Source organism: Pinus tabuliformis, chromosome 3_2, assembly GCF_031772625.1.
Source record: "Pinus tabuliformis cultivar Carrire ecotype Pingquan chromosome 3_2, CPIR1, whole genome shotgun sequence".
Classification (NCBI taxonomy): domain Eukaryota; kingdom Viridiplantae; phylum Streptophyta; class Pinopsida; order Pinales; family Pinaceae; genus Pinus; species Pinus tabuliformis.
In genome coordinates, this window is record NC_142302.1 from 1,016,215,857 (window position 1) to 1,016,287,945 (window position 72,089).

Genomic DNA, 72,089 nt, shown 5'->3' on the forward strand with positions numbered 1-72,089 from the left:
ATGCTTAATTTCCTTCCAATATAATTTGGTTGGCCTAACCATAGATTGGCTCAACTAGTTGACTGCATAGCACATATCTGGTTGTGTGTTCACAAGATACATCAGTGAACCCACTAGCTTATGATAAATGGTAGCACCTACTTCTTCAATTGAAGTGGCATCCTCCTTCCTCGAGTTGGTCGCTAGAGATATCTCCATGGGTTTGCAACTCTCCATGTCGAATATTTGTAGTATCTCATTTTCATACTTTCCTTGAGACAAAAACAGTTCCCCATCGCCTTCCCATACTTCCAACCCAAGGAAGTAGCGCATGAGACCCATGTCCTTTATTTCAAATTCCCTTGCAAGGTCCTCCTTGCAAGATCTAATTAGTTTTTCATCACCAGTTAAAATCAAATCATCAACATATAAGACAATGATAAGGAATTTACCTTCTATCAAGGTGTGATATAGGTTCACATTTGCTTCACTTTTGGCGAAGTCTAAACCAGTGAGATAACTGTCGATCTTGGTGTACCAAACACGAGGTTTTTTTTTTGAGACCTTAGAATGCTCGCTTGAGTCTGCACACATGAGACTCCCAATCAAATGTCTCAAAGCCTTCTGTTTTCTTAATGTACACCTCCTCCCTAATAACCCCATTGAGGAATGTTTTTTTTACATCCATCTAGTGGATCTTCCACCCAACCTACGTAGCAAGTACAATAATTGATCTAATGGATGAATACCTTGCTCCAGGAGAAAAGGTTTCCTCGTAGTTGATTTCCTCAACTTGAGAGAATACTTTGGCCACAAATTTGGCCTTATACTTCTATATTCTTCCATCTACTACATGATTTACTTTGAAGATCCATCTCGAACCCACAACTGATTTATCTGCCATTCTTGGGACCACTTCCCAAACATTGTTCTTTACAATGGATTCGTATTCCTTGACCATTACATTAACCCATACAGGTTGCTTTATTACTTCCTTGAAATAGGATGGCTCAATTTCTACAAGCTCGGTCAATAGAGCCATGTAGCCAGTGTACATCTCAGGTGATCTCCTTTACACCAACAAATTTGAAGGAACTCTCACATTCTCCATTGCATCCTGCACAAGTCTATCAACTTCCTTGGTTATTTTTCTACCTTCTATTGATGGTTCTGCTTCAGTGGGTGTCTCCACTTTGCTCCTCACTTTGTGGTTACTCCAAAACTTCCTAAGGCTCCTCCTTTTGGAGCTAAAAGCTCCTCTTCTGGTGGCATCTGAAGCACCCTTCAAGAAAGCACCACATTTCTTTCTCCTCATCAAACTTTACATCCCTTCACACAAATTTAATTTTGAGGGATGACAAATACACATGGTAGTTGTGAGGATTTTATGTGTAACCCACAAATACTTTGAACTCTGTTGTTGGCTCAAGATTCTTCCTCGAATATTTGGAGACATGGGAGTAAACAAAGGCTCCAAAAATCCTGAAGTGTGACACATTTGGCTTTATCCCCGAGAAATCTTCCTCTGGTGTGATCATACCAAGAATCCAATGAGGAATCTAGTTTTGTAAGTAGATTGTTGTGTTACATGCCTATGGGCACTAATGCAGTTGTAGGCCTTTGTCATGTAGCATAGCTCTCACATCTCCAACAATGTTGTGGTATTTTCTCTCAACTACCCCATTTTGATGCGGGTTGTGGGGTGTTGTCAACTTTCTTTGAATGCCCTCTTTCGCACAAACATCCTTGATGTCATTCGATACATACTCACCTCCATTTTTTCTCTTGAGAACCTTCACCTTCCTGTCAGTTTCTTTCTAAACCAATGCCTTGAATTCTATGAACATTGAGACTGTATATTCTTTCTTTCACATGAAGAATATCCAGCACTTCCTTGAGAAATCATCAACAAATATAACATGGTACTTATGTCTAGCATTGGAGATGGTTGAGAAACGTCCATATACAACAAAGTGGACTCTTTCCAAGACTGCATGTACTTTTCTTTCTCGATCATAGAATGTGGATTTCACATACTTCCCAAAGGTACATCCCTTGCATACATCATGTTTCTTAAGGGCTCCTTTAGGAAGGCTCATGGTTATTTGTTTCATAATCTTCAAGGTGTCATGATGCAAATGTCCAAGTCTTCTATGACAAAGTTCACCGACATTATAACTCTGCATTTTCTTTGCCTTACTACTTAATGCATCACAATATTCTACATCCAACTTGTATAGGTTCTTCACATGAACCTTGATCTGCTTCACCTGTGTAGTGGCTATGTGTCTGAGGAATGCTTTCCCTTTGCTGAATATCATATCATAAACATGGTCGTCCAAAACGGTTACAAATATGAGATTCTTCTTTAGGCCTAGAATAAACATGACATCCTTGAGTCTGAGAGGGGATCCTGACTCCCTCTAAAATGTGATTGTACCAATTCCGATCACACTATACCTTTCTTCGTCCCCCTCTCAATATGATGGATATATTTCTCCTCTAGGTCACTTAAAAACCCTCTACACCCTGTCACGTGGAACGAGGCACTAGAATCCAAGTACCATATGTTCCCCATCACTGTGTTGCCCATGCATGTGATAAGGGTGAAGTCAAGATCGAACTTTGAAGCCAAGGCTTCACCTATTTCTCTTCCTAAGGTCTTATTGCTTGAATTTTTGTATGGACACTTAGTGGCATAGTGCCCAAATTCATGACAATTGAAGAATTTTATTTTGGACAAGTGTTTCTTCTTGCCCCCATGGCTATTTCTAGTTTGGTTTGAGATTTATTCCCTTTTCGCTTCTTTTCGTTTCCATCCAATGCAAAATTTTCTTCATCCTCGCCCTTGGATGAGGTTCCATCTCTTGTATTCCACCTTATCTCCTCTTGTACCAAATAATACCATAAGTGTTCCCAATTCTATAATTTCTCCTTCCCATTCACCAAGCCCTGATAGCTATGACAACTTTTGGGAAGGCCTAGAAGAAATAGGCTTACCAAGTCATCCTCTAAAACATTAACGCCAACCCCACCAATTTCATCACGAACTTGTGTAAATCTACTAAGATACTGCGAGATAGTGTCATTCTTCTGCATCTTGATATTTCAAAGTTTATCCTTGAATGTCGACTTCCTATGGTCACTAATATTCTCGAACAATTATGTCACTGATTTCCACATTGCGAATGGAGTTTATTTCCCATGGATATTTAAGAAAATGTGGTCTCATACTCCCTCCAAGATCATTATGCTCATCTTGGCTACATCTTTCTCCCATTGCGCTAGGTTTTGTGCATTAGATTCTACTAGTTTTAGAACATCTTTCTTGATGTATTCTAGAAAGCCATTGTCATCAAGAGCTGCCTCCATGCAATGAAATTAGAGTTTCCTTCCAAGGCATGCTCTAGTCTCACCCCATTGAAGGTCATCTTCCCAACTCTGGAGACATCCTGCTACACTGAACTAAAAATTTGAACCTCCTGAGAAACAAATTCAAAATTTCTATTCTAATGTGAATCCTACTTTAATACCATTTAGAAATTATGGTGTATAATTGTAACTACTCATGAAATTTGAATCTAAATCACAAGAAACAATCCTACTCTATTGCTCTGCAGAACACAATTTAGAACATCAATCACACACATGCAAAGATAAATACCACACACACACACAATATTTTCCGAGGGGAAGGAAATTTGCTAAAAACCCCTTTGCCCGCTTGCAGTAATAGGATGAATAGAGATGTATTACAACTGCTTTCTCGGACTGAGCACAACTAGTAAGTTAATAACCTATCTCTCTACTCAGTGAGAATATTTGACCCAAACTTAGTCAATTTTTTCCTCTATGTTATCGGGAAAACTAGTGTCCTTTCAGAGCTGCTAGTCCCACTAAGACGAGTAGCTATCTTAGAAACAAACAAACTAAAGTTACTTGTGTTTTCCTTTATGAGAAATAGATGAGAGAGAAGCAGAGAGTACCAACCTCAGTCTTTCGCTTGGCTCCTTGCTTGTTTCCTCCCTCCTTTAACAGAGCTTCGCCACTTCTTCCTCACTTCTCCCGCTTCAAAGAACACCTGTAGAGTCAAAGAAGCATAATACCATCAAAGAATAGAGATCTATAACCATAAACAATATAGGATCAGATGTCTATTAACCATACAAATGCATATATCAATACAAGATTCAGAAATATACAAGAATATGGAGGAAAACTCAAATATCTTTATTGATAGAAGTATTAGAAGAGAGGATTACAACCCATTGGTCTGACCCAGCGCCATCCTCCCAGCATGAAATCCCTCTTCACCTCATGAAAAGCTAGATCACCCAACTCTATGATGTTTCACAGAGAAACCAACAACACTTCCTTACAAAATACAAATTCCAGCCTCTAGATCTCTAGGATGAGGGATCCATATATAGATATTTGCAAGTGGGTGAGTGATCTTTTGGGATTTTGATTAGTGTCATTTCTTTGATAGTTCTTGATTCCACTTGGAGATTTCATGATCTCTTACTCATCCCTAGGCGAATTCAGAGAGGCAAGTGTCATATGAGCAGTTTCTAGAAGATTCCCTGGGTTTCCACCTAGGAAACTGCCTCTGCCATTTGTCTACTCTCACCCATCACACCCTACAGAAGGTTTTTTCAGTATGCATCGCACTTTTTGCATGTAGAATGTGAGATGCATTGCACCCTTAGCACTGAGCAATCTGTATGGTCTAGTTTTGACCAGTTCTGAGTAGTTTTTTAGGGATAACTTCTGGGAGATGATGTAATCAGCCGACCTTGTTCCTTTAGGGTATGAAACAACACTTTCAGGGGTTTAGAAGCCCTTGGTTTATGGACATATGAGATTGAGGTTTCAGTGCCGAAGCATGTCTATAACAGTTGCCTCCTAAAGCATGAGGTCTTAAATCTTCTGATGTCAGGTGAAATGCTTTATCATGAGGATTCGAGGTTTTCTGAACTAGAAGGTGACTTGTAATAAGATACAATACAATACATTATCTTCATAATATTTTCATGATCTAGCTGAGGCAGGCATTCCCATGCTCAGCTTTATAAATTCATTTTCATGTACATAGGACAGACAACCGTCTGTGTGGCAGACTGATGATTCTGGTAGAGCCATCATCCCTTAGCTTGGATGATTATCTGTGCAACTATGATGTACATTTGATGTCTTTATTTTTCCTGAATATATCGCAACCCGAATGAATGAAACTAGATCTGGGTCTTCAAACCGTTCAATCTTCGCCTGAAGTACAAGTCGATCCATGTGAAAAGATGTTCTTCTGTCGAACATGGAAAGACATCGCCTGATTACCAGCCAATGATGTAAGCTGTTAACAGGCGCGAGAGGAATCACCGATAATGATGATGACCCTCAAGGTACTGCACTACAATTCATGTGGTGTGAATACATGAGTCGATGTCGAACACCACGCAAAATCTTCCGGTCAAAGGCCATTGATGTAAACCTGTCGCCAGAAGTGAGAAACTTGCCATTGAGGCATGCAAGCTTCAAAGTACTGAAAGGGTTGTTCCTAAGTCAAATTCTTGGATAATGAGCTGATGTCGACAAGAAGTGACCCGTCATAGGAGGGCCTGAATGAATCCCACATCTACGACATGAAACGGAGCAAATGATTTTGTGGAGGTGAAAAGGATCTGATGATATAAGGTTCAGGGTGGTGGTCATGAAAGAATGAAGCGTGAAGGTATTGCAACAGATGAGATGTAAGCTTGGTTGATGAATTCTTTGAGCGACTTCTCTTGAACATATCGGCAACACTAAAATGGATTGGGAGCATTAACCCCAAAAATGGATGGTATGGAGGACCAATGATGATATGACTGGTGAACGGAATAACCCAACCGAACTCAATCATGGTGATGGAGTGAAAGTGTCATGTTCAAGAGTGACCTGCTACCAATAAAGTTTCTTCAAGTTTTCTTCCCAATTTTTCCCTAGTCATTTCTAAGCAGTACCTCTTTATTTTTGTCAAGCTAGAGGAGGATAACATATGCTTGTTCTATAAGTTGCCCTTCGGGCAAACCTGTCACTATGTTTTAACGAGCCTAGCGACAATCTGCATGGACAAGTTTGTCACTATTATTTTAACGAGTTTAATGACAAAGATAGCTCGGTCCTTTTCAATTTTAGAGAGTCTAAAAAGAGATGGAAAGGCAACTCCAGTAGTCCATTTTCGTAATTGATGAGCCCCAATTTTGGTACAATTTGGGCTCATTTTGGCCTATTTTTCTTGCTCAAACCATTCATTTTTATTGTTTATGCATACACTTCTTAGTTTATTCATGTTGTTTGTAGGAGAAAGGATAGGCACTTTATCTACGTAGCTAATGCATTGTGATTCCAGGTTTTGGCATTAAAAGGGAGCAAAAGACAACGAAAAGGTGGCAAGGAGACAACGAGTTGGCATTGCTGACGTAAGGAGAGGTTGTCCACGGTCTTGGGGGACATTCCTCGGGATCCTCACCAAGAACTCCGAGCCCCACTCCATCCTCCCTCCGAGCTTAATACACGGCCAGCTGTTCTACAGGAACAACAGTTCAAAACTGCTCTACAGGAAACAGCATTTATGATCATCCCTAAGAACGAATGTCCATTGCATTCGGTTGAAGTGTGTTTCGTTTGTGAGGAGGACCACCCAACAAATCAGTGTCCAACCTTGCCTGGGTTTAAAGCCCTGTACCAAGGAACTGAAGCCCCCACTGAACCTCTCTACTTCATCCACCAAAGGAGGCCTCAAGGATCTAGACCTTATCAGCAGGGGATGCAAGGGGCATCTCAAGCTTATTACAACCCCAACCACTTGACTCCCATGCCTTCCTGGGGTCCCCGTGCTCATCCTTCCTGGTCCATGCCTCCTCCATGGTCTTATCCACCTCAGTACCCTACTCAACCTACTTCTCATCCATATCACTCACACACCCAGTCGCAGCCTCAATGGAGTGCACCTCAGTCGGGGTGGAGGCCTCAATACAACAATCCTCCCGCCATTCTGCCTCCACCTCCAGTTCAGCCACAACCATTACCTCCTGCTCCTCCAAGGCAACCTCAAATGCCTGCTCAACCGAACCCGAACCCCAACAATAGACAGGCTCAGCAGGTATATACTGGGGAGACCTCATGCCCTACCTATGCTGTGGAGATCCAGGAGATCAATCTTAGATCTGGAAAGACTCTTCCAGATCGCCAACCTCCTCCCCCAGAGGAGGAGGAAGACCATCAGGAAAGTGAACCAAAGCCTATTCCACCCTTTCCTGAGAGACTTACAGCCACCACACAACCCAACCCGGAGGAAGATGAGCTTCTGGGAGAGCTCAAGCAGTTGTGTGTGAAGATACCCCTTCTCCAGGCCATCAAGGATGTGCCAATCTATAACAAGCTGGTTAAGGAGAAGTGTTTCAAACATCCAGGCAGACGGAAGAAAGATGCTTCAACTATCAATGTCATAGGACAATTGTCTGACCTTATGCTAGGACAAGTCATCTGCCCAAAGTACTTAGATCCTGGAAGTCCTGTAGTAGATGTCCACATCAATGGCACCATCATCCCCCACACCCTGATTGATCTGAGGGCTGCCATTAATGTAATGACCAAGGATACCATGTGCAAGCTCAATCTTCAAGGTTCCTTGAGGAAGACCTCGACAGTACTGCAATTAGCAGATCGCTCCACTGTGACTCCCGAAGGAATTGTGGAGGATGTCTTGGTCTCTATTGACTCTTGGGAGTATCCTGCAGACTTCCTGGTTCTGCAACCAAAGGCAAAGCTTACTGGATATCCCCTCATTTTGGGAAGGCCTTGGTTAGCCACTGCAGATGCCTATATCAGTTGTCGTGCCGGAAATATGACCATAAAAAATGGTCCTATGTCCAAGCAACTTGTCCTATACCCTCCTGCCCAACCCTCTTTAGAGCATGACTTACCACTCTAGTTGGAAGAAGGAGAAGAAGACGAGGTGTATTCAGCACCTCTATGTACCATAGAAACCAATAGAAGAAATCCCCCAACCGAGGATGATTTGATCGAGAACTTGATCCAAAACCCACCTACCAGTGCACTACCTTTACAAAAATTGGTGGAGGATGCCCAAGCCAGCACCTTAGTGGATCTTTGTACAACCAACCCTGTCACTCCCAGAGTTAAGAATGTGGAGTTCGGCCCTGAGAGAGCATTGAAAATCAACTCCTCCCTATCTCCTTCTCAGGAAAAGGAGCTGTGCAACCTGTTGGCCAGCCACTTAGATGCTTTTGCTTGGAGCTATAAGGAGATGAAAGGAGTCCATCCCTCGGTCTGTACTCATCATATATACATCAAAGAGGACTGTAAACCGGTTAGGCAACCGCAGAGGAGAATGAATCCAGCCCTTAAAGACATTGTCAAGGAAGAGTTGCAAAAACTGTTAGATGCCGGATTCATCTACCCCATCTCAGATAGTGAATGGGTGTCCCCTCTAGTGTTGGTTCCCAAGAAGAATGGGAAGTGGAGGATCTGTGTAGATTACCGGGAGCTGAACAAAGCTACCAAGAAAGACCATTTCCCTCTACCTTTCATAGATCAAGTGTTGGATGGACTGGCAGGAAAGAAGTTCTTCTCTTTCCTGGATGGGTTCAGCGGGTACAATCAAATCCAAATCAGCCCGAAAGACCAAGATAAGACCACCTTCACTTGTCCTTGGGGTACCTTTGCCTACCGATTCCTTCCCTTTGGGCTATGCAATGCTCCTGCTACTTTTCAGAGAGCTGTCTTGAGCATCTTCTCGGAGTTGGTCCATGATGCAGTGGAAATCTACATGGATGACTTTACCCCGTATGGGGCCAACTTCCAGGAAGCATTGTCCAACTTGGGAAAGGTCCTAACCAAGTGCATCGAGATGAACTTGTCCCTTAGCCCTGAGAAATGTGAATTCCTAATGACTGAAGGGACAATGTTAGGCCATACCATTTCTTCCCAAGGATTGCAGGTGGATCCTAACAAAATTGCTCTCATCAAGAGGGTTCCACCTCCTCAAAAAGTAAGGGATGTTAGGAGTTTTTTGGGATTAGCGGGATACTACAGGAGATTCATTAAGGACTTCAGCAAGCTCGCCTCGCCATTGTTTGGCTTGTTGGCAAAAGATGTGGAGTTTAAGTGGACTGACGCTTGTCAGAAGAGTTTGAATGAGTTAAAGGACAAGTTGGTGTCAGCACCAATCTTGAGAGGTCCAAACTGGGCCCTACCTTTCCACATCCACACTGATGCCTCAAACAAAGCCATAGGGGCAGCTTTAGGACAAATTGAGGAAAAACTTCCATATGCCATTTACTTCGTTAGTAAGAACTTGTCCAAATCTGAGCTGAATTACACTGTAACCGAGAAAGAGTTCTTAGCTGTAGTCCATGCACTAAACAAGTTCCGTCATTGCATTACCGGATATCAAACATTTGTACATACTGACCATGCTGCTATTAGATATTTGATGAATAAACCAGATGTGAATGCTCGTATTATTAGATGGTTACTTTTATTGCAGCAGTTTGATCTAACCATTGTTGATAAACCAGGAAGAGAAAATGTTGTTGCTGATTTTTTATCTAGATTGGATTTGTCTGCAGGTGAAGATGAGACGGTGGATGACCAGATGCCTGATGAGCATCTATTTGCTATTTCAGTACTCTCTCCATGGTTTGCTGATATAGCAAACTATCTTGTTTCAGCTCAGTTTCCTCCGCACCTCTCTTCAAAGGAGAAGAGCAAAATCATCAGAAAAAGTGCCTCATTCACTTGGATCGGGGGCAACATGTTCAAGCTTGGCCCTGATCAGATCTTAAGGCGTTTTGTAAGGGAGGAGGAAGTCTTTGACATTCTCCTCACCTGTCATGATGGGCCTTGTGGAGGACATTTTGCAGCAAAGAGAACTGCCTTCAAGATCCTGCAGGCAGGCTACTATTGGCCCACACTTCATCAAGATGTCAGAAGATATGTCAGCCAGTGTGACCAATGCCAAAGAATGGGGAAACCTACCCAAAGGGATGAGATGCCTCTCCAACCTCAAGTGACTCTTGAGCCATTTGAGAAGTGGGGCATGGACTTTGTGGGTCCAATCAATCCCTCTTCGAGGCAGAGATCCTACATCATTGTGTGTACTGACTACTTGACCAAGTGGGCAGAGACTAAAGCAATCAAAGCAGCAACAGAAGAGAAGGTGGTCGAGTTCTTAAGAGAGAACATTTTCTACAAGTTTGGCTACCCAAGAGAGCTGGTGACCGATCAAGGGAGCCAGTTCACATCCAACTTGGTTGAAGATCTACTAGCTCATCACAAGATCAAGCATAGGACTTCCACCCCCTATCATCCTCAAGCAAATGGGCAGGTGGAAGTCACCAATAGAGCATTAGAAGGGATCTTGACCAAAGTGGTGAGCAACAGCAGAAAAGACTGGGCAGATCGCCTAGTTGAGGCCACATGGGCTTACAACACCACTTGGAAGACCACCACCGGCTTCACACCTTATGAGCTGGTCTATGGGAAGAAAGCTTTGTTGTCCATTGAGTTTGAGTATAACACTTTGAGGATGGCAGCTCAGCTGGACCTAGATCTCAGCCATGCACAGCAAGAAAGGTTATTGCAGCTGAATGGACTGGATGAGCAGCGCATGCAGGCCCTCCTTCACTCAGAAGTGGTTCAACTTCAGAGGAAGGAGTGGCATGACCAACATCTCCATGACAAGCAATTTCAGCTGGGAGATTGGGCCTTGTTGTATGACTCCAGATTCAAAGATTTCAAGGGGAAGTTGAGGACCAGATGGCTAGGACCATATGTGGTGGAACAATGCCATGACAACGGATCAGTCCTCATTCGAACCATTGATGAGGAAGCCATTCCCATGCTTGTCAATGGGCACCGATTGAAGATCTACAAAAGACCTCTCTCAATACAAGAGTTTATCAGCACTATGGAGAAATCTGTTTTGGTCATAGAGAAGGGTTCTGCCTCCACTTTGGGCATACCCTGAAGGATCTATAAAAAAAAAAAAAAAAAAAAAAAAAAAAAAAAAAAAAAAGAAAGAGGAAAATAAAGATCCTTGGGTGAAAACCTCTCTGAGGCGCCCAAGGCAGGCAGTAGGGGTGAAAACCTCATTGAGGCGCTCCTATTGTCTTTCGAAAAAGAAAAGAGAGAAAAATAAAGATCCTTGGGTGAAAACCTCTCTGAGGCGCCCAAGGCATGCAGTAGGGGTGAAAACCTCATTGAGGTGCTCCTATTGTCTTTCTAAAAAAAAAAAAAGAAAAAAGGAAAAAGCAATCAGCACCATAAAAGGTTTGCATGCAGATGTTCTATGGAGGAGAAGAAGCCTCTCCACTCCAAGCCAGGGGCCTTCATCATGCTAGCAAAGGATGTCATCAGCACCTCCTCCAAGAACAGCAATGTTTTTTAAGGTATGTGCAATTATTATCATGCTTTGGATCTTCTACAGGAGGATACAGTTTTTCTACAGGAACAGACAGTCTTCCTACAGGAAGACGCGGATCTTCTACAGGAGAGTGCCAATTTTCTACAGGAAGCTCTGTGTTCTACAGGAAACTTCCTGTAGAAGGTTACGATGGCCGAAATGTGTTTCAAATGAAGATCTAGCGACTGAGGAGTGGATTGAATGCATGCATGCCAATGATGGCACCCCTGAACATTGCCATTATCATCCTCCACCATCCTCGTCGCCATGCAACCAAGATCCCTGCAGCAGCACAACAAAGTAATCAGTTCTCGTGAGAAAGCATCTGTCAAAGAAAAACTTGGCACCGAGAACCATACCACATCCACGTTGATACATCAGAAGCGCTGGGATCGTGATCGAGAAGCCAGAACCGCCAGCATGCAGCATACACCCAAGGAGAAAGAACGGTGACAAGACCCCTCGCGGGGATCCTGTAACAGTTCAACCTGCTCAAGTGAAGACCGTTCACAGCACCGCCATCTGAGATCAAACACGGGCGCATGAACGCAGAACCATTCACTCCATCGCCAGCATCCTGTAACCACGAGCCTACAGGAATGTGCAGCCACATGCGGCAGGTAGATCCATCGCTCAAAAAACTGGAAATCATGTGCAGCCGCGCGCAGGTAAGTGTTCTAATCCTTCTCTCCATCAAACTGCATGATTATTACTTTGATTTGTTTTGCATGGCATAAAGGTGAATGGTTGAGCGGCCTAAAGGCCAGTGATTGGCCACGTCGGTTAGTAAAGGGATAGTCAGAGGACGAGGTGGCAGCCACGACGAAAGAAACACGCAGCAAGCACATGAAGATCAGTCCCGTCAACCGAGAAGTGAAGTTTAACCGAAAAGGGCGGCGGCAGATCTATGGGAATGAATGCGGCAAAAAACGAATGTGCAGGCGGATGATGGGTGACGTCACCCAACGGTCCAGCGGGGACAGCTCACCCCCGCGCCACGAGCTGCGCTGATTCAAAATCTAATCGGCTCGATTAAGTGTGTATCTCCATCAACCTCACTTCAAAACTCGAGTCGATCCTCTGCTTACCTCTGCATGTTGATACGCCGAGCTCTCGGCTACCTGAACGCTGGTAAAGCACCTCTCGACCGCCAGCCAACTAAAGCTCTTCCCGAAGCCTGCGCATTGCTCCTACAGGAACAGTTTCTATAGGAACGCTGTCCTACAGGAAGCAGTTTCTATAGGAACGCGGCTCTACAGGAAGGTGAAGCCTTCACGTAAAAAAAAGGTGGCAGAAAAGAGGTAACCCTGCAACTCCTTCCACAATTGTTTTTTAAAGGTGGCAAGGCCATTAGTCACAGTGTGGTCATAAAAAAATTGGATTGTCGTGCCTATACTATCGCTCTTATAGGATAGCTGTATAATCAACTGTGGTCTGAAAATTCATTGCATGTTCTGTCTTTAAGACCGAATTTCCTGTGTATCCACCACCTCTGGTATAAACCACTGTGTTCATCATGCCTGGCGGGTTTATCAGGCGAGAGCCCACTAATTCAAATGCATTAAAGAGAAACCCGGTAGTGGTTGAGCTCTTCACTAGAGCGCAATGGATGCCTTTCTGTGATAAACTACAGGGCTACGATGATGAAGTAGCCGAGGAATTTTTGCAGGCTCTGCAGCCTAAATCACAGACATTGGCCACGGTAACCTTCAGAGGTTTCAGCCTCGAACTCACCCCAGAGCATATCAGTCGGATTACAGAGCTGCCCATGGGTCTGCCGTGGGACAAAGAAGAGCGGAAGATGAGCCAGCAAGCAAAGAAGGAGTTCTTCCCACCCGAGGAAGAATTCTCAGAGGATAAAAATGGGGTAAGAAGGACGAGCCTAACACCACCGTGGAATGAAGTCAGTTTGCAAATAATGAAGTATATTACGTGTGAAGGCCGGTTCAGTATAGTATATGCATATCATTTCCGGCTCCTCACTGAGTTAAGGCACGGAATTGACGATCCTGTAGACCAGAAACTAAGCATCCCTTATTATCTTCTACAGTCCCTCATGGAGTGTGCTACCAAACTAAGACAGGGCATCCCTGATCAGATAGCCCATCATGGGTTAATAAAATTGCTTGTGGAAGATGCCTTGCACTCATATAAAGTTCCCCTCTCCTGGGAGTCGTTTAGGAATCTGACACGAGATGGAGACATTAAAATGCTGATCGAAGAGAGTGGCTCCTCCAGCACTGAAGACAAGGAAGAGGTGGCTGAGGAAGAAGAGGCTAAAGAAAAAGCTGACTCCCCCATCCTGTCAGCAAGAGAAATAAGGTCAAAAAGCAGAAGAGACAGAGTCGGGGAAAGCCACGTCAGCCCAATTACCTCTCCAGCACTCGCAAGCAAACAAAAGGATCAAACCACCGTAGAAAAAAAAGAAAAAGGGAAGACACCTACCGCTACAGGAAAGAAAAAGCAGGCTTCTACAGGAAGCCCAAAAGCAAAGACCAAGGCTTCTACAGGAAGCCCGACACCAGCGTCTACAGGAAGCACAAGGGTGCAAGAACAGGCTTCTACAGGAAGCCATGCACAACCAAAATCTGAGAAGCAGAAGGTGGATGTTTTAGCCAGAGAGGCAGCGACCATATTAGCTGGCCTCAGTACGCCACCTAAGCCAAAGAGAAAAAGGAAGAGGGAACCTCCTCTCTACTTCAAATCACGGAGGAGTGTTCGGATAAAAACAGGGAAACCACAGTAGCAGTCCAGCAGCCCAATTGTCATTGAGGACACCCCTGTTTCTCCCAAAGACAAATCTCCCTCAAAGGTCACAATTACTTATGAAAAGGGCAGCCCGAAGAAGAGCACATGGCAAGACCAAGTGGACCTGTTGGACGAGAAAACCAGGCTACAGGAAGCTGAGAACGTCCTACAGGATACCTTAGCTCGACTACAGGAAACCGAACAGAAAGAAGAAGGAGGACCTTCATCACCCAGGGTGGATGAGGCAGAACCCCCTCAAGAAACAGCAAGAGAGCATATACCTGAACCTAGTCCTTCACCCAATCTGAATTCATATTACACTTTCTTGGAGGCAGGCAAGATCATCCCACAAAAATTCACCGTACCTCTATTCTTCGAATTGGAGAAAGAAAGAGTCCGCTCCCATACCTGGATGCAAATTGCCAAATCAAAGGGGGTGGGGGACATAGGCCCTCTACAAGATCAGCTCAGGGAGGTCAGAAATGAGTTCACTATGGCTAAACATGTGGCTAGCTGCCAGCAGGCACTTCTACAGGAAGAAAACCAAAAGCTACGGTTGCAGCTACAAGAACTCCAGGCAAAGGCAGGACTATCCTCCAAGGGCATCACATCTGAACAAGAAGGCAAGAAGGAGCTGACCACCAATATTGAAGGACCAAAAACAGTTCTACAGGAAGAAGAACAGCAGTTAAGAATTGAGGTGCAAGCCTTAGAGGAGCAGCTGCAACAAAAGGGGACGCAATTGGCTTGCATGGCTAGTTGGGCCATGGAAGCCTTGCAGTGCAGACATCCTGCAAAGTCCTATGGGCTGTACTTAAAGGATCAGTGGCTACAATTCCAGATCAGCACCCTAGCACAAAGAGGTATTGAGCAAATTCATGACCCACAGTAGTTTACTGAAGTATGCAACACTAGCTCAGCAGCGGATAAAGCTAAGCTAGCAGAATTTTATATCCACAATCTAATTCTGCCCAATGAGGTCTCTTGGGATCCCAATATCGCCTTGGGCGATATGCAACTAATGGCTTTTGCATCATGGCTGAATCATGAGGATCAGAGAGCCACTGAAGAGAAATCGGTCATGAACCGGGAAGTGAGTGAACCACTGTATATTCGGGCAGAACTAGAAGATCCGGTTGCCCTCACCTCAGCCCGCCAACAGTTATCCAATGATCCTGCAGCTTCCTTGAGATTTATAGACCAGCAAGCCCAAGCAATAGCCCATTTTGAAGACATGGACGGACTCTTGGGAGAAACTGCTGGCCATGCTTGTGCACGGAGATGGCATGCTTTGGCACATAGCTTGAAAATCAGGGAATACCATACCCCGACCAGAATGAGGGAAGCATTTGCAAGGGCAGACCTGTACAAGAAATCAGTGCAAAGACTTCAGGCCAGCTGGATTGGCCTCAAACTCAGCCCTCCATTGTTGCTAGGATTGGCTGAAGGAGGTACAGGAAAGGAAGAAAGGGCACAATGGGAAAAAGTGGAAAATACAGCAGGGTTTCATATCAACCATGAAGACATCACCACAGAAGCTTGGGATGTAAGGGGAGCAGTAAAGGCCATGAAGGATGAGGATCTTGACTAAGTTGCTCAAGGATGAGCAAATGGTTCAGCTGGGGGGTGATGATGAGCCCCAATTTTGGTACAATTTGGGCTCATTTTGGCCTATTTTGCTTGCTCAAACCATTCATTTTTATTGTTTATGCATACACTTCTTAGTTTATTCATGTTGTTTGTAGGAGAAAGGATAGGCACTTTATCTACGTAGCTAATGCATTGTGATTCCAGGTTTTGGCATTAAAAGGGAGCAAAAGACAACGAAAAGGTGGCAAGGAGACAATGAGTTGGCATTGCTGACGTAAGGAGAGGTTGTCCACAGTCTTGGGGGACATTCCTCGGGATCCTCACCAAGAACTCCGAGCCCCACTCCATCCTCCCTCCGAGCTTAATACACGGCCAGCTGTTCTACAGGAACAGCAGTTCAAAACTGCTCTACAGGAAACAGCATTTATGATCATCCTACAGGATCAGCAGTTAAACTATAGATTGAACAACCGAGCTCCTAGAATCATGGATACTTGTTGGAGCATCGTTTTGTATAAGTATAGAGGCCTTAGCCTTGGTTAGGTTGTTGAAACTCTCGTTTTACTATTGTAATTTTGGAGCACAGCTCAAGTTTCATTCTCTTTTGTAAGCCAATTTGGCATGATATCAGATTATGAATAAAGAAGACAGTTTGTGATCTAGTTCTGAGTTTCTTAAGGAGACTATAGCTCTCAGGTTAGGGCCCAACCTGAGAGCCATAGATCCCCTCTGCTGTAGTGTTGTTCCCATTTCATTTCCAGCACTTTGAGCTTTTCATTTGTACATGCAATTCGAATTACAGGTTGTTGAGTTGGTCTTTTTCATGAGTAGATAGGATTTGCTTATGGTGAGTTTGTTTACAGTCGTTTAGTGTAGCAGAGGATAGATAGAGTCCATTGGAGCTCCAACAAAAAGGCTGTTAGGACTCACTGCCATCTTTCTTGAAGATTGGGGTGCAGCCCATAGCTAGCCACCGAAAACACGCATTTCTTCACTTGATGATTGCTGCAATACAGTCACTGTTACGTTAGATGCTTCCTTGTCATCCACTCATGCACTGCACTCCTTTACCACAGCTTCATGCACATTCTCCTTCCCGTTTTTGATTGTTGATCATTGAATTATGAGCACAGGTAGTTAGGTTGATGCACTTTGGGTTTGATAACAGTCATAAGCATTTGTTACATTTACACTTCTCCCTCTCGGCCCATTACCTTCTCCTCCACCTTGATCACACATGCACACACATCTTCTCGACCTTCACTCCGCTCTGCTATCTCTCCAAAGACTTTCACTCCTCGCATAGCTCCATTCTCTAGCCCTCGTTGTTGACCTAGTCCTCCATCTTCCAACCTACTCCCTTCATTCACTCCCTATCCCATTCCTTCACTTCTACATCCATCACCAGCCTCATCCCCACCTTGCACATCTCCCCCTACCATTCCATTACTCCTCCATCACTCCAACCACTCACGGTAGGTCATCCTGTAGCCATTTGTAGACATCCTGTAGAAAACAGAGTATCCTGTAGGATCCTCCACAGCCATCCTGTAGGAGGCCACTCTCTCGGTTGCTGAGCATCTGAATGCGAGGAACCTCTGTGGATGGATGCTAAGGATCCTTAGGGACCTCCCCTAGCCTTCCCAACCTGTCCCACGCTTTCCTTCCTTCTCCATCCCATCTGCACAACCAAACCCTAATTAGCACACAATCACAATCATTCCACACATTTAAAGGGAAAATACAAAAACATGTCTTTCATGATGCAAACAGCTTAGATCCATGCATTTCCACTTATTAGAGGTAACAGCAACATTGGTAGAAGTTTCCTTCACATTCCTTGCAGTATAGAGGTTAGACTAGTTAAATTAGGGTTTCCTAGGTTTACATGCTTTGATTTGCTTTCAGATCATTTTCGCCAAGTAGAGTAGTTTTCTCTGAGTTAGCTTTCGTCCATCATTGATAAAGCTTCTTCTGTGAGCCTATAGAAGTTGGCTTGAGCCCTAGCGGACTTGTGCCAGCTGACCAAGTGACAGCTGCGACAAGAGCTAGTACTTGTGCATACAGCACCGTCGATTCCAAGTTTGTATGAACTACCGGGTTGATAAAATGAGAGACAGGAAGCCCCAAGAGTTGTAGCATTATTGCTACAATACTGGAGCTCACCATCTTTTTGGCGCCGTTGCCGGGGAAGCGTCAGAGTATTAGTAATTGTTGCTTTTCTTCTACTTTCGTACTCTTACTTCTGCTTAGTAGTTTATTTCATTTCCCTTCTGCAAAAGTAGCTTAGCATTTCCTGCTTTCATAGCTTAGCATTTCCTGCTTTCATAGATTAGCATTTCCTGCTTTCATAGATTAGTATTTCCTGCTTTCATAGCTTAGCATTTCCTGCTTTCATAGATTAGACTTTCGATTCTGCAAGTGTAGATTAGAATTTCAAATTTTGCAATCAATCTGTTTCATTTTTGCAGGTGCACAGAGAAAAACAAAAGCAATCAAAAAAGAGAATTCTTTTCCATTTCATGCCTCGTAGGAACCGAGATAGATCAGGAAAATTCCTACCAAACACCCCCACCACATCACTTAGTCACCCTTCACTCTTCGGTGGTGACAGTGATTAAGAGGAAACTATAGGTGAACATCCCAAGACATACCGAAATCCTATAGAAGAAGAAGAGTTAGAGACCACTCCACCTAAAGCTATGGCTGACAATAGAGAGGATGAGAGGATAGAAGGAGCTTTCCCCATCCGAGAGACCAATGGTGAGATGAAAATGAAAAACATTAGCCCCTCTGCTTTGCCTCACTTCCATGGAATGACCACTGAGGATCCTGATACCTTCCTATTTGAGTTTGCTGTCCTCTGTAGAACCTATGACTATACTGAGGATGAACAAAAGCTAAAACTTTTCCCTTCTACTCTCAAGGATGCAGCACTACGCTGGTTCATGGGTTTGCCTGGGAATAGTATCACCACATGGGCTCAGATGCAGCAAGCCTTCAACACCAAGTACCGGGATTATTGTAGGTCCAAGGAAACAAAGGGGGAAATCTTTCGGATGACCATGGGAAACGATGAATCTTTAGAGGACTATGAGGAAAGGTTCCAACTTAGTTACAAGCGGGCCAGGTGCACACTTGACCCTGAATCCCTTAAGTTGGTTCTGCTCCGAGGAGTACCTGAAGATCTCTTAGATACCCTTCACATGTTAGCTGGGGGGGACATTTACCAACTGCCTTATGAGGACATCAAGACTGTGTTTCAAAATCATTCCAGGGCAGCTAGAAAACGAGGTAGAGGAAACCTCCTCTCCACCGGTGTCCCTTTCTCCAAACATGAGCTTACAAACCAATTAGAAGATCTTAAGAGTGAGGTGAGACATACCATTGCCATGCAGCTGGACACATTCAAGATCCAGCAAAAGAAAGAGGAAGCTGAGAGAGCCTTGGCTGTCTTCTGTCCTAGGTGCACCAGAAGACACCCTAAGAACGAATGTCCATTGCATTCGGTTGAAGTGTGTTTCGTTTGTGAGGAGGACCACCCAACAAATCAGTGTCCAACCTTGCCTGGGTTTAAAGCCATGTACCAAGGAACTGAAGCCCCCACTGAACCTCTCTACTTCATCAACCAAAGGAGGCCTCAAGGATCTAGACCTTATCAGCAGGGGATGCAAGGGGCATCTCAAGCTTATTACAACCCCAACCACTTGACTCCCATGCCTTCCTGGGGTCCCCCTGCTCATCCTTCCTGGTCCATGCCTCCTCCATGGTCTTATCCACCTCAGTACCCTACTCAACCTACTTCTCATCCATATCACTCACATACCCAGTCGCAGCCTCAATGGAGTGCACCTCAGTCGGGGTGGAGGCCTCAATACAACAATCCTCCCGCCATTCTGCCTCCACCTCCAGTTCAGCCACAACCATTACCTCCTGCTCCTCCAAGGCAACCTCAAATGCCTGCTCAACCGAACCCGAACCCCAACAATAGACAGGCTCAGCAGGTATATACTGGGGAGACCTCATGCCCTACCTATGCTGTGGAGATCCAGGAGATCAATCTTAGATCTGGAAAGACTCTTCCAGATCGCCAACCTCCTCCCCCAGAGGAGGAGGAAGACCATCAGGAAAGTGAACCAAAGCCTATTCCACCCTTTCCTGAGAGACTTACAGCCACCACACAACCCAACCCGGAGGAAGATGAGCTTCTGGGAGAGCTCAAGCAGTTGTGTGTGAAGATACCCCTTCTCCAGGCCATCAAGGATGTGCCAATCTATAACAAGCTGGTTAAGGAGAAGTGTTTCAAACATCCAGGCAGACGGAAGAAAGATGCTTCAACTATCAATGTCATAGGACAACTGTCTGACCTTATGCTAGGACAAGTCATCTGCCCAAAGTACTTAGATCCTGGAAGTCCTGTAGTAGATGTCCACATCAATGGCACCATCATCCCCCACACCCTGATTGATCTGGGGGCTGCCATTAATGTAATGACCAGGGATACCATGTGCAAGCTCAATCTTCAAGGTTCCTTGAGGAAGACCTCGACAGTACTGCAATTAGCAGATCGCTCCACTGTGACTCCCGAAGGAATTGTGGAGGATGTCTTGGTCTCTATTGACTCTTGGGAGTATCCTGCAGACTTCCTGGTTCTGCAACCAAAGGCAAAGCTTACTGGATATCCCCTCATTTTGGGAAGGCCTTGGTTAGCCACTGCAGATGCCTATATCAGTTGTCGTGCCGGAAATATGACCATAAAAATGGTCCTATGTCCAAGCAACTTGTCCTATACCCTCCTGCCCAACCCTCTTTAGAGCATGACTTACCACTCTGGTTGGAAGAAGGAGAAGAAGACGAGGTGTATTCAGCACCTCTATGTACCATAGAAACCAATAGAAGAAATCCCCCAACCGAGGATGATTTGATCGAGAACTTGATCCAAAACCCACCTACCAGTGCACTACCTTTAGAAAAATTGGTGGAGGATGCCCAAGCCAGCACCTTAGTGGATCTTTGTACAACCAACCCTGTCACTCCCAGAGTTAAGAATGTGGAGTTCGGCCCTGAGAGAGCATTGAAAATCAGCTCCTCCCTATCTCCTTCTCAGGAAAAGGAGCTGTGCAACCTGTTGGCCAGCCACTTAGATGCTTTTGCTTGGAGCTATAAGGAGATGAAAGGAGTCCATCCCTCGGTCTGTACTCATCATATATACATCAAAGAGGACTGTAAACCGGTTAGGCAACCGCAGAGGAGAATGAATCCAGCCCTTAAAGACATTGTCAAGGAAGAATTGCAAAAACTGTTAGATGCCGGATTCATCTACCCCATCTCAGATAGTGAATGGGTGTCCCCTCTAGTGTTGGTTCCCAAGAAGAATGGGAAGTGGAGGATCTGTGTAGATTACCGGGAGCTGAACAAAGCTACCAAGAAAGACCATTTCCCTCTACCTTTCATAGATCAAGTGTTGGATGGACTGGCAGGAAAGAAGTTCTTCTCTTTCCTGGATGGGTTCAGCGGGTACAATCAAATCCAAATCAGCCCGAAAGACCAAGATAAGACCACCTTCACTTGTCCTTGGGGTACCTTTGCCTACCGAGTCCTTCCCTTTGGGCTATGCAATGCTCCTGCTACTTTTCAGAGAGCTGTCTTGAGCATCTTCTCGGAGTTGGTCCATGATGCAGTGGAAATCTACATGGATGACTTTACCCCTTATGGGGCCAACTTCCAGGAAGCATTGTCCAACTTGGGAAAGGTCCTAACCAAGTGCATCGAGATGAACTTGTCCCTTAGCCCTGAGAAATGTGAATTCCTAATGACTGAAGGGACAATGTTAGGCCATACCATTTCTTCCCAAGGATTGCAGGTGGATCCTAACAAAATTGCTCTCATCAAGAGGGTTCCACCTCCTCAAAAAGTAAGGGATGTTAGGAGTTTTTTGGGATTAGCGGGATACTACAGGAGATTCATTAAGGACTTCAGCAAGCTCGCCTCGCCATTGTTTGGCTTGTTGGCAAAAGATGTGGAGTTTAAGTGGACTGACGCTTGTCAGAAGAGTTTGAATGAGTTAAAGGACAAGTTGGTGTCAGCACCAATCTTGAGAGGTCCAAACTGGGCCCTACCTTTCCACATCCACACTGATGCCTCAAACAAAGCCATAGGGGCAGCTTTAGGACAAATTGAGGAAAAACTTCCATATGCCATTTACTTCGTTAGTAAGAACTTGTCCAAAGCTGAGCTGAATTACACTGTAACCGAGAAAGAGTTCTTAGCTGTAGTCCATGCACTAAACAAGTTCCGTCATTACATTACCGGATATCAAACATTTGTACATACTGACCATGCTGCTATTAGATATTTGATGAATAAACCAGATGTGAATGCTCGTATTATTAGATGGTTACTTTTATTGCAGCAGTTTGATCTAACCATTGTTGATAAACCAGGAAGAGAAAATGTTGTTGCTGATTTTTTATCTAGATTGGATTTGTCTGCAGGTGAAGATGAGACGGTGGATGACCAGATGCCTGATGAGCATCTATTTGCTATTTCAGTACTCTCTCCATGGTTTGCTGATATAGCAAACTATCTTGTTTCAGCTCAGTTTCCTCCGCACCTCTCTTCAAAGGAGAAGAGCAAAATCATCAGAAAAAGTGCCTCATTCACTTGGATCGGGGGCAACATGTTCAAGCTTGGCCCTGATCAGATCTTAAGGCGTTGTGTAAGGGAGGAGGAAGTCTTTGACATTCTCCTCACCTGTCATGATGGGCCTTGTGGAGGACATTTTGCAGCAAAGAGAACTGCCTTCAAGATCCTGCAGGCAGGCTACTATTGGCCCACACTTCATCAAGATGTCAGAAGATATGTCAGCCAGTGTGACCAATGCCAAAGAATGGGGAAACCTACCCAAAGGGATGAGATGCCTCTCCAACCTCAAGTGACTCTTGAGCCATTTGAGAAGTGGGGCATGGACTTTGTGGGTCCAATCAATCCCTCTTCGAGGCAGAGATCCTACATCATTGTGTGTACTGACTACTTGACCAAGTGGGCAGAGACTAAAGCAATCAAAGCAGCAACAGAAGAGAAGGTGGTCGAGTTCTTAAGAGAGAACATTTTCTACAAGTTTGGCTACCCAAGAGAGCTGGTGACCGATCAAGGGAGCCAGTTCACATCCAACTTGGTTGAAGATCTACTAGCTCATCACAAGATCAAGCATAGGACTTCCACCCCCTATCATCCTCAAGCAAATGGGCAGGTGGAAGTCACCAATAGAGCATTAGAAGGGATCTTGACCAAAGTGGTGAGCAACAGCAGAAAAGACTGGGCAGATCGCCTAGTTGAGGCCACATGGGCTTACAACACCACTTGGAAGACCACCACCGGCTTCACACCTTATGAGCTGGTCTATGGGAAGAAAGCTTTGTTGTCCATTGAGTTTGAGTATAACACTTTGAGGATGGCAGCTCAGCTGGACCTAGATCTCAGCCATGCACAGCAAGAAAGGTTATTGCAGCTGAATGGACTGGATGAGCACCGCATGCAAGCCCTCCTTCACTCAGAAGTGGTTCAACTTCAGAGGAAGGTGTGGCATGACCAACATCTCCATGACAAGCAATTTCAGCCGGGAGATTGGGCCTTGTTGTATGACTCCAGATTCAAAGATTTCAAGGGGAAGTTGAGGACCAGATGGCTAGGACCATATGTGGTGGAACAATGCCATGACAACGGATCAGTCCTCATTCGAACCATTGATGAGGAAGCCATTCCCATGCTTGTCAATGGGCACCGATTGAAGATCTACAAAAGACCTCTCTCAAGACAAGAGTTTATCAGCACTATGGAGAAATCTGTTTTGGTCATAGAGAAGGGTTCTGCCTCCACTTTGGGCATACCCTGAAGGATCTATAAAAAAAAAAAAAAAAAAAAAAAAAGAAAAAAAAAGAAAGAGGAAAATAAAGATCCTTGGGTGAAAACCTCTCTGAGGCGCCCAAGGCAGGCAGTAGGGGTGAAAACCTCATTGAGGCGCTCCTATTGTCTTTCGAAAAAGAAAAGAGAGAAAAATAAAGATCCTTGGGTGAAAACCTCTCTGAGGCGCCCAAGGCAGGCAGTAGGGGTGAAAACCTCATTGAGGTGCTCCTATTGTCTTTCTAAAAAAAAAAAAGAAAAAAAAAAAAAAAAAGGAAAAAGCAATCAGCACCATAAAAGGTTTGCATGCAGATGTTCTATGGAGGAGAAGAAGCCTCTCCACTCCAAGCCAGGGGCCTTCATCATGCTAGCAAAGGATGTCATCAGCACCTCCTCCAAGAACAGCAATGTTTTTTAAGGTATGTGCAATTATTATCATGCTTTGGATCTTCTACAGGAGGATACAGTTTTTCTACAGGAACAGACAGTCTTCCTACAGGAAGACGCGGATCTTCTACAGGAGAGTGCCAATTTTCTACAGGAAGCTCTGTGTTCTACAGGAAACTTCCTGTAGAAGGTTACGATGGCCGAAATGTGTTTCAAATGAAGATCTAGCGACTGAGGAGTGGATTGAATGCATGCATGCCAATGATGGCACCCCTGAACATTGCCATTATCATCCTCCACCATCCTCGTCGCCATGCAACCAAGATCCCTGCAGCAGCACAACAAAGTAATCAGTTCTCGTGAGAAAGCATCTGTCAAAGAAAAACTTGGCACCGAGAACCATACCACATCCACGTTGATACATCAGAAGCGCTGGGATCGTGATCGAGAAGCCAGAACCGCCAGCATGCAGCATACACCCAAGGAGAAAGAACGGTGACAAGACCCCTCGCGGAGATCCTGTAACAGTTCAACCTGCTCAAGTGAAGACCGTTCACAGCACCGCCATCTGAGATCAAACACGGGCGCATGAACGCAGAACCATTCACTCCATCGCCAGCATCCTGTAACCACGAGCCTACAGGAATGTGCAGCCACATGCGGCAGGTAGATCCATCGCTCAAAAAACTGGAAATCATGTGCAGCCGCGCGCAGGTAAGTGTTCTAATCCTTCTCTCCATCAAACTGCATGATTATTACTTCGATTTGTTTTGCATGGCATAAAGGTGAATGGTTGAGCGGCCTAAAGGCCAGTGATTGGCCACGTCGGTTAGTAAAGGGATAGTCAGAGGACGAGGTGGCAGCCACGACGAAAGAAACACGCAGCAAGCACATGAAGATCAGTCCCGTCAACCGAGAAGTGAAGCTTAACCGAAAAGGGCGGCGGCAGATCTATGGGAATGAATGCGGCAAAAAACGAATGTGCAGGCGGATGATGGGTGACGTCACCCAACGGTCCGGCGGGGACAGCTCACCCCCGCGCCACGAGCTGCGCTGATTCAAAATCTAATCGGCTCGATTAAGTGTGTATCTCCATCAACCTCACTTCAAAACTCGAGTCGATCCTCTGCTTACCTCTGCATGTTGATACGCCGAGCTCTCGGCTACCTGAACGCTGGTAAAGCACCTCTCGACCGCCAGCCAACTAAAGCTCTTCCCGAAGCCTGCACATTGCTCCTACAGGAACAGTTTCTACAGGAACGCTGTCCTACAGGAAGCAGTTTCTATAGGAACGCGGCTCTACAGGAAGGTGAAGCCTTCACGTAAAAAAAAGGTGGCAGAAAAGAGGTAACCCTGCAACTCCTTCCACAATTGTTTTTTAAAGGTGGCAAGGCCATTAGTCACAGTGTGGTCATAAAAAAATTGGATTGTCGTGCCTATACTATCGCTCTTATAGGATAGCTGTATAATCAACTGTGGTCTGAAAATTCATTGCATGTTCTGTCTTTAAGACCGAATTTCCTGTGTATCCACCACCTCTGGTATAAACCACTGTGTTCATCATGCCTGGCGGGTTTATCAGGCGAGAGCCCACTAATTCAAATGCATTAAAGAGAAACCCGGTAGTGGTTGAGCTCTTCACTAGAGCGCAATGGATGCCTTTCTGTGATAAACTACAGGGCTACGATGATGAAGTAGCCGAGGAATTTTTGCAGGCTCTGCAGCCTAAATCACAGACATTGGCCACGGTAACCTTCAGAGGTCTCAGCCTCGAACTCACCCCAGAGCATATCAGTCGGATTACAGAGCTGCCCATGGGTCTGCCGTGGGACAAAGAAGAGCGGAAGATGAGCCAGCAAGCAAAGAAGGAGTTCTTCCCACCTGAGGAAGAATTCTCAGAGGATAAAAATGGGGTAAGAAGGACGAGCCTAACACCACCGTGGAATGAAGTCAGTTTGCAAATAATGAAGTATATTACGTGTGAAGGCCGGTTCAGTATAGTATATGCATATCATTTCCGGCTCCTCACTGAGTTAAGGCACGGAATTGACGATCCTGTAGACCAGAAACTAAGCATCCCTTATTATCTTCTACAGTCCCTCATGGAGTGTGCTACCAAACTAAGACAGGGCATCCCTGATCAGATAGCCCATCATGGGTTAATAAAATTGCTTGTGGAAGATGCCTTGCACTCATATAAAGTTCCCCTCTCCTGGGAGTCGTTTAGGAATCTGACACGAGATGGAGACATTAAAATGCTGATCGAAGAGAGTGGCTCCTCCAGCACTGAAGACAAGGAAGAGGTGGCTGAGGAAGAAGAGGCTAAAGAAAAAGCTGACTCCCCCATCCTGTCAGCAAGACAAATAAGGTCAAAAAGCAGAAGAGACAGAGTCGGGGAAAGCCACGTCAGCCCAATTACCTCTCCAGCACTCGCAAGCAAACAAAAGGATCAAACCACCGTAGAAAAAAAAGAAAAAGGGAAGACACCTACCGCTACAGGAAAGAAAAAGCAGGCTTCTACAGGAAGCCCAAAAGCAAAGACCAAGGCTTCTACAGGAAGCTCGACACCAGCATCTACAGGAAGCACAAGGGTGCAAGAACAGGCTTCTACAGGAAGCCATGCACAACCAAAATCTGAGAAGCAGAAGGTGGATGTTTTAGCCAGAGAGGCAGCGGCCATATTAGCTGGCCTCAGTACGCCACCTAAGCCAAAGAGAAAAAGGAAGAGGGAACCTCCTCTCTACTTCAAATCACGGAGGAGTGTTCGGATAAAAACAGGGAAACCACAGTAGCAGTCCAGCAGCCCAATTGTCATTGAGGACACCCCTGTTTCTCCCAAAGACAAATCTCCCTCAAAGGTCACAATTACTTATGAAAAGGGCAGCCCGAAGAAGAGCACATGGCAAGACCAAGTGGACCTGTTGGACGAGAAAACCAGGCTACAGGAAGCTGAGAACGTCCTACAGGATACCTTAGCTCGACTACAGGAAACCGAACAGAAAGAAGAAGGAGGACCTTCATCACCCAGGGTGGATGAGGCAGAACCCCCTCAAGAAACAGCAAGAGAGCATATACCTGAACCTAGTCCTTCACCCAATCTGAATTCATATTACACTTTCTTGGAGGCAGGCAAGATCATCCCACAAAAATTCACCGTACCTCTATTCTTAGAATTGGAGAAAGAAAGAGTCCGCTCCCATACCTGGATGCAAATTGCCAAATCAAAGGGGGTGGGGGACATAGGCCCTCTACAAGATCAGCTCAGGGAGGTCAGAAATGAGTTCACTATGGCTAAACATGTGGCTAGCTGCCAGCAGGCACTTCTACAGGAAGAAAACCAAAAGCTACGGTTGCAGCTACAAGAACTCCAGGCAAAGGCAGGACTATCCTCCAAGGGCATCACATCTGAACAAGAAGGCAAGAAGGAGCTGACCACCAATATTGAAGGACCAAAAACAGTTCTACAGGAAGAAGAACAGCAGTTAAGAATTGAGGTGCAAGCCTTAGAGGAGCAGCTGCAACAAAAGGGGACGCAATTGGCTTGCATGGCTAGTTGGGCCATGGAAGCCTTGCAGTGCAGACATCCTGCAAAGTCCTATGGGCTGTACTTAAAGGATCAGTGGCTACAATTCCAGATCAGCACCCTAGCACAAAGAGGTATTGAGCAAATTCATGACCCACAGTAGTTTACTGAAGTATGCAACACTAGCTCAGCAGCGGATAAAGCTAAGCTAGCAGAATTTTATATCCACAATCTAATTCTGCCCAATGAGGTCTCTTGGGATCCCAATATCGCCTTGGGCGATATGCAACTAATGGCTTTTGCATCATGGCTGAATCATGAGGATCAGAGAGCCACTGAAGAGAAATCGGTCATGAACCGGGAAGTGAGTGAACCACTATATATTCGGGCAGAACTAGAAGATCCGGTTGCCCTCACCTCAGCCCGCCAACAGTTATCCAATGATCCTGCAGCTTCCTTGAGATTTATAGACCAGCAAGCCCAAGCAATAGCCCATTTTGAAGACATGGACGGACTCTTGGGAGAAACTGCTGGCCATGCTTGTGCACGGAGATGGCATGCTTTGGCACATAGCTTGAAAATCAGGGAATACCATACCCCGACCAGAATGAGGGAAGCATTTGCAAGGGCAGACCTGTACAAGAAATCAGTGCAAAGACTTCAGGCCAGCTGGATTGGCCTCAAACTCAGCCCTCCATTGTTGCTAGGATTGGCTGAAGGAGGTACAGGAAAGGAAGAAAGGGCACAATGGGAAAAAGTGGAAAATACAACAGGGTTTCATATCAACCATGAAGACATCACCACAGAAGCTTGGGATGTAAGGGGAGCAGTAAAGGCCATGAAGGATGAGGATCTTGACTAAGTTGCTCAAGGATGAGCAAATGGTTCAGCTGGGGGGTGATGATGAGCCCCAATTTTGGTACAATTTGGGCTCATTTTGGCCTATTTTGCTTGCTCAAACCATTCATTTTTATTGTTTATGCATACACTTCTTAGTTTATTCATGTTGTTTGTAGGAGAAAGGATAGGCACTTTATCTACGTAGCTAATGCATTGTGATTCCAGGTTTTGGCATTAAAAGGGAGCAAAAGACAACGAAAAGGTGGCAAGGAGACAATGAGTTGGCATTGCTGACGTAAGGAGAGGTTGTCCACAGTCTTGGGGGACATTCCTCGGGATCCTCACCAAGAACTCCGAGCCCCACTCCATCCTCCCTCCGAGCTTAATACACGGCCAGCTGTTCTACAGGAACAGCAGTTCAAAACTGCTCTACAGGAAACAACATTTATGATCATCCTACAGGATCAGCAGTTAAACTATAGATTGAACAACCGAGCTCCTAGAATCATGGATACTTGTTGGAGCATCGTTTTGTATAAGTATAGAGGCCTTAGCCTTGGTTAGGTTGTTGAAACTCTCGTTTTACTATTGTAATTTTGGAGCACAGCTCAAGTTTCGTTCTCTTTTGTAAGCCAATTTGGCATGATATCAGATTATGAATAAAGAAGACAGTTTGTGATCTAGTTCTGAGTTTCTTAAGGAGACTATAGCTCTCAGGTTAGGGCCCAACCTGAGAGCCATAGATCCCCTCTGCTGTAGTGTTGTTCCCATTTCATTTCCAGCACTTTGAGCTTTTCATTTGTACATGCAATTCGAATTACAGGTTGTTGAGTTGGTCTTTTTCATGAGTAGATAGGATTTGCTTATGGTGAGTTTGTTTACAGTCGTTTAGTGTAGCAGAGGATAGATAGAGTCCATTGGAGCTCCAACAAAAAGGCTGTTAGGACTCACTGCCATCTTTCTTGAAGATTGGGGTGCAGCCCATAGCTAGCCACCAAAAACACGCATTTCTTCACTTGATGATTGCTGCAATACAGTTACTGTTACGTTAGATGCTTCCTTGTCATCCACTCATGCACTGCACTCCTTTACCACAGCTTCATGCACATTCTCCTTCCCGTTTTTGATTGTTGATCATTGAATTATGAGCACAGGTAGTTAGGTTGATGCACTTTCGGTTTGATAACAGTCATAAGCATTTGTTACATTTACACTTCTCCCTCTCGGCCCATTACCTTCTCCTCCACCTTGATCACACATGCACACACATCTTCTCGACCTTCACTCCGCTCTGCTATCTCTCCAAAGACTTTCACTCCTCGCATAGCTCCATTCTCTAGCCCTCGTTGTTGACCTAGTCCTCCATCTTCCAACCTACTCCCTTCATTCACTCCCTATCCCATTCCTTCACTTCTACATCCATCACCAGCCTCATCCCCACCTTGCACATCTCCCCCTACCATTCCATTACTCCTCCATCACTCCAACCACTCACGGTAGGTCATCCTGTAGCCATTTGTAGACATCCTGTAGAAAACAGAGTATCCTGTAGGATCCTCCACAGCCATCCTGTAGGAGGCCACTCTCTCGGTTGCTGAGCATCTGAATGCGAGGAACCTCTGTGGATGGATGCTAAGGATCCTTAGGGACCTCCCCTAGCCTTCCCAACCTGTCCCACGCTTTCCTTCCTTCTCCATCCCATCTGCACAACCAAACCCTAATTAGCACACAATCACAATCATTCCACACATTTAAAGGGAAAATACAAAAACATGTCTTTCATGATGCAAACAGCTTAGATCCATGCATTTCCACTTATTAGAGGTAACAGCAGCATTGGTAGAAGTTTCCTTCACATTCCTTGCAGTATAGAGGTTAGACTAGTTAAATTAGGGTTTCCTAGGTTTACATGCTTTGATTTGCTTTCAGATCATTTTCGCCAAGTAGAGTAGTTTTCTCTGAGTTAGCTTTCGTCCATCATTGATAAAGCTTCTTCTGTGAGCCTATAGAAGTTGGCTTGAGCCCTAGCGGACTTGTGCCAGCTGACCAAGTGACAGCTGCGACAAGAGCTAGTACTTGTGCATACAGCACCGTCGCTTCCAAGTTTGTATGAACTACCGGGTTGATAAAATGAGAGACAGGAAGCCCCAGGAGTTGTAGCATTATTGCTACAATACTGGAGCTCACCAGTAATATAATCCCTTAAGTCTGAAAAAAGTATAAAATAATATGAAAGGGATGACTTTTCGATAGTTTTAATGAGCCGAACAAGACAAATGCTTGATCTTTTTGTGTAATGATTCCTCGGGTCCAAAAATATTAAAATATAGAGGAGGGATGGCACTTCCGATCGCTTTAACGATCTGGAGAGGCCAATTTCTCGGCAATCTTTTCATATTTTATGAGTCAGATGAAAAGAGCTTAAAGGAGACTCGTTTTTTTAGGAACGAGTGATGTTTTTGGATAACAATTGGTTCCAGGTAAGCTTTGGCACTTTTTCAATCATGACAGTGTAAAGAAGGTGGCTAATAGAATCGCTTGTCGTCGCTGTTCCTCAAAAGGGGTAAACAATCAAATGGAGGTGTATGATTAGCTAAAAAAGAGTGGAGGTGATGGTAAGAACATGACCAAGGTTCAAAAGCTGATAATTATGCGATAACGATGGTTATTTACTAAAATTAGTTTCATTTTTTAATGAGCTTGAACTCTGGGAGAACATATGCTCATTGCTAGGTTTATTTTTTAACGAGCTTGAACTTCGCGTAAACCTGCTTGTGCCAGTCGTATAATAAGGATCTCTCATCGATAGGTTCATTTTTTAGGGAGATTGGACCATTCGAAACTTTGCTTCGAAGCCTTTTGTTATGCAAGCTAGGAATGACCAACCTACGAGTTTAAGGGGTTGAGAGCCTACAAACTAAGAAAATAAAAGGTCGTTTTTCACTTGTATGCAAAAAGGTTTGCATGCCCCCAGGTATAACAAAGTAGAGTTTCTAGGTTACCGTACGGAAGTTCTTGCATTAGCAAGATTATTCCATCTGCGTAGCAGACAAAACGCTTCCTTGGCGTTGTCCATAGAAATGGACAAAGGTGATTGTTGTCAGTGCCAATCACATAACCTTTGATGAAGAAAAGATATTTCCAGACAGATCCATTTTCCTAAATGGACAGGATAGTCAGACTAGTCATATATCCTATGCAGAAACCTACCTTATATCTGGGGTTTTCCTGCCGAAGGCAGACCAAGGCACATGCCTCGTGGGTTTCAGTCACAATCACCGAATCACTCGCGCTCATCAAGTGGACGGACTGGAGATTTATGAGACATTCATTGTGCAAAAAGACCAGTTAGGGATGGAATTTGACTAGTAGTTGTGTTTGAACCGGGGAATGAAAGCTGGTCTACGAGTTGGACCACTTTGCCTTCATGCGGGAAACACATCACTCGAAAGAGTGAGGAAACAATAGCTCCCATGCTATAAATGTAGTCACACCCAAGGAGTAGATTATAATCTAGAGGCCCTTGGACTACCATCACGTTTAGATGAACGATTTTCCTTCTCAAAGTTATAGGCAAATTTGGAAGGATCCCTAACGGTCGACTAATTCCTTTGTTGACGCCTGTCAGATTTCGAATCTCAGGCAGAAGCGATGGCGAACAAGGCACTTTCCAAGTAGTTGAGGAAAGGATACTCACAGAAGCCCCTTCATCTATGATAGTACCAACCATGATCATTTTGTAAGCTTGTACTATGATTCGGAATAGTACATTAGATGGTAGGCAGGGTCTCCCTAGTAGATTCCAATTGAAGGAAACGACTAGATTGCTTGGAGGAGGGACCGAATAGACGGCCAGATGAATCTCTGACGAACTTCCTTCCTACAGTAAAGGAATGGGTAGATTGCCCCTGGGTTCATCGAATTCTGTGTTAACAAATTGAATTTTAACGGTGTCGTCCTCATTCTCTTTGGTGACTGTATCATCTAAAGGTAGACCTACTAAAGACAAGACTGGGCCGACTGTTGTCTCAACCTATTGACTTTGGTCCTGTGTTGACTCATAGGGTTTATCTTCAATGATAGATGCTTTGACCGACAAAAAAGGTGTGTCAGTTGGATTTTCAACTAGTGATGGACTCGACAAGAGTTTCTTGTATCCAGGAGGAAGCCGTAGCGGTGAAGCAGGACGGTTATCCAAGAATCTTTTAGCTTCATCCAGGAAGGGACAATGGTGGAGGGCATGATCACCTTCACACAGTCTATAAGGAAATTTAGATCTTCCTTTTTGTCCATTGACTTCATTTTCACTAGTTGACAGTGTACTCTCAACATGATCGTCAGAGGTTGAGGACACCGGATTGTGCAAGCGGGGAGACCAGTCCCTTAAGATCCATGGGATGCAAGGACAATCTCGATGATAGTGGTCTCCTTTGCAAATGACACATGGAGATTTAGGTTTGGATGGTGCAGTGTGTGGATTTTCACCAGACGATGCATGGTTGCCCCCTTTTGCCATTGGCTTCTTCTTCTTCTTCTCCTTCCCTTTCTTCTTCTTCTCAGTTACTTGGTTTTTAGTTTTACTAGCTTCACCAAGTGAAGAGGAAGAAGGAGAGGGAGAAACAAACGAAGTAGAAGGTTGGGGGGTAACTCTAGTATCATCTGGTTGCTGATTTGATTGCTCAGGAATCATGGTGTTTTGAATGACAGAGGTCGAGAAAAGCCATACTGGCAAGCCAATTGTAAGTCCTGGAAGGGACAATGTAGCCATATGAGGTGCACCAACATCTCCCTAAGAGGAGAAGGGACTAGGATTCCCCCCAAGGGGAAATCCTTGATTGGTGGACTCCATTTTCTCAACCTAAGACCAACGAGGGAACAATGATGTTATTTCGATTAAAATAAATTTTATGACGCTTTGACACAACTTTCTTTTTCAATTTTTAAGAGTCAAGAAAAAGCTAAAGATGACTCTAGTCGCCTTCGATTTTTAATGAGCCTGAAGTGACAAGTGCTCAGATGGACCTTTTCTTTTAAGGAGTCTGAAAAGGAATGAAAGTGACTACTCTGGAAATCTAGACAGAGGGATTACCAAACCAATCACAAAATTGCAGAATACTTTTTAAGGTACGACAGTCAATCTTCCCGAATGTTGTGTTCAGTGCATTGCGATCGATAAGGTGATAGACACGGATTCCTAAGGATAAAGGATATAGCCTATTGTGGTCTCCCCATATATACTCGATGGTACATGGGAGCACATGCCTATACTGGCACTTGTCGTATCAAAGAGGAGGAATCACCAAACCTACGATGAAAACGATAGTTACCAGGCTTTACGACATCGGAATACGTCTCTAGCCTAGACTTCTAGATGTTGTGCGTTAGGTTCCAAAGCATTTTTATGTTCATTGAGGTTTATTTTACAGTTGATCTTTCTTAAGAAGTTTGCCTTTAAGGTTCACTGCGTGATGTAAATATACAATTCCTAAATATGCAATCTAAGATGATAAACAGTCATTTACTTTCTTTTTGCAATGAAAATCCTAGCTACAAAGGAAAGAGAAGTAAAATTCTTTCAACATAGAGCAGAGAGCACACACTAAGATGCACTGTCCTAAATCAATTTCCGCATGCAGTCTAAATGCAAATGCACATGCATGTATTTGTTTTTCAGTTTCCTTAATGTGAGAATGACAAAAAGAAAACTAAGCACAGATCTGAATTATCTTTCCTCAAGGTGACACTTTAGCAATTCCTTGTTCAAAAACGAAAGGAAGATTTAGACGACACTTTGCGATTTCGAATTCAAAAAACGAAAGGAAGGCTAAGATGACACTTTGCAATTTTGAATTCAAAAAATGAAAGGAAGACTACTTTGCAATTTCGAATTCAAAAAACGAAAGGAAGGCTAAGACGAAACTTTGCGATTTCGAATTTGAAAAACGAAAGGAAGACTAAGAGCGACATTTTCAATTTCGACTTGAAAATTGCTTTCGACACTTCAAAGAATTGATGATTCAAACCAAATACAATGGCAAAAGTGTAATCGACTATCTAAAAGAGGAAGAATTTATGACACTCTTTTCTTTGACTGAAAACGACACTTGCGACACTTTCAAATCAAAAGACGACAGTTCGATTAAGCTACTGTTTGCAAAGGAGAACTGTAAATGATGAAAAATACATAAAAAAATTCACAATTCTTTATCAATGGAGGCTGAATAATGCAAAGGAATGAAGTTTCAACAGTGATATACTGATCATAGACAGCAAAACTACTGAATAAAGCTGAAGACAATGAAGAAAAAACCAAAATCCGGAGGCAGAAACAGTCTCACCTAATCATCACACATGTAACACAGGGAAACAGGGATGCATCTCACCTGTAGCACACGGGAGGTGCGATGCATCCAGACTGCCAATGAGAGATAGTGCGATGGTCCAGGGATGAGACTAAGCTCAGTTTTTGCTCACAGTTTGCAGCTTAGTTCAGGGATTTACCTGAGCTAATGATAGGCAATAAACACAAAGTATAGGGGATGATTGAATGAGGTTACTTGAGCTACCACTAGGGCACTTAGGATGTTTGCAAGTTAGATGTTTAGTTCATAAACTAACCCAGAGATTGACTGAAGCAGTGTTGATCTAGTTGCAGTTGCATAGCAAAAGCAGTTAGAAGGGCGGCTGGATTAACTTCAGGCTCCGTCTGTAGTTTATAAAGCAAAAAAATAGAAACAAGCAAACAAACTATTCGCTCCCCAGTGGAGTCGCCATTTTGTTATCGGGAAAACTAGTGTCCATTCAGAGCTGCTAGTCCCTCTAAGATGGGTAGCTATCTTAGAAACAAACAAACTAAAGTTACTTGTGTTTTCCTTCATGAGAAATAGATGAGAGAGAAGTAGAGAGTACCAACCTCAGTCTTTCGCTTGCCTCCTTGCTTGTTTCCTCCCTCCTTTGACAGAGCTTCACCACTCCTTCCTCACTTGTGCTGCTTCAAAGAACACCTGTAGAGTCAAAGCAACATAATACCATCAAAGCATAGAGATATATAACAATAAACAATACAGGATCAGATGTATATTAACCATACAAATGCATATATCAATACAAGATTAAGAAATATACAAGAATATGGAGGAAAACTCAAATAGCTTTATTGATAGAAGTAGTAGAAGAGAGGATTACAACCCATTGGTCTGACCTAGTTCCATCCTCCCAGCATGAAAGCCCTCTTCACCTCATGAAAAGCTAGATCACCCAACACTATGATGTTTCACAGAGAAACCAACAACACTTCCTTACAAAATACAAAATTCCAGCCTCTGGATCTCTAGGATGAGGGATCCATATATAGATATTTGCAGGTGGGTGAGTCAGCGTCTAGGATTTTGATTAGTGTCATTTATCTGATAGTTCTTGGTTCCACTTGGATATTTCATGATCTCTTACTCATCCCTGGGCGAATTCAAAGAGGCAAGTGTCATATGAGCAGTTTCTAGAAGATTCCCTGGGTTTCCACCTAGAAAACTGCCTTTGCCATTTGTCTACTCTTGCCCATCGCACCCTACAGAAAGGTTTTTCAGTATGCATCACACTTTTTGCATGTATTAGGTGAGATGCATCACACCCTTAGCATTGAGCAGTTTTTATGGTCCCGTTTTGACCAGTTCTGAGTAGTTTTTTAGGGAGAACTTCTAGGAGATGATGTAATTAGCCGACCTTGTTCCTTTAGGGTATGAAACAACACTTTTAGGGGCTTAGAAGCCCTTGGTTTATGGACATATGAGATTGGGGTTGTAGTGCCCAAATATGTCTATAACACACTACTTTCACCCCTATTTCCTTGCGCAATTCCTGATAAAATTAGGCCCAGATTATTTACAAATTCCCCCCTAAATGATTACAGAATTCCAAATTTTGATCATCTGATTACATGCAACACTTGTACACTCAAGACTAACTTACAACTGATGTTACACTACCTTGGAATCTCTACCATAGTTGGGGAACTCGAGTTACCTTCATGCACTAGCTATTTTTGGATGATTGATCAGTTAACTAGATGATCACTGAGTTAGAATAAAGTCTCACTGCACAATTGACCTTCCTCTAGTTCCTCCAACATTTAGAACTCGTTTAACTAAAAAATACTTGAAGTAACTGACCTTGATTGCTACAAATTAGAAATCACACATGCTTAATTGAAATCCAACTCCTGTAACTTGAATTTACTCAGCTATTTGACTGACAAGAGCCAAGTTACCTCAGTTAACTACATCCAAGTTGTCTATAGATGTGGAAATTTGAATTTTCTCAATTTGATCAAGGAAAAATCAAATTGAGACTTTCTTGTTGCATTTTTCAACAACTAAAGCCATAAACTCAAGAAAATGAGAAAACTCTTCAAACTTCTCTTGCAAAAAAATACACCCATGTCTTCCTAGAATAACACACCTTTCCAAAAGACACAGTCTCTATTGGTCCACACAAATTTGAATGCATCAACGCTAGACATTCTCTAGTCTTCCATGTTCTATTTGAAAAATTGTCTCTGTGTTGTTTCCAAAAATTACACCATTCACATACTTTATCATCCAACTTGCTATAAGGAAGACCATTCACCATGTTTTGCTTTCTTAGCAGCACCAAACTTTGAAAATTCAGATGTCCCATCCTTAAGTGCCAAAGTTTACTATTTGATTCCTTTATGACTTTCAAACTCTATGAATTACTTGAATCAAAAGAGAGCTTGAAAATTTTGTCTTCAATCATTTCACCTCTTTCAACAACTACATTTTGATTCAACTTATCCATGATTAAGCACTCTTTATTATCAAACACTAACTTGTAATTTTTCTCCAGCATTTTTCCTATAGAAAGTAGGTTCTTCTTCAATGTTGGTGTTAACAAAGTGTCCTCAATTAACTTCTTCTTTCCATGCAATGTTGGTATTGCAACTGTGCCTTTCCCTTTCACTTCAAAAACACTATCATCACCAAAGGTGACTTTACCAGAATAATTGTCATTAATTTTGGTAAACAACTCCTCTTGAGATGTCATATGACTTGAATAACCTGAATAAATATACCATCTTTAACTTTGTTCACCATGTGCTATCAAACTTGAGGTGAATAACTTCTCAAGATGGCCAAATTTTTTGAAATAATAACATTGTGGTCCTCCACCTCTTGCTCCATTTTTGTTTCCATCTCTTCCTTGTCCTCTTCTTCGAGATCCATCTCTGGCTCTTCCTCTGAATTCAATGGAATTCCTTCCTCTACCTCTCGAAGGAGATGAATTTCCTTGTGAACTTTCTTGATTTCTATTTTGATTATGATTCTGATATTGACCCTTAATCCTTTATCTTCCTCTATTCTTTGCAGAAAAGGCACGTTCTACTTGCTCAGATGGTTGATTCTCTTCAACAGTTAACAAGGATCCACTTAATTCATCAAATTTCTTTGTATTTAAGTCTTTCGAAAGTGACCATATAAAATTTGGTCATATCACTTTTTAAAATCTTCTCAATTAACCTTCTTTTTTGAACATGTTCAACTAATGACCTGATTTGATTAACAAGAAATTTCATTTTGTGATGTAATCATGAATAGATTCATTAAATTGCATGTGGGCATTTTCAAAATTCCTCCTTAATGTTTGCAATTTAGCTACAACCACACCTTCATATGTATTCTTTAAGATATCCTGTGTTTCATTAGATAATACTACACCACAGATTCCTGGAAATATAGATTCTCCAACATCACTTCCTATAAGTGAAAGTGTTTCGTTATCTTTCTTAATGAGTTCCTTAAGAGATTTCTTTTCATCATCGCTTAATCCTTTGAATTCAAGTTCCCATAAATATTTAGTGATGAATATAGGTTGCATGTGTTTTCTCTAATAAAAATAGTTTGTGCCAACAAGTTTAGGCAATACAATACTACTTGTCGACATTGGAGAATAAGAGAGAAAATTGGAGAAAATGCACAAAAGAACATGATGTGTCCCCACTTCAACCCCAGACAAGAGCCAATGTCTCAAAAAATTGGGACTCAACCACCACCACAAATTTTTTTTTATTATTAATTGGAAGAGTACAAAGATGAGCTAAGAAGCTCAATTCTATCTAAGATTTCCCTCTTAATACATTTTCCAAATGAATACAATATCTCTTAATTAGAGAAAAAATAATATAACCTTTAACACTACTTGTGAGAAAATATATAAAATATCCCTTTTCAATTAAAAAAAATCTCACATTACAATTTACCTACATGAATTTAAAAAAAAATCTTCCATATAAAATTCTAAAATTCCATTCTCCAATGATTCTCTCTCATACCAAAAACATATGCTCCACTAACTCTCTCAAACTCACAAATATCATATTAAAATATTATCACATAATTAAACAAAGGGAGAATTCATGAAAAAAGGAACTCGACTTGTTATTAACATTTATTTAGATTTACTTTCACCTTTAAAGAAACAACAAATTAGGCATTTCCACTAATCTCTCAACTATTTCTTATAATTTCTTAACAATCATTCCAAAAATCAATCCAATCTATCCAAAAATCTCTCTCACACAAAATAACAACTTTAATATTTAAGAAATGATTCATTACTCAGTTAGATCTGAGGCTTTTGTGATCCATATTGCAGATAAATGTCTTTCAGATTAATCACATCATTAGGATAGGTCGACGTTTCGAACCAATGAATGTGGTTCATCCTCAGGACAAGGTGAAAAAATCCTACAATCTTCATGAATAAATAGTAAGGATGCATCATTGCCCAAAGTTAGCAGTTGAAAACTAGCCGTAGGAGAAAAGTCAAACAAGTAAATAAATTTTTTATTTAAAAATTAGATTTAATATTTTTAAATTTAATATTCTAGAATTAGCTATAAATTATTAAAAAATTCTAATTTTAGTTATAAAGTAGAAGTTAGAAGTATGTATCTTGTTAAGAGAATTAATAAGGGTTGTTAAGAATAAGCAATTAATAAAGTTATAAGGCTGGTTTGAGAATAAGTCAATACTAGCTACTATGTAATATTAAAAAATAATAAGGTTAAGAGATTTAAATCAAGAAACATCTCAAATGTAACGAATAAGGTTAATCTAAAAGGGTTATGGATTAATTATTATTATAATTTTAGTTATACAATAGTATTAAGGAATAACATATTGCTAAGAATAATCATTAATAATAAGGGTTAAAAACAGATGCAATGAGTTTTATAAAAATATAAAAAACTAATAAGATATAGATCTATATATTATAGTGGCTATATATTACTGAAGTAAATAGGAGTTTAATAATTGATTTTAATTAAGTAAAAAATGGGTCAAAAAAAAATCAAAATGATGACATAAGATATAGAGAGGAGGGAAATTACATCATAAAAAGTACAGAGGAGATTGAGCAGATAAACCTATAAATAAATAAAATGAAAAAGAGACAAACAAAGAGGGAAAGGGAGACATTAGGATCATAGGGAGAGGGTCGAAATCTAACTTTTACTCAACTTCCAACCAGCATCTACGTTGAGATTCCTAGCATGTCTTTCAATCTCAATAGCCTCCCTAAGCTTCTTACGGTGGAAATGGTAAACCCTGGCAATGACTCTAGAATCTTCAATACAGACATGCTGCTTGCATTTCTCCGCATGCTCAACAATATCTGATGAGTGGGAACGATTGTGTCTAATGTCTGTCGCATGCTCATGGATACTTTGGTTAATTTATTGACCTGTTTCTCCAATATATGGAGTATCACAAGAACAAAAAAGCAAGTAAACACCTTTCATGTCCTTCGAGTCAATAGGGTCTTTAACTGAACCAAGAGAATTCCTAATGGTCCTTAGAGGTTTGAACAAAGAGGAAACATTATTCCATCTAAGGATATGGGAAATCCTGTCTATGGTCCCTTGAATAAATGGGAGATGAACCTTACACATAGGATCAACCCGAGTAGTTTTAACTCTGGACTCCTTACATGCTCTTTGAAAGGCCTTGAGACTCAGAGTTCTGTTGTACCCATTATTTTTAAAAACTTCAAGGAGATGAGATTTCTCCTACTCTAGATGGCTTTCATTAGAGATTCTCAGAGCACAGGTGGCAAGGGTGCTGAGAACACCAAATTTATGAGCAGGAAAATGATGAGAACTGGCATGACGATATTGTTCAGTGTGATTTTTCTTTACAAAAAACTTGGTGAGAAATAGAACCATCATCCATTCTGGAGAGGAGAATATCAAGGAAAGGAAGGCAACCATCCACCTTTACTTCGATCATGAACTTGATGGATTTAGATTGGGAGTTAAGGTGGTTTAGAAAAAGATCCAACTTCTCATGACCATGGGGTCAAATGACGCAAGTGTCATCAACAAACCTCTTCCACTTCTTAGGGCGAAATTGAGCTGAGGCTAAGGCCTCGGTCTCACAATCTTCCATAAAAATGTTAGCGACAATAGGGGAAAGAGGGGAACCCATCTCAACATCGTAGGTTTGCTCATAGAATTCACCTTGGAAACTGAAAAAAGTTGAGGTGAGGCAAAGGCCAACCAATGTGGCAGTGTCTTGGTCAGTAATCCGACTTATGATGTCAAAGGCCTCTTGAATGAGGATTTTTGGTATAAAGGGAAACAAAATTGAAACTAACAAGCACGTCCTAGGTCTAGCCTTACATATTTCCATTCCTTAACAAAGGACACAGAGTCCTTAACAAAGGAATCAGTTTGACCAACAAGAGGTTTGAGTTTAAGAGCCAAGAATTTAGCAAGAAGATAAGTAGGCCAACCTATTGTGTTAACAATAGGTCTTAAGGGGATCCTATATTTATGGATCTTGGGAAGGGCATAAATTCTAGGGGTGAGGGGATTGCTTTCAATGAGCTTTCTGGAAAGAGGATTAAGAGACAAGTTCGACTTAATGGCTGCCACTACATCCTTAGAAACAGATTTAATGGGATAATTTTTAAGCTTCACATAACAACCACTATTAGAGAGATGGTCAACCATTTTTTTGAAATATTCAAACTTATCCAAAATGATGACTGCCCCACCTTTGTCAGCTTTTAGGATGACAATGTCAGGGTTCTCCCACAGGGATTTAAGGGCGAGAAGCTCATCAGCTAAGGTTCTTTTTTGGAGGCTTAGCCTTCATAAGAACAATAGAACAATCTTGCCTGATCACCTCCTTGATATTATCTAGAAGGTCCCTAATACCATATTAAATGTTACAAATAATGTCATCAATGGGAACCTTCTTAGGGCAAGGGAAAAATTAAGCCCTTTATTAAGGAAACTAAAGGTAGAGGGATCAAAATTAGAACTGGAAAGGTTTACAACATTCTTAAAAGAAGGAAGAGATGAGGAGAAGTTGCTCTTATTATTATTATTATTATCATCATCATCATCAATGTTAAAATTGTTATTAGTATTCAAGTTGTTAATAATATTGTTATTATTTAGTATTATATTATTAATATTATAATTATTGTTGTCACCATTATTCAAATTAATAAGATTACAATTATTACAAACACCAAGCCTATTCATTGAGGAACAAGTCAATGGTAAGGTTGAAATGGAGCAGGTCAATGGTGAAAATGCATCCTGACAGTGAAACACTGGCTGGGTCAAAGGAAAAAAGGAGGGTGAAAAAACTGAAAGGTCAGGTGGACAACATAACTCTGGTTTGGATGATGAGGCATGGCGGAGATAATCGGAAGAAGGCTGGATGGGGATCAAGAGATTCAAAGCGGAGACAAATGATTCAAGCACAGAGGAAGAAGACGAGACTGTTTTTGAGGAACTCTTGGACTTTTTAGATGAGGATTCAGCGCCGAGGAAGGAAGGATAGGTTGAAACTAATGGAATCGATGAGGGAGGGTGGAGAAAACTTCCTAACAGGATTGATCCACAGTCAAAGGGAACACTATGGAATGGATCAAGAGAGGAGATGAAGAAATATGAAGAAAAAGAGAGAGCAAAAGGGACAGAGATGCATGTTGTGGAGTTTGAAGGAGCAAGATTAGAATCAGACTTGACCATCACTGTGGATTGATGAGAAGGATCCAGGTTCAATTGATGAGAGGGAACCTGGTTCGAAGCTTGTCTGCACACCTATGCACCAAGGGCCGATATCTGCTCTTATCTTATTCTGCTGGTTGTTGGAGCCGAGGATACCAGATCATCTGGTGGACACGAGACATTCGATGGATGAGAGGTGACCTTCAAAATTTTGTCAAATTTGGCAGAGTGTTTGATCTTCGATATCTATCTCATACGACGAGCTTTTGTAGTAGAACCACCTTCAATAACTCCCCAAAGAAAACAGGAGATATTGCTTGCGAGATCTAGATGAAGACATAGAAGCTTATAGGAAAGCAAGTCTAGATCCCTCCTTAATTTACAAATCTCTAACCTAATTAGAGATATACTAGTTTTAAGAAAAATAGATCGGTTTTTAGAATGGTTTAAAAGATAAGAAATATGTGTGAACACTGGAACCAATGATTCATTATTCTACCAAATTTTTTATATACTTATTAATTAAATTTAAATATGGTTAAGAAATCATTATTTTAAATTGTATGTTAAATTTGATTTTAATTTACAACTACTATTTGTATGTTACATGTTTTAATGTGATATGTATATTATGATTTTATTATAAATCTAAAAAATTATTTTTATTTTTATTAATAAAAATAAAATTATGATATAAAAAAATGAAAATTAGAAATTTTTTGCATTCTAACATCTAACACCTACACATCTACATTATATTGAATTGTAGAATGCCTCTAAGCACCGTGATTATATATTTTAAAACAAAAATTAAAAATATTATTTTTTTATATAATGTTAATATATAGTGAAATATATTCATTATATACTTTAAAAAAAACTAAAAATTAAAATTATTTTTATTTTTCTTAAGCTCATTTCATTAAATTATTTTTCATTTAGTTTTGTATATTAAATTTTCTTCAAAATAACATTTATTTTTCTTTTATTTTTCAATTTTCATTTTTTATAAAAATTTTATCAATAAATTAACATATCCTTAAAATAAGTGAAAGCAAAAGTTAAAGTGAATTATGGATGAACAAATGGGGCAAGACATGATTGAATTTGTGTTATTTGTATTGTAGAATTGTGAGTGAAATCGCATTCTTAGGTTTCAGTCATACATACAAAATATGAATATGGATGTCATTAGTGGAAAAGGAGGTAGGAATAACATTGTAGTGGTTAAAAACATTTTCAAGATAGGTTGATTGATAAGAGTCAAAATAACCATGTGAAGAAAGGAAAAGAGAGATTGGCGTGCTTGCACTCTACAAAAATAATGTAACACTGAAGGGTAAAAAGTCAACCTATGTATTGAATCCATTTTTTTGTTTGTTAGTTTATATGAGTCTTGAGATGATTGGCATGACTAACTCGAGGCTTGATTAGCTATGAGTCAGGGGCATCTAAACCATCAAATTCATCTAGGGATTGTACTCAACCTAAGTCACACCAACCCTTAGCATGGCCGAATTTTTTCCCATGGAGTTTTGAACAATGAGCTTTACACCACAAAGTGTCTAACAAAACACCCTCCCATTGTCTACTCTACACCCCATGGGAAACTTAACTATTGAATCCATTAGTATTGGTGGAATAATAGTGAACTACCTGTCTAGGTCATTTCCTAAACATGTTACTTTTAACACAAAAATTGTACAACAAGGAATAAATATTTGTGTATATGATATTCTATATTTTCTAACTATTCCTTTTCCTTATGAAGTTACAATGATTATATGTAACATGCATGATCTTCATATGTTGTAAACTCCAAGCCTACTAAAGGAAATTTTTTGTGCTTATGATTTGATCACACATTTTTTGAGTTGATATAAGATAAGTGAACGAGACTATTTTGTGGATGTGTGTTGACATTACTGAGGATTGAAATGTTGATTTCAGACATGAATAATAACTCCTTGGATATAGGAATAAATCACATAAGTATATTCCTAAGTCCGTTATTTATTATTGTCAGAAATATGAATGAGCTCTAGGTAGAGTATGTGTGGTTGATCAACACCAAAGAAATTGGTCAAGGCATTCAGGGGAAATATTTCTTGAAACCAATGTGAAATGTTATCATGCTAGATCAAGTAACACATTGGTGGAGGAGAACATTGAAATTAGATAATGCAACTCTTAAATATCCAAATATTTTGAAAGTTGTTAGCATTGGCTTGCTATGTTGGTGAAAGAAGGGTGATGTTATCAACCTATGAGGGTTCTAGTCTTTCCAGTTAAGTTCATTCCTATTGTATGCATCTTCTTAAGATAACCATTAGAGCTAAGTGCAAATATTAAATGAATTTCACAAAATAAATATCACTATTCATGACTTTCTAGAGATTTATTTATTTATTCGAATATCATAAAATAACTGCAATGATAGTAAACTCTCATGAATTAAAGAATGGAGAAGTTTCCAGATCAATATAACCAAGGAAAAGGGAAAAAAATATTTGAATGAAAAGATCATGACCAAAAAACAAGATTTTACACAATCCATGTGACTAGCCCACCAAGGAAACGGGAAACATTGAAATGTCCATATCCCACAAAATAATTAAAAGTTTAAAATTAAATTAAATTCAACTGCTTATATATGTGTTGATTTATTTTTTCACTGCTATTGTTTTTTCCTATCCCCAAAATCTTTCTTTGATTAGTCATTTTTAAGTAAAATGTGTGGAAATACTTTACCACTCCACACATATTAGCACATTTCCACACAACCTCCACTATGATTTCCACATTTTTTAGACTTATTCATTTTTCCTTGTGTGCAAAATGATTCATCAATCATTCTTTCATACATATAGTGTACAACAGATCATTTTCCTACACATTTAGTCCTTCCACATATCCAATATTCCTACACATTCAATCCTTTGCATGAGTAGTTTCTACACATTCATGTTTCCACACAAGATGTCATAAAATTACCTTTCTAGTTATGTTCCATACCATTAGAGAAATTTTGAGGTAAAACATGGGTCTCAAAACAAAAGTAAACAACAAAATTCAACTTTGTAAGAACCAATAGGATTCAATATGATGATGTCAACCATGGGGGATGATTCACCATTTTTGGAGTAAAAATATTTAAAAAAAAATACTTTTCAACTCGTATTTCAACTTATCTCCCTATGATTTTAATCAATTTTTGAGTGAGGCACTCGTTGGATTTGAAATTTAATTTTTCATCCAAGGAGTACTGATGTTGCATATTTTTTATGGACCCTACTACATGAAAAATGTGAAATATAGGAAAAATTGTGATTGCAATCACATTTTTTCATGTATTTTACATTTTTCGTGTAGTAGTGATTTAGGTGGCTCCAGACACATGCAGAAGTCCAAGAGGGCTCAAAAATGGTCAAAATTCAAAGTGGTCAAATTGCAACAAACTTAGCATGAGAGAAAATTTCTTGTCACCCTACTTCCAATGGTGTGAATGGCACTCAAATCTGAGGTCGTATGGAGGAGATAGGGCCAGTTAAAATTCAGGGTTGACTTGGCCAAGTGGCAGGGTTAATGGACCTACAAATTGCACCGGCAACGGTCATCGAAATCCAGCCACTGGGTGGGCGAAATTATGGCCTACTTAAAATGCCCAATGACCCTTAAATTCAGAAAAGTTAAAAATGAATTGTTTATTATTAAAAAAATAGGTGGCGGGCCATGACCCCTACCACCTCCATTGGTCAACATTATAATTAAATGGGGTGGCAGGTGGCCAAACCCCGAAACCCCTAGACCGAGCCATGGCATAAATAAAAGGTGGTTGGGGGAGCGGGCCACCTTCGGGGGACTAGACCCAACCCCGTTGGAACTCCAAATCTTGAAGGCCATGCCACATATGGCACTAACTAAATGGGCCGGTGAGAATCGAACCCGCCTGGCCATGTGGCCAACCCGCTGCACGGGCAGCCCAACCAAATCACAAAAACAAACCATAGCATAACCGCCCACATTTATAATATATATATATATATATATATACTGAAGGTTCCAACAGAACAATGCAACCACACCATGTCGATTAACATAAGCATTTGTCATTCAAACAAAAAATTCGCCAAGTTTGGAATGCTGGGGATTTGAACCCCAACCACTCAACCTCTAGCGCTCTGCCTTTACCAGCAAGGTACAAGTGGCGACTTTGTAAATTTTGCTACCCAGCCACTATATGAACCTCAGTTGCAAATGTGCCTAGGGGAGGAGCCGATGCGGAAATCGAAAATGATAATATTTTATTATAGGGCAGCAGAACCCTGATTCCGGAACTTTGAGTAGTGAGGATGTTGGGTTGTGTTATATTCTTTCCACGACTAGCCCATGTAGTTAACCGGGGGGTTAGAGGGGGGGGGGGGGGGAGCCCCCCTTCATTACGCTGATTGCGTAGCGGGGGGAGGGGGTCACAGGGGGTTTGAGGCGTACCTGTAACCCCACTTTATGGGGTTCGGGGCAGTGCCCCGGAAAATTTTGGTTTTGGACCCTATGTTAGGATGGGCGGACCCACCTATGGTTTTGTGCATGATTTTTGCACATGTTTTTGGACGCAATGGTTTTTGGTCCATGGTATTGGACGCGATGGTATTCGGTCCATGGTATTGGATGCTTCGGCATGTATAAATATGTGTTATAACATTGAAAGGAACATAATGAAAAATCAAGCTGGTAGTCCCGGTTTTGGGATCTAGGGGAAAAACTCTGTGTATATGTGTTTTATGTGTTATGCTCTCACATTGTTTATTTTCTGTGTTTTAGAATTCATATGCAGGTAATTTCTGTATGGGGTTAAAACCTACATTTGGTATTAGAGCTTTTTTGGCTTCAAGGGGATGCCTTTGTTGCTAAGGGGTTTCGCTCGAGCCTATGGTAGACCCTGTTCAGTGGGAGATCTTCGAGATCGATTCTAGTGGTGAAAGAAGATGGTGAGTAGTGGAAAGATAGAGATCGAGAAATTTAATGGTTAGAGTTTTGAGTTATGGAAACTCAAGATGGAGGATCTGCTGGTGGATAAATATCAGTGGATCGTGGTAGATTCGGGTACTAAACCGATGGGAGTGTCCGATGAAGAATGGAAGAAGTTGGAGCGAAAGGCAAAGAACACAATACGATTGTGTGTCTCAGATTCAGTATTGTTGAATGTATCAGGGGAAGCTATGGCGAAGGCTTTGTGGGACAAGTTATGGACTTTGTACCAATCTAAGTCTTTGGTGAATAAACTGTTCCTGTGGAAAAAGCTGTATAACCTGAGGATGAAAGATGGAGACTTGGTGATAGAGCATCTGAACGCATTTAACAATGTGGTAAGTCAATTAGCATCTGTTGATATTAAAATTTCAGATCAAGATAAGTGCATTAGTTTGTTGTGTTCTCTACCAGATTCATGGGATAGTTTGGTTATTGCAATAGGTAGCAATGCAACTACCTTGCAGTTTGATGAAATAGTCTCATCCTTGCTGATGGAGGAGATGAGACGGAAAAATATGGAGAGACAGAATGGTGATGCCTTGTCTGTACGAGGATGGTCCCAGAATAGAAACAAAAATAAGTCATCAAGTGGGAGATCTAAATCTAGAGGGATTTCTAAATCTCCAGGAAAACCTGTAAAGGTGGTGTGCTGGAAATGCGGAAAGGAAGGGCATTTCAAAAGGGATTGTAAATCTAAAGCTCCTGATAAAGGAAAGGGATCTGATGATGCTCCTTTTGCAGAGGCGAAAACCACCTCAGATGAAGGTGGGGATGTTTACTTGGCTTCTTCAAGTACACATGTATATCATGAGGCATGGTTGATTGACTCAGGTGCATCCTTTCACTTCACTCCCCATAGAAAGTGGTTCTGCGAGTATGAGAAATACTATGGTGGTGATGTCTTCTTAGGGGATGATAAGAAGTCTAGAATCATTGGTTGTGGAAAAGTAAAGTTGAAGTTGAAAGGTTGAAGGGTTAGAACACTTCCGGGTGTTCTGCATATTCCTGCATTAGTCAGAAATTTGATTTTTGTAAGCAAGCTGGATGATGCAGGTATAAAAATAGTGTTCGAGAAGGACACTTGCAAAATGGTTTGGGGAGCACTGGTATTGATGCGAGGAGTTCGAATTGGAACTCTGTACAAGCTACAAGGTAGCATTGTTGTTGATGGGTGCAATAGTTCTGTGGTTCCTGAAAGTGGAGCAAAAAATCTAGTGGTCTCTGGAGAGAAGACTATGCTGTGGCATCAAAGGCTTGGACATATTGGAGAGAAGGGCCTTCGAATACTTCATGGTAAAGGTATGAGTAATAGCTCTCTGGATTTTGATTTCTATGAAAAATGTGTATATGGGAAGCAGAATCGGGTGATTTTCCCCTCCGGTGGTAAGAGGGCGAAACAGATATTAGAGCTGATGCACAGTGATGTGTTTGGACCTGTGAAGGTTCCATCACTGGGTAAGTCTTTGTACTATGTATCATTTATAGATGACTTCTCAAGGAATACATGGATATATTTCCTTAAGAAGAAATCTGAAGTCTTTGACAGGCTTAAAGAATTTAAGGCTCTTGTGGAAAATCAGACAGAGAAGAAGATAAAGGTGCCGAGGACAGATAATGGTGGAGATTTTTGCAGCAATGAATTTGAAGAATTTTGTAAGATGTGTGGTATAGCACGACAAAAGACTACTCCATATACACCTCAGCAAAATGGAGTTGTAGAAACAATGAATAAGACATTGATGAAAAGGGCAAGAAGCATGCTCAATGGTGCCGGGTTAGGACAAGAATTCTAGGCAGAGGGGGTGGATACTGCATGTTACCTGGTCAACAAGTCACCTTCATCAGTGTTGGAGGATAAGACTCCACAAGAGGTATGGACTGGTAAGAAACCCTCTCTTTCACATCTGAGGGTATTTGGATGTGATGCATATGTACATGTTCCGAAGGAGAAATGAACCAAGTTGGATAGTAAATCTGAAAAGTGCATCTTTATTGGGTATAAGGATGGTTTAAAGGGTTATAAGCTTTGGAACCCAGTCATAGGGAAGGTTGTGTACAGCCGAGATGTGGTGTTCAGAGAGGTAAAAGATGTTATTAAACATGAAGTCCAACCAAAGGAACCTGAGAAGATAAAGTTTGAGGTTAAGGAGGAAGAATCAGACTCTACAGCAGAGGAGGAATCAAAAGATGAAGAGCCACAAACTCCGGGTGTGAGAAGATCAGTTCAAGAAAAAAGGTAGCCAAAAAGGTATAGTCCATCTGATTTCTATTCAAATTTTTCTTTGTCTATTACTGATGATGATCCCAGAACTGTGAAGGAAGCAATAGATTTAGAGGATGGAAAACTTTGGAAAGAGGCCATGGTTGATGAAATGGCATCTTTGCACAAAAATGAGGCTTGGGATCTGGTGGAGTTGTCGGTTGGAAGGAAACCCATTGGCAGCAAATGGGTGTTCAAGAAGAAGACAAATGCAGAAGGAAAGGTGGAGAAATACAAAGCTCGATTGGTAGAAAAAGGTTATTCCCAGGTGTTAGGAATTGATTTTGGTGATATTTTTTCTCCTGTTGCCAAGGTAACTTCTATTAGATTACTTTTATTTGTTGTTGCTGCTTTTGATTTTGAGGTAGAACAGATGGATGTGAAGACAACATTTCTTCATGGGGATCTGGAAGAGGAAATATATATGAAGCAACCTGAAGGCTTTGAGGTGAAGGGTAAGAAAGAACTAGTATGCAAGTTAAAGAAGTCTCTGCATGGGTTCAAAACAGTCAACAAGGATGTGGTATCAAAAATTTGATACATTTATACGGGGACTTGGCTTCACCAGAAGCAAAGCAGATCACTGTGTGTATTTTAAATTAATTGGTGACCGTGTTATTTATCTGGTCTTGTATGTGGATGATATGTTGTTGGTTGGAAATGACAAAGAAATTATCTAGGATTTGAAGACCCATTTGTCCTCCAAATTCGACATGAAAGATCTTGGTGCTGCAAACTATATTTTGGGCATGGAAATTAGAAGAGATCGAACAAAGAGGAAGCTCTGGTTAAATGAGAGGAAGTATGTCGAGAAAATACTGCAGAGGTTTAATATGCAGGATAGTAAACCGGTGAAGGTTCCTATTCCTGTAGGTGTGAGATTATCTGTTGAACAGTGTCCCAAGACATAAGAAGAGGAAGAGGACATGTCCCGTGTTCCATATGCAAGTGCATTCGGTAGCCTAATATATGCAATGGTCTGTACTAGACCAGACATTGCACATGTAGTGGGAGTATTGAGCAGGTTTATGTCAAAACCAAGGAAGGAGCACTGGACAGTAGTGAAGCGGGCTTTCAGGTATTTGCGTGGCACTAGTGATTATGGTTTGTGCTACCAAGGAAGATCAGGATTGGACAGAATGTTGGATATTCGTGGCTTTGTTGATGAAGACTGGGTTGGAGATTTGGATCAAAGAAGATCTACAAGTGGGTATGTGTTTAACCTATTTGGAGGTGCAGTTAGTTGGACGAGTAAGAAACAATCTGTAGTGGCACTATCAACTACAGAGGCAAAATACATGGCAACCACTCATGCAAGCAAGGAAGCAGTTTGGTTGCAGAGATTGTGTTCAAGTATGGGGTTAGTACAGGGAGCTATAAGGATAGACTGTGACAACCAAAGTGCAATTTTCTTGGCAAATAACCCTGCATATCATTCAAAATAAAACACATTGATGTTCAGTATCACTTTGTGAGGGATATGATAGAAGACAAAAAGGTGTTGTTAGTAAAGGTGGACACTTTGAAGAATATTGCAGATGCATTGAAAAATCTATGAGCTCTGAGAAGTTCTCTTGTTGTAGAGAGACAATGGGCATTCTAGGGTTGGAAAAATGATTAAGCTCTCTTGTGGCCCCCTATGGAAAGAAAACAACAAGTGGGAGAATGTTGGGTTGTGTTATATTGTTTCCACGACTAGCCCACGTAATTAACCAGTGGGTTAGAAGGGGGGGGGGGGGGGGGGGGGGGGGCAGAGCCCCCCTTTGTTGCACCGATTGTGTAGTGAGGGGGGTCACAGGGGGTTTGAGGGTACCCATAACCCAACTTTATGGGGTCCGGGTTAGCGCCCCGAAAAATTTTGGTTTTGGACCCTATGTTAGGATGGGCAAACCCACCTATGGTTTTGTGCATGATTTTCGCACATGTTTTTGGATGCGATGGTTTTTGGTCCATGGTATTGGATGCTTCAGCATGTATAAATATGTATTATAACATTGAAAGAAACATATTGAAAAAGCAAGCTGGTAGTCTCGGTTTTGGGATTCAGGGGAAAATCCCTGTGTATATGTGTTTTATGTGTTATGCTCTTGCATTGTTTAATTTTTGTGTTTTAGAATTCATATGCAGGTAATTTCTGTACGAGGTTAAAACCTATAGAGGAACCATGACGCAGTTCCAGGAGGCAAATTGATGGCACATTTTTTGAGACAAAGAATCTTTTTGCAAAGAATATTCCTTGATGCTTGAAAGATTCCATGGGGAGGTAAATTTTCATTTTGTCATAATGATATGAAGTTTATAGACATTTTAACCAAAATTTTGCAGGGAACACGATGGTGAAATTGGAATCACCATATGAGAAGCAGATTTATAGATTACCAGTAGAGAAGAATATTTGAATAATCTTACGGGAATCTTCCAGATTCCTTGGAGGCTGAAATTCGCCAGAGTCAAAATTCAACCAACTTTATACTCAAAAGTCTCAGAATCGCGTAAGGATCATGATGGCAATATCAGATTTGTGATCTGAGTTGCAGATCTCCAGTCAGCCCAGAGAACAAAATTTTGGAGAATCATGGGCAATCTAAAAGATTCCTACAGACCCAGATTTTTACGGTGTCAGAATTCGATAAATGGATAGTCGATTTTACACCTCTCAATGACAAAAATTCAGTAGTATAGTCATATTTTATATTTTAGCCTTCCATTTTCAACCAACTTCAGAGGTGAAGGAACATGAATCAGTCATGTCATGTTTTTCTTCATAATTGCTAGACGGTGTAGGTTTTAAACCCATACAAAAATTACCTGCATACGAATTCTAAAACACAGAAAAATAAACAATGCGATAGCATAACACATAAAACACATATACACAGAGATTTTCCCACTGGATCCCAAAATCGGGACTACCAGCTTGATTTTTCATTATGTTCCTTTCAATGTTACAATACATATTTATACATGCTGAAGCATCCAATACCATGGACCGAAAACCATCGCATCCAAAAAACATGTGCGAAAATCATGCACAAAACCATAGGTGGGTCCGCCCAACCTAACATATGGTCCAAAACCAAAATTTTCCGCGGTGCTGCCCCGGACCCGATAAAGTGGTGTTACGGGTGCCCTTCAAATCCCTTGTTAACTACATGGAAATAATATAACACAACCCAACATTCTCCCACTTGTTGTTTTCTTTCCACAGGGGGCCACAAGAGAGCTTAGTCATTTTCCCAGCCTTGAAATGCCCATTGTCTCTCTACACCAAGAGAACTTCTCAGAGCTCATTGATTTTGTCAATGCATCTGCAGTATTCTTCAAAGTGTCCACCTTTACCAGCAACACCTTTTGTCTTCTATCATATCCCTCACAAAGTGATACTAAACATCAATGTGCTTTGTTTTTGAATGATATGGAGGGTTCTTTGCCAAGAAAATTGCACTTTGGTTGTAACAATCTATCCTTATAGCTTCCTGTACTAACCCCATACTTGAACACAATCTCTGCAACCAAACTTCTTCCTTGCTTGCATGAGTGGCTGCTATGAATTCTACCTCTGTAGTTGATAGTGCCACTACAGATTGTTTCTTACTCATCCAACTGACTGCACCTCCAAATAGGTTAAGCACATACCCACTTGTAGATCTTCTTTGATCCAGCTCTCCAGCCCAGTCTGCATCAACAAAGCCATGAATATTAAACACTCTGTCCAATCCTGGTCTTCCTTGGTAGCACAGACCATAATCACTAGTGCCACGCAAATACCTGAAAACCCGCTTCACTGCTGTCCAATGCTCCTTTCCTGGTTGTGACATAAACTTGCTCAATACTCCCATTGCATGTGCAATGTCTGGTCTAGTACAGACCATTGCATACATCAGGCTACCGACTGCACTTGCATATGGAACACGGGACATGTGTTCTTCCTCTTCTTGTGTCTTGGGACACTGTTCAACAGATAACCTCACACCTACAAGAATAGGAACCTTCACTGGTTTACTATCCTGCATATTAAACCTCTGCAATATTGTCTTGACATACTTCCTCTAGTTTAACCAAAGCTTCCTCTTTGTCCGATCTCTTTTAATTTCCATGCCTAAAATATATTTTGTAGCACCAAGATCTTTCATGTCGAATTTGGAGGACAATTGGGTCTTCAAATCCTGGATAATTTCTTTGTCATTTCCAACCAGCAACATATCATCCACATACAAGACCTAATAAATAACACGATCACCAATTAATTTAAAATACACACAATGATCTGCTTTGCTTCTAGTGAAGTCAAGTCCCCGTATAAATGTATCAAATTTCTGATACCACATCCTTGGTGACTATTTTAACCCATACAGAGATTTCTTTAACTTGCATACCAGTTCTTTCTTACCCTTTGCTACAAAGCCTTAAGGTTGCTTCATGTAGATTTCCTCTTCTGGATCCCCATGAAGAAATGTTGTCTTCACATCCATCTGTTCTACCTCAAAATCAAAAGCAGCAGCAACAGATAAAAGTAATCTAATAGAAGTTACCATGGCAACAGGAGAAAAAATATCACCAAAATCAATTCCCGGCACCTGGGAATAACCTTTTGCTACCAACCGAGCTTTGTATTTCTCCACTTTTCCTTCTGCATTTGTCTTCTTTTTGAACACCCATTTGCTGCCAATGGGTTTCCTTCCAGCCGGCAACTCCACCGGATCCCAAGCCTCATTTTTGTGCAAAGATGCCATTTCATCAACCGTGGCCTCTTTCTAGAGTTTTTCATCCTCTGAATCTACTGCTTCCTTCATAGTTCTGGGATCATCGTCAGTAATATATAAAGAAAAATTTGAATAGAAAGCAGATGGACTATACCTTTCAGGTTGCCTTCTTTCTCGAACTGATCTTCTCACAGCCGGAGTTTGTGGCTCTTCATCTTCTGATTCCTCCTCCGCTGTAGAGTCTGATTCTTCCTCATTTTCTTTCAAACTCTATCTTCTTAGGTTCCTTTCGTTGCACTTCATGTTTAATAACATCTTTCACCTCTCTGAACACCACATCTCAGCTATACACAACCTTCTGTGTGACTGGGTTCCAAAGCTTATAACCCTTTAAACCATCCTTATACCCAATAAAGATGTACTTTTCAGATTTACTATCCAACTTGGTTCATTTCTCCTTTAGAACATGTACATATGCATCACATCCAAATACCCTCAGATGTGAAAGAGAGGGTTTCTGACCAATCCATACCTCTTATGGATTCTTATCCTCCAACGGTGATGAAGGTGACCTGTTGACCAGGTAACATGCAGTATCCACTGCCTCTGCCCAGAATTCTTGTCCCAACCTGGCACCACTGAGCATGCTTCTTGCCCTTTCCATCAACGTCTTATTCATTCTTTCTGCAACTCCATTTTGTTGAGGTGTATATGGAGTAGTCTTCTGTCGTGCTATACCACACTTCTTACAGAATTCTTCAAATTCCTTATTGCAAAACTCTCCACCGTTATCTGTCCTTAACACCTTTATCTTCTTCTCTGTCTGGTTTTCCACTAGAGCCTTAAATTCTTTAAACCTGTCAAAGACTTCAGACTTCTTCTTAAGGAAATATATCCATGTATTCCTTGAGAAGTCATCTATAAATGATACATAGTACACAGACTTACCCAGTGATGGAACCTTCACAGGTCCAAACATATCACTGTGCACAAGTTCTAATATCTGTTTCACCCTCTTACTACCAGAGGGGAAACTCACCTGATTCTACTTCCCATATACACAATTTTCACAGAAATCAAAATCCAAATAGCTATTACTCATACCTTCTACCATGCCTTTACCATGAAGTATCTGAAGGCCCTTCTCTCCAATATGTCCAAGCCTTTGATGCCACAGCATGGTCCTCTCTCCAGAGACGATTAGATTTTCTGCTCCACTTTCAGGGACCACAGAACTGTTGCACCCATCAATAACAGTGCTACCTTGCAGCTTGTACAGAGTTCCAGTCCGAACTCCCCGCATCAATACCAGTTCTCCTTGAACCATCTTGTAGGTATCCTTCTCGAACACTGTTTTTACACCCACATCATCCAGCTTGCTTACAGAAATCAAATTTCTGGCCAATGCAGGAATATGTAGAACACACGAAAGTTTTCTAACCTTTCCACCTTGAAACTTCAACTTTACTTTTTCGCGACCAATGATTCTAGCCTTCCTGTCATCCCCCAAGAAGACATCACCACCATCATATTTCTCATACTCGCAGAACCACTCTCTATGGGGAGTGAAGTGAAAGGATGCACCTGAGTCAATCAACCATGCCTCATGATCTACATGTGTACTTGAAGAAGCTAAGTACACATCCCCACCTTCATCTGAGGTGGTTTTCGCCTCTGTAGAAGGAGCATCATCAGATCCCTTTCCTTTATCAGGAGCTTTAAATTTACGGTCCCTTTTGAAGTGCCCTTCCTTTCCACATTTCCAGCACACCACCTTTACAGGTTTTTCTGGAGATTTAGATCTCCCTCTAGATTCAGATCTCCCATTTGATGACTTATTTTTGTTTCTGTTCAGGGATTGTCCTCATACAGACAAGGCATCACCATTCTGGCTCTCCATATTTTTTTGTCTCATCTCCTCCATCAGCAAGGATGAGACTATTTCATCAAAATGCAAGGCAGTTGCATTGCTACCTATTGCAATAACGAGACTATCCCACAAATCTGGTAGAGAACACAACAAATTGATGCACTTATCTTCATCTGAAATTTTAATATCAACAAATGCTAACTGACTTACCACAATATTAAATGCATTTAGATTCTCTTTTACCGAGTCTCCATCTTTCATCCTCAGGTTATATAGATTTTTCTGTAGGAACAGTTTATTCACCAGAGACTTAGATTGGTACAAATTCCCTAACTTGTCTCACAAAGCCTTTGCCGTAGCTTCCCCTGATACATTCAGCAATACTGAATATGAGACACACAATCATATTGTGCTCTTTGCCTTCCGATCCAACTTCTTCCATTCTTCATCGAACACTCCTGTAGGTTTAGTACATGGATCTACCGAAATCAACTGGTCTTTATCCACCAATAGATCCTCCATATTGAGTTTCCACAACTCAAAACTCTCACCATTAAATTTCTTGATCTCTATCTTTCCACTGCTCGCCATCTTCTTTCACCACCAGAAACAATCTTGCAGATCTCCCACTGAACAAGGTCTACCACTGGCACGAGCAAAACCCCTCAGCAACAAAGGCGTCCCCTTGAAGCAAAAACAACTCTGATACCAAATGTAGGTTTTAACCTCGTATATAAATTACCTGCATACGAATTCTAAAACATAGAAAAATAAACAATGCGAGAGCATAACACATAAAACACATATACACAAAGATTTTCCCACTGGATCCCAAAACCAGGACTACCAGCTTGATTTTTCATTATGTTCCTTTCAATTTTACAATACATATTTATACATGCCGAAGCATCCAATACCATGGACCGAAAACCATCATGTCCAATACCATGGACCGAAAACCATTGTGTCCAAAAAACATGCGTGAAAATCATGCACAAAACCATAGGTGGGTCTGTCCAACCTAACATATGGTCCAAAACTAAAATTTAAAGTGGGGTTACGGGTGCCCTTCAAATCCCCTGTTAACTACGTGGAAAGAATATAACACAACCCAACAGATGGTGTATTATGTTTTGAGATCCCTGTTTGATGTTGTGTTGTGGGATCGATTTTGCCACATTATGTGAGATGTTTTTAGCTTGTCATGCTATGTATTGTTGTGTAGATCTCTATGTAACTATGTTGAAGGGATGCTCATTGCCACATTGCGTGAGATCGTTTTAGTTTTTCATGCTGAGAGGAAGCCTTCTTGAGTGATAATTCTTGTAAGCAGAATGTCTCGTGGAGAGACAAGGCACTCTTGTTTGAAGGAATATGACCTTGCTATGATGAAGGTTTGTCCATGTACATCATCATCATTTCAAGCATTATATGAAGTGGCCTCCACCATCTTGATACTAGGCCTAGAGATGTAGTCCACACTAGATGAACTCCATTATCAAATGTCTCGTGTTTTGATTTGTTGACCGTTGTCATGTTTCCTCTTGTTTAGGCATGCACATATGTTCTTTTATGCTCTTTTAAATGCAATTCTAACAACATCACATAAGTAAAAGATATTGGTTAATTCTAGAAGCTGGAGGAACCCAGATCAAGTAGGGTCCATCAAAAGTATGCAACACGGGTACTCCTTGGATGCAAAATTAAATTATACATCCAACAGGTGCTCTTCCTCAAAATTTGAGTAAAACGATAAGTAGATAAATTGAAAATACGAGTTGAAAAAATATTTTTTTTCCCTCCAAAATTTGATGAGGTCATCTAATCTTATTTTATTATTTCCACTATTATTTTATAATATTCCTTAGGAGACCCATTTTAGACCTCAAAATTTCTATAATGTTGGTGAAAATTAATGGGTTTCTCCTTTTGAGGTTAATCAAAATCTCATTGTAAAATGTCTTATGCATGAGGTGGAAAAGGTACCTGATATTTTGTTACATTAATCATATCCACTTGCACCTTGATATTATGTTATGTGAATCATCCATATATCACATTCTACCCTTGCACTACACGGATTACTTAACTAATCACTTTGATATTGTGTTACATGAATTATTTCTTGTAGCATATCTTTAAGACTAGCCATCAGTTATTAACTTCCATTATCACTCTCACATGGACTGATGAAGTTGGTATGTGTAAAGGTGATATCCTATTAAAAAAGACCATAAATTGAAGATGTTCTTGATGAATGTTTAGGCATTGATGACCAAAAAATAAAGAATTTCTTCAAAGCCATTAAGATTGTTGATTATCTCAAAGGCCCCTGAATGATTAGGGACTTTATGATGGTCCCTAAACATGTTTTAAAAGAAGAATTGGATGCTATAGAAATGTCATTGGGGGCTAACTTCAACAATCTGACCAAATTTCATGAAGCCCAAATCAAGAAATGGTTGGTCATGTTTATTAGTGACAACAATTGCCAATTCACTTATATAGTGCAACTACATCCAGATGGTAAAGGCATAGAAGATGAGATATTTAATCCGAGAGTGAAGAAGGAGATAACCAACCCACCCATGAAGCACCACATAAAATAATGGCTTGAGAAGTTCTCAAATGATGTCGTTAACACACAATAACTTCCACGAACAATTGGATAATGAACATTCGAGGAGCCACCTATATAAATTTCATCTACAATAGCTGCAAAGACAAAGAGAATTCATTCCATTTGTATGATACTTCTACAATCTTATGAAAAGATATTTTTCTTTGAAGCAATTCCCTATTCTCTTCCCAATCTTTGATCATCTAACTTTATTGAATTGTTTCATGTTTTCTAAAGTCGATCCCTGATTCCATTTTAATTCTTTCTTCCAGGTACTTGTATGATTACTATTTGGCCCATGGGAACCCCATCCTAGTCCCTTAGGGATGAATGTGTTTTATTTTATGCTTAAGTAATAGGATTTTGTGATTGTGCTTTAAGGACTTGACTTCATTCAAAGAGTTTAATTTTCTAAATTATTCTATTAACTATCATAAATATCTTGTTTCAAGAATGCATCTCATTTGTGATTCTGAAACCTTAAATTTCAAATAAAAAGTAAGAACCTTATGAATGTTTTCCTATTCTCTTGTGATTTTAGATGCACGAAATAATTTTATAGTTCTATGAGTGTCTAAACCAATCATTTATGTTTCTGTTTATTTGAAATTGCTTCAAATATGTTTCCTCATGTATATCTATGGATGACAATGTGGAATGTGTTGAAAATAATACTGAGAGGGGGGGTGAATCAGTATTATCAAGCAATTTGAATAAATCTTCCTTATTTGATCTTTGAATTATTTTTGCATATCAGTACCATAAAATAATGAGCATGAAAAACAAATAGTCACACCAAAGAACACAAGATGTAAGGTGGAAACCCAATGTGGGTGAAAACCACCTGCTGCAATATGTCTCTATCTTCTTTCAATTTAGAAACTTCTTTTACAATGATTTTGTACTGGTGCACTCATTTACCAGTACGCAGGCTGCAACCTGCGGAGAGCTACAACTCTCTCTCTTTCTCGTTTTCCAGTCTACTGCTGGAAGGGAGCTACAACCCCCTACTTCTTTTCATAAAGCATCAGATGATCAACAAATACATAACAGATATAGACCATTACAGATGTCAGATTAGCAATAACAGAACTAACCCAGAACACCTTATCAACAGAGAAATTCAATCAACAGAACATCTTAAAACAGAGACGCAGTTTTTTATTTCAATGGCCTGCGACCAGACGCCGTTAACCTTCTGCTACTCTGCGTCCACACGCAGATATCCTTCTGCTCCGCTGCGTGCCCACGCACTGTTCCTGTGACTGCTCTGCGTTCTTTTGCTTCAGGGACGCACCCAAAGATACTATCGAGCCGCGTCTTTCGCTACAGAGACGCACCTGAAAACATTATCGCGCCGCGTCCTTCTGCTTCAGAGACGCACCTGAACCTTGATCTCCCTGCGTCCCCACGCAGGTCTCTCTCTACTGTACTGCGTCTCGGCGCACTTGCCCTTTACAGTATCTGTGTCCCGGCGCACTTTCCCTTCACTGAACCTGCGACCCTTCAGATGTAAATGATATGAAGACTTCAGAACAGACCCAAACAGTCAGATCTACAGATCTGATCATGCGCCATAGAGATCACAGTCCATTAGAAGATTCGCCCTCTTAGATCTGGACTAGATCTCACCAAATAAGATATTCAACCCAAGACAATTGCTCAATCCAAATGAACACCTTTGCTTTATATAGGCAAGCTCCTCCCCAAAACATGGAACAATACCACGAGCCGACACCATAGAAACACAAAACCGTCGGCTAGATACCACACAAGAAACCCCCACGTGCCTTGAAATGTGTGCACTGGGTAGACGCACCCCCTGAACGGCTGGCCGACGTCCCTGGACGCGGGTTCTGCATGGTATACCTGCAGGGACGCACTTTCTGAACCGATTGTCCGCGTCCTTCTTAAATTTCAACAAACTGAGAGCCTTACCACTGGAGTTGCCATCAAGTACAACATCTGTAACATACACTCATACCAGAAAACATAATGCCAACAATCTCCCCCTTTGGACTTGATGGCAACCTCACAAACTTCAGCTTCATTCTCCCCCTTTGACATCAAGGGCAAAGGGTATGCTCCCCCTAAGCTCATGCTCCCCCTGAATATGAACCAGATCTGCAGCAACGCACCACCATGAAAGAGATAGAGACATATTGCAGCTATTTCCAAGATCTCCTTCTCCATAATGCCAACAATGCATTATGTGCTCCCCCTGAGCCTGTACCACCAATAAGAAGAGGTTCAACAAGATGATGCATCAACAACCCCCAGCTTTTGCCTGAGGTATTCAAACGTGTCCCTGGGCAATGGTTTGGTAAGAATATCAGCAACTTGTTCCTTGGAAGGAACATACTCCAACTTGACTTTCTGTTCAAGCACTTGTTCCCGAAGAAAATGGTACTTGATTGGTATGTGCTTGGTTTTTGAATGCATAACCGGATTCTTTGAGATGCTGATTGCACTTGTGTTATCACATAAGATGGGGATAGGTGGTGTACAAGTGATTTGAAAATCCTGCAAAGTCTGCATCATCCAAAGGAGTTGAGTGCAACAAGATGCAGCAGCAACATATTCCGCTTCAGCTGTAGACAAGGCAATCGAACTCTGTTTCTTGCTGAACCAAGATACCAGTCTGGAACCCATAAAGAACGCACCACCACTTGTGCTTTTCCTGTCATCCACGCTTCCGGCCCAATCTGCATCTGTATAAGCATGAAGAGTAAGATCTGTATCTCTAGGATACCATAAGCCATAATTTTGAGTCCCTTGAAGATATTTGAAAATTCTCTTTACTGCCTGAAGATGAGTCTCCTTCGGATTTGCCTGAAATCTTCCAACTATTCCAACTGCATGCATGATGTCTGGTCGGGTACCTGTCAAATATAGTAAACTTCCAATCATAGATCTGTAGGTTGGTTGATGTACTGCTGCAGATTCATCATTTGCACTGAGACTACATCCTGTGACCATGGGTGTACATACTGGTTTTGCATCTTCCATGCCATATTTCTTCAAAATCTGCTTGAGATACTTGGTTTGAGATAAAAAGATTCCTCCTTCCTTTTGTTGGATTTGCAAACCAAGGAAATATGTCAGTTCTCCTAGCAAGGACATTTCAAATTCTTTCTGCATGACCGAGGCAAAGCTTTGACTCATAGCTTCTTCATTGCTGCCAAAAATAATGTCATCTACATACACAACAAGTATTAGCAATTTGTCATTTTCAATTTTTATATACAGATTGCTATCTGCTGAACCTTTTGAGAAGCCTTGTTGATGAAGATATTTGTCCAACCGGTAGTACCAAGCCCTTGGAGCTTGTTTGAGACCATAGAGAGCCTTTTTCAATCGGCATACAAGATTTGGATCATTTCCAAGAATGAACCCATCTGGCTGTTCAATGTACACTTCTTCTTCCAAGTCTCCATTCAGAAAGGCTGATTTCACGTCCATTTGAAATACTTTGAAGTTTTGAAAACTTGAGAGAGCAAGGAACATTCGGATGGCCTCAAGTCTTGCAACAGGAGCAAAAGTTTCTTCAAAGTCTATTCCTTCTTGCTGCGCATACCCTTTACAAACAAGTCTGGCTTTGTTTCTAATTACTTCTCCATTTTCATTCAATTTATTTTTGAAGACCCATTTTGTTCCGATAACATTCTTATCCTTTGGTCTAGGAACCAGCTCCCAAGTGTTGTTCTTTTCGATTTGCTCAAGTTCTTCATCCATTGCTTTCACCCAACATTCATCTTTGCATGCTTCTTTCACATTTTGTGGTTCAGTAGAGGAGAGTAATGCCAAATAGCTTGAGGCTTCTGCAACTGTTCTTCTTGTTTGTACACCTGCTTCTTTCTGCCCCACAATCTGAGATTCTGGATGATTCTTCTGAACATATCTGGATGGAGTTTTCTCTTCTATTCTTGTCTGCTCCTCTGGTTCTTCTTGAGGTTCTTCTTGAGGTTCTCCTTGGGGTTCTTCTTCTTCATTATTCTGTCTTTGAGGGTAGCCTTCATCTTCTTCTATATCTTCATGATGTACTTGCCTAGGAATATATCCCTTCTCATCAACCACTACATCAATGCTGTCAACAATTCTGCCAAGTCTTTTATTGTAGCATTTGTATGCTTTGCTATGTGGAGAATAGCCAAGAAGAATGCCTTCATCTGCTCTAGGTTCAAGTTTGCCAAGCTGCTCATCAGTATTCTTGATATAGCATTTGCTCCCAAAGATTTTGAAGTGCTTTACCGAAGGAGTTTTACCACTCCAGAGCTCATGAGGAGTTTGAGTGCTGTTCACCCGGACATTTGTCTTGTTGAGAATAATAACCGCAGCATGTGCAGCTTCACCCCAGAAAGTTGCGGGAGTTCCTGATTCATCAAGCATAGCACGAGCCATTTGTTGGATTGTTCTGTTCATTCTTTCAACAACTCCATTTTGCTGAGGAGTTCTAGCTGTAGAGAATTCTCTCCTTATCCCATGTTCATCACAGAAATCGAAAAATTCATTTGAAGTAAATTCCCCACCTCTGTCGGATCTGAGGCACTTAATTTTGTGACCTGATTCATTTTCAACCAAGGCTTTGAAGGACTTGAATTTTTCGAATGCTTCATCTTTGTGCTTCATAAGTCCTAACCAGACAAACCTGGAGAAATCGTCAATAAATAATATCAAGTATTCCTCTCCTCTAGGTGTTCTTTTCCTGAATGGGCCACATGTATCTGTATGTACTAGCTCAAGAGGCATGCTAGCTGATCCCTCTTTCTCTGGAAAGTTAGTCCTGGTTTGTTTTCCAAACTGACATGATCTGCATATGGTGTTGTCAGGAATTTTGATATCTGGAAGATCGCGAACTGCCTGATATTTGCATGCTTTCCTTATTTGTGAGAAGCTTAGATGTCCCAACCTTCGATGCCATAACCAGTGCTCTTCATCCTTGCTAAGATAGCATTGTTGTTGTCCTTCTTCAAATATGTACAGATTATTTGGAGTTCTTTTGCCTTTGAGTACTGTTTTACCTGTATCAAGATCACGAACAAGACATCCATTTGATCTGAAAATAACCTCGGTTTTTTGATCACACATCTGGCTGACACTTAGTAGATTATGCTTCAATCCATCAACATACAAAACATTTCCAGCCTTGACCTTTTCTTTCAAAGGAGCAATACCTTTTCCTTTTATAGTTGCAGGAGTATCATTTCCAAAAGAAACTTTCTTTCCCTTTTCTAAAGTAGAATAAGATTCAAGTTTTTCTTTATCACCTGTCATATGTTTCGAACATCCACTGTCAATGTACCATAGATTTTCCTGTCCTTCTGCATAAAATGCTATCCCACATCTTTCTGTTTGAGGTTCCTTTATTCTCCATGTTTTGGTGCTTGTGGCTTGTTCCTTTTTCTCCTGAAACCTGCTCCTGCATTCAGAGTCTTCATGACCAAAATTATTGCAAATAGAACATTCAACTTCATTTTCAAGAACCGAAAAGTTGTTATAGGTCCTTTTTGTAATCCCTGTCATACTTCTTTGTTTTTGAGCTTCCCTAGTCATGATTGTTTTATATGCAACACATTGAGCTGCTTTGTGACCAAAGTTATGGCAAGAAAAGCATTGTCCATTGAAGAAGCTTCTGCGGTTATTGAATCTACCAGCCAACTGATTGTAATTTCTATTTTCATCTATTCTTGAACCAAACTGAGAAGATTTTACCTGTGGCTGGTTGTAGCTTTTGTTCACCCTTAAGATGGATTGTCCCTGATAGTTTCTGTTTGTAATTCGTCCCTGCTTTACCTGATTATCTTCATTGTTCTTCTGCTCATTTCTTCTTGCTGCATCAAGATAACTTTTTGAGGTGGATGCTTGAGAGGTTTCTCCATTATAGCCCAAACCTGTCTTGTTTAGAGGAGACCGCTGCACATTGATAATCTCATCCAAAGTTTCAGATCCTTTGACAAACTTAAGATTAATAGCTTTTGTTTTCTCAATTTCTTTTCTAAGACCAACAATTTCACCTTCTAGTTTTTCAAGATGTTTTTCCTTTTCATCAATTTGAAATTGCAAAGTATCAATGATCACATTCTTTTCTTCTATGCATCTCTTGAGTCTAGTAATTTCATCATAGAGATTATCCACATCTACAGCATCCTCATAATCATCATCTTCAAATGCCATTAACAGCTTATATTTATTACCTTGTTCATCTTCATCACTGTTTGATAAGCCATCACTATCTTCATGGGTGTAGTAGCTTTTCTTATTTGCACTTTGTTTCTTGTTCCATCTAGCAGGTTCCTTTCCTTTATCCTTATAAGGACATTTTGCAGCATAATGACCTACTCTTCCACAAGCAAAGCATTTGAAAGGTAGCTTACCTCTGAACCTTCCAGAACCCCTTTGAAGATTTCTGACAAAATTTGATTCTTCTTCCTCTTCTTCTGGAACATGGCTTGCTTCATAGTAATCTTCTTTGCCTGATGCCTTAAAAGCAGCTTCCCTTCTGTCTGATGGACCTCCCTTTCTCATTTCATAAGCAGTTAGAATTCCATGTAGCTGAGACATAGTGAGAACACGGAGATTTTCCTTTTCTTCTATTGCAGATACTTTAGATTCAAACTTGGGGGATAATGATCTTAGAATCTTTTGAACTACTATAGTCTCTTTTATTTCTTCACCCAATTTTTTCATACAATTAACAATCTCATCTACCCGAAGAAAATAATTAGCCACACTTTCATCATTATACATCTTGAGAGTCTCATATTGAATCCTGAGAGTTTGAAGTTTAGCTTGTTTTACCTGTTCATCTCCTTCATAGCTAGTGATCATTTTGTCCCATATTTCTTTTGCTGATTTGAAGTGCATTACCTTCATGAATTCTGTTTGGGATATACTTCCTAATAGAGTACTGACTGCTTTTGCATTTGTTTCATACTTCTTTTTCTCAGCTGGATCTGTAGGAGTAGCTGAAGGAAAAGCATAGCCTGTTTCTACAATGTTCCAAACTTCTGTACCAAGAGATTGAAGATATGCAGTAACTCTTACCTTCCAATAATTGAAATTTGTCCCATCAAAAATCGGTGGCCTGATTGATGCTTCTTTCTCGTAGTTGCTCATGATGAATGATCTACCTTCAAGCGATCAAGCTTCTCTGAAGGACCTGCTCTGATACCAATTGTTGAAAATAATACTGAGAGGGGGGGTGAATCAGTATTATCAAGCAATTTGAATAAATCTTCCTTATTTGATCTTTGAATTATTTTTGCATATCAGTACCATAAAATAATGAGCATGAAAAACAAATAGTCACACCAAAGAACACAAGATGTAAGGTGGAAACCCAATGTGGGTGAAAACCACCTGCTGCAATATGTCTCTATCTTCTTTCAATTTAGAAACTTCTTTTACAATGATTTTGTACTGGTGCAGTCCTTTACCAGTATGCAGGCTGCAACCTGCGGAGAGCTACAACTCTCTCTCTTTCTCGTTTTCCAGTCTACTGCTGGAAGGGAGCTACAACCCCCTACTTCTTTTCATAAAGCATCAGATGATCAACAAATACATAACAGATATAGACCATTACAGATATCAGATCAGCAATAACAGAACTAACCCAGAACACCTTATCAACAGAGAAATTCAATCAACAGAACATCTTAAAACAAAGACGCAGTTTTTTATTTCAATGGCCTGCGACCAGACGCCGTTAACCTTCTGCTACTCTGCATCCACACGTAGATATCCTTCTGCTCCGCTGTGTGCCCACGCACTGTTCCTGTGACTGCTCTGCGTTCTGTTGCTTCAGGGACGCACCCAAAGATACTATCGCACCGCGTCTTTCGCTACAGAGACGCACCTGAAAACATTATCGCGCCGCGTCCTTCTGCTTCAGAGACGCACCTGAACCTTGATCTCCCTGCGTCCCCACGCAGGTCTCTCTCTACTGTACTGCGTCTCGGTGCACTTGCCCTTTACAGTATCTGCGTCCCGGCGCACTTTCCCTTCACTGAACCTGCGACCTTTCAGATGTAAATGATATGAAGACTTCAGAACAGACCCAAACAGTCAGATCTACAGATCTAATCATGCGCCATAGAGATCACAGTCCATTAGAAGATTCGCCCTCTTAGATCTGGACTAGATCTCACCAAATAAGATATTCAACCCAAGACAATTGCTCAATCCAAATGAACACCTTTGCTTTATATAGGCAAGCTCCTCCCCAAAACATGGAACAATACCACGAGCCGACACCATAGAAACACAAAACCGTCGGCTAGATACCACACAAGAAACCCCCATGTGCCTTGAAATGTGTGCACTGGGTAGACGCACCCCCTGAACGGCTGGCCGGCGTCCCTGGACGCGGGTTCTGCATGGTATACCTGCGGGGACGCACTTTCTGAGCCGATTGTCTGCGTCCTTCTTAATTTTCAACAAACTGAGAGCCTTACCACTGGAGTTGCCATCAAGTACAACATCTGTAACATACAGTCATACCAGAAAACATAATGCCAACATAATGCATTTGTGAGTATATAATTTATTTTTCTACCATTTCATTTTTACTTTGAAAAACCCCTTGTCCACTCACAAGTGAATGTGTTGAATGTTTAACTTTAAATATTCAAGTTATATGCATATCATAGAGTGATTAATACAAGAGTACCATCTCTATAAAAAAGAAGAGGGAATCTAGAAATATTCCATAGCAGGTTGAATTTTTTCCCTATTAGGAAAAGAGATCAACATTTTTTGTGACCATATTGGGGATGTTCAAGGGTCAATATTATATTCCTAGTAGATGACTCATCATAGCCTACTCAAACCTCATTTTCCCATTAGATCAAAAGACCAAATATGTAGGTTTTAACCCCATACAGAAATTACCTACATACGAATTCTAAAAACAGAAAATAAACAATGGCGAGAGCATAACACATAAAGCAAATATACACAGAGATTTTCCCCTGGATCCCAAAATGGGGACTACTATATTGATTTTTCATTATGTTCCTTTCAATGTTATAATACATATATATACATGTCGAAGCATCCATAAACCCTTATCCATTAACCCAAGATTAGAACATAACCATAGTTCCCTTGACCAGATCTACAATATACCATAGACCAAAAACCATCGCGCCCAAATCCATGTGCCAAATCCATGCACAAAACCATAGGTGGGTTCACCCACCTAATATAGGGTCCAAAAAAAGTTTTCCTGGGGTGCTAACCCAGACCCTATAGGGGGAAGAGGTCCCCCAATAGTGGGGGCTTCTACCCCCCCCTGTGACCCCCCCGTTGCGCTTGGCACTATGATGGGTGGCCATTATATCCCCCCTCTAGCCCCCTGGCTTAACTATTGGGGCTAGTCATGTAAAGAATATAATACAACCCAAAATTCTCCCACTTGTTGTTTTCTTTCCACAGGGGGCCATCAAAGAGCTTAGTCATTGATCCATCCATACAATGCCCATTGTTTCTCTACACCAAGAGAACTTCTCATTGTTCACAAAATTTGTCAATGCATCTGCAATATTCTTCAAAGTGTCCGCCTTTACCAACAACGCCTTTTTATCTTCTACCATATCCCTCACAAAGTGATACTGAACATCAATGTGCTTTGTCTTTGAATGATAAGAAGGGTTATTTTCCAAGAAAATTCCACCTTGGCTATCACAGTCTATCCTTATAGCTCGTTTTACTAACCCCATACTTGAACACATCTTTGCAACCAAACTGCTTCCTTGCTTGCATGAGTGGTTGCCATGTATTCTGCCTTTGTAGTTGACAGTGCCACTAAAGATTATATCTTACTCATCCAACTGGCTGCACCTCCAAATAGGTTAAACACATACCCACTTGTAGATCTTCTTTGATCTAGATCTCCAGCCCTATCTACATCAAAAAATCCATGGATGTCCAAAACTCTATCCAATCCTGCTCTTCCTTGGTACTACAAATGATAATCACTAGTACCACACAAATACCTAAAAACCCACTTCATTGTTGTCCAATGCTCCTTCCCTGGTTTTGACATAAACCTGCTCAATACTCCCACTGCATGTGCAATGTATGGTCTAGAACAGACAATCATATACATCAGGCTACCGACTACACTTGCATTTGGAACATGGGACATGTCCTCTTCCTCTTCTTGTGTCTTGGGACACTGTTCAGTAGATATCTTTACACCTAGAGGAATAGGAAACTTCACTGGTTTACTATCCTTCATATTAAACCTCTGCAGTATTGTCTCAACATACTTCCTATGGTTTAACCCGAGGTTACTCTTTCCCCGCTCTCATTTAATTTCTATGCCCAAAATATGGTTTGCAGGACCAAGATATTTCATGTCAAATTTGGAGGACAATTTGGTATTGAAATCCTGGATAATTTCTTTATCATTTCCAACTAGTAACATATCATCCACATACAAGACCAGATAAGTAACAAAATCACCAATTAATTTAAAATACACACAGATATTTTCTTTGCTTTTGGTGAAGCCAAGTCCCCATATAAATGTATCAAATTTTTGATACCACGTCCTTGGAGACTGTTTTAACCCATACAAAGACTTTTTTAACTTGCATACCAGTTATTTCTTACCCTTCTTTGCAAATCCTTCAGGTTGCTTCATGTAGATCTCTTCTTCTAGATTCTCGTGAAGAAATGGTGTCTTCACATCCACCTATTCTACCTCAAAATCAAAAGCAGCAGCAATAGATAAAAGTAATCTAATAGAAGCTACCTTGGCAACAGGAGAAAAAGTATCACCAAAATCAATTCCCAACACCTAGGAACAACCTTTTGCTACCAAACGAGATTTGTATTTCTCCACCTTTCCTTCGGCATTCATCTTCTTCTTGAACACCCATTTGCTTCCAATGGGTTTCCTTCTAGCTGGCAACTCCACCAGATCCCAATCCTCATTTTTGTGCAAAGATGCCATTTCATTAACCATGACCTCTTTACAGAGGTTTCCATCCTCTGAATCTATTGCTTCCTTCACAGTTCTGGGATCATCATCAGTAATAGATAAAGAAATATTTGAACATAAAGTAGATGGACTATACCTTTCTGGCTGCCTTCTTTCTCAAACTAATCTTCTCACAACTGGAGTTTGTGGCTCTTCATCTTCTAATTCCTCTTCTACTATAGGGTTTGATTCTTCCTCCTTAAGCTCAAACTCTATCTTCTCATATTCCTTTGGTAGAACTTCATGTTTAATAACATCTTTCACCTCTCTAAACATGAAATCTCGGCTCTACACAACCTTCCATGTTACTGGGTTCCAAAGCTATTAACATTTTAAACCATCCTTATACTTAATAAAGATGAACTTTTCATATTTACTATCCAACCTCGTTCTTTTCTCCTTTGGAACATGTACATATGCATCACATCCAAATACCCTCAAATGTGAAAGAGAAGGTTTCTTGCCAATCCATACCTCTTGTGTAGTCTTATCCTCCAACGCTGAGAATGTGATCTATTGACTAGGTAACATGTAATCTCCACCACCTTTGCTGAGAATTTCTGTCCTAACTCGGCACCATTGAGCATGCTTCTTTCCCTTTCCATCAATGTCTTGTTCATTCTTTCTGCATCTCCATTTTTCTCAAGTGTGTATGGAGTAGTCTTCTACAGTTCTATGCCACACTTCTTACAAAATTCTTCAAATTCCTTCTTGCAAAACTCTCCATCGTTATCTGTCCTCAACACCATTATCTTCTTCTCTGTCTAGTTTTGCACAAAAGCCTTAAATTCTTTAAACTTGTCAAAGACTTCATATTTCTTCTTGAGGAAATATATCCATGTATTCCTTGAGAAGTCATCTATAAATGATACATAGTACACATAATTACCCAGTGATGGAATAGACACAGGTCCAAACACATCATTGTGCACGAGCTCTAATATCCTTTTCGCCCTCTTACCACCAGAGGGGAAACTCACTCGATTTTGCTTCCCATATACACAATTTCCATAGAAATCAAAATCCATAGAGCTATTAGACATACCTTCTACCATACATTTACCATGAAGAATTCGAAGGCCCTTCTCTCCAATATTTTCAACCCTTTGATGCCATAACATGGTCTTTTCTCCAGAGACCACTAGATTTTCTGCTCCACTTCCAGGAACCACAGAGTTGTTGCACCCATCATTAATAGTGCTACCTTGCAGCTTGTACAAAGTTCCAATCCTAACTCCTTGCATCAATACCAGTGATCCACAAACCATCTTGCAGGTATATTTCTCGAACACTATTTTTACACCTACATCATCCAAATTGCTTACAGAAATCATATTTCGGGCTAATGCAGGAATATGTAGAACACCCGAAAGTGTTCTAATCCTTCCACCTTGCAAATTCAACTTTACTTTTCCGCGACCAATGATTGTAGATTTCTTTTCATCCCCTAAGAAGACATCACCACTATCATATTTCTCATACTCACAAAAGCACTGTCTATAGGGAGTGAAGTGAAAGGATGCACCTGAGTCAATCAATCATGCCTCATGATCCACATGTGTATTTGAAGAAGAATCCAAGTACACATCCCCACCTTCATATGAGGTGGTTTTCACCTCTGCAGAAGGAGCATCATCAGATCCCTTTCCTTTCTCGAGAGCTTTAGATTTACAGTCCCTTTTATAGTGCCCATCCTTTTCACATTTCCATCACACATTTACAGGTTTTCCTGGAGATTTAGATCTCCCACTCAAGGACTTATTTTTTTTTATGTTCTCAGGCCGTCCTCAAATAGACAAGGCATCACCATTATGGATCTCCATATTTTTTCGTCTCATCTACTCTCTCAACAAGGATGAGATTATTTCATCAAACTACAAAGTAGTTGCATTGCTACCTATTGCAACAACAAGACTATCCCACGAATCTGGTAGAGAAAACAACAAACTAATGCACTTATCTTCATCTGAAATTTTAATATCAATCCATAATACTTGGCTTACCATAATATTAAATTCGTTCAAATTCTCTGTCACTGAGTCTCAATATTTCATCCTCAAGTTATAAAATTTTTTTGGTAGGAACAATTTATTCACCAGAGACTTAGATTGGTACAAAGTCCCTAACTTGTCCCA